Source organism: Crinia signifera, chromosome 9, assembly GCF_055691185.1.
Source record: "Crinia signifera chromosome 9, ASM5569118v1, whole genome shotgun sequence".
In the NCBI taxonomy this organism is placed as follows: Eukaryota; Metazoa; Chordata; class Amphibia; order Anura; family Myobatrachidae; genus Crinia; species Crinia signifera.
In genome coordinates this window covers 161,511,229-161,583,317 of record NC_139225.1, presented here as the reverse complement: position 1 = coordinate 161,583,317, position 72,089 = coordinate 161,511,229, and the positions used below count along the sequence as shown (strand labels likewise).

The following is a 72,089-nucleotide window of genomic DNA, read 5'->3' as shown; positions in this document are numbered from 1 at the left end:
GTGTGAATTAGGCAGAGCTATCTCACCTTTTCATGTGCTTGCGAATATTTCAGCATATATTTAAAAAGCTTGTTCTACAGCATGTTCCAATGTCAGACAGCTGAGAGCGATTCCCTGCGCACAGCAAATTCTTTTGTATGTGACATTTCATCCGGGTGACACGATCGCTCATGTAATACTTGGATTATCATGGACGGTAGCCCTTAAGATGCATGTAAATAATAGGGCAATAATATAATTAGGGGCTTTGCATTCATTTTATTTATTGTTGATGCTCATTCATACAAACCAAGCCCATATTCCACCATAGGGTTCCTTACAAACTTTTGATATGGGACCTACACATATCTATTTAGGCCACTGTGTAGGTGGATCACTATTGGTCGACATGCCTTAGGTTGACATCTTCAAAAGTTTGACATCACAATGGTCAACACAGCATTTTTTATCTTTTTATACTTTACCATCCATGTGGACTCAGATTGTGAACAGTAAAGTGCCCGAAACACGACGAGCGAAGTGAGTCATGTGAAGTGACACGGTACACTAATTGGTTGTAAAGTTGAAACCCCACCCCCCTCCCCCCCAAAAAACAACTACTGTCGATCTTTTCATGTGCTGACCATTTTCCTGTTGAAGTTTTGCTTGTGTCTACATTGATTTCATGTCGACCTTATGCAAGTCAACTTTGACCTTGACACTATTGACCTCTTCACTGTCTACCTAATGAATCAAACCTGACTGCATATACTGGAACTAGTGGAACTACTGTCAATGATTAAAAATAGTCTTTTTAGATTGCTTACTAATACGCTGCAGCCATATATTAAAATAAAGGATATTAATAAGGGTTTGAGTATGACGAGGGAGTACTACAGTCTAGCTGTTTTGCCGCAGCCAGGCAGAAACTATTACGAAATTAAAACTTAATGAAAAACTATGCGTGTCATGACTTTTTACATGTTCCACCCTAGGGTGACAATTAACAGATTTTGCGCTATTATGACCTGATGACTAAAGCACACAGGAGACCATAAAACAAAAATCTGAGCATTAAGAGGAACCACACACACACACTATAGCGGCACACTGTACACACTGCACGCACACACACAATGCTCCAACTTGTTTATTGCCTTCATGTAGAACAACGCGTGACCTTTGTAATCCCTCTTGCGGTGCGTATTAACAGTAACACCGTAATTAGAATTCAGTAAATTAATGCAAAATGAATACCTTTAATATGTTTAGAGCTTAGCTAATTACATATGAAAGACATTAACTCCCCTTGGTACAATCCTCTATTAGTGGAAAAACAATTGATATTATGCCTATTTATTAAAACATTCTGTACAAATACATTGAATTTTCCCACCGGACAGATGTTGGGACAACTTAATTCAAGGAGGTCTAATGATAAATTGTTTACAAATGCCGTCAGGCGCCATGGCGAATAGTCAATCGTTCCCCTTCTGGATCAGGCGGCTGCCTTTTTAGATATGTAAAGAAGATAGAACATTTGTAATTTGCAATTAGCTTGTATTAATCTGAGTATATTTGCACATGAACATTATAATTAAAAGTTCTTAGGTAATTGTTTGCATAATTTGGAGAATAAATACGGCATGACAACCTGGCAACGACAGCAATGAATATATACTTATGACGGTGCAATCATGAATTGTGAAGCCTGGAAACTGACACGTTGATATTTCTCTTAAGGCAGAGATTCCATGAACTTTGTTCACCATGGAAACAGTTTCATATGTGTTGCGTGTGTGTGTATTTATTACGCCTCGATCATGTCCTCTAAATGAATAGGTGGAAATTACAATAGGTACATGTTAATTGGATTTCTGTAACGCACAGAACATTTCTCCTTGTAGTAGTTACTTCACAAGCCTCCCCACCGTGATCATGCGCATATTAAACTTGTGTCATAGACATTAAGGGGGAAATTTACTAAAGGAAATTTGTAAAAAATAGGTGTATTTGTATCCAGAAATACACTTATTTTTGACATTTACTATGCCAAAATAAGGCAATTCGTATTCGTATTGATAGCACATCAATACGAATACGAATTGCCGTATTTTCGGAATAGTAAATGTCAAAAATAAGTGTATTTTTTTTACAAATTTCCTTTAGTAAATTTCCTCCTAAGGCTCATTTACATAAATGCATTTTACAAAACATTGACCATTTATGGTGACAGTTGGGAAAACCCAGAGGTTTTTTTGGGGGGAGCCTTTTTTTTTTTATTCAATTGCAAAATTTGATTCAACATAAGTGCATAGTGTATATACATCAAATTAATATCCAAATTACAGTAATAATAGGAAAGATGAAATAACAATACTTAAGTGTCACAAGTTGTACTGAACTACCCACCTATTCAGCTCGGGAATTGGCTAAACCTAATGCAGAGGTGCAGAGTCTAACCGTGCCGAGGGTTTTCTGCCAGTGACCCCTCCAATTGGGATTTGGGCTTCTGCGGCACTCGACACGTCGGTCGCGGTCCTCTGATTAGGTTTCCCTTTATGAGCTGAAGGCCGGGAGTAGGTGATATGGAGAAGCGATCGTCTAGCCGGGTCGGTATCTATGCGGTCAGTTAGGAGCCCAGGGGAGAGGCAAAGGAGGTCCAAGACAAGCCGGGTCATACACGGGAGACACTGGTTGCGGTACACTGGGATGAGACGGAGGGATAGTCGGGAGCAAGCCGGGGTCATACACGGAGGAGTCACAAGTGGAGTACAAGGGGTTAAGCGGGAGAATCGTCAGTCACAAGCCGGATCAATAACAGTAGCACTGGAGACAAGAACTAAGCACAGTAACGCTGGAGTAGGTGTGAGCCTATACTCTGGCAGAGTTTCCCTGCCAGAGACTTCCTTTTATTCCCTACAGGCTGCTGCTTATTTCCTGCCTGTACCCTTAAATCTTAGAACGTGCGGCGTGCGCGCCCCTAGTGAGCGCGCGTCCGTGCACCCGGAAGCCGGACACACGCTGCTGGAGCTCCGACGGAGGGAGACCCCAGCAGCCCGCTAACCTGCCGGCTACTGCCCGTATCAGAACGGGAACCCCCAGACTGAACCGCCTGCTGCTTAGACGGCTCAGCCTGCCGCCCGCCATGTCCAGCCTGCCATCCGCAGAACGCACGTCCCCGGACCCGGTAAGAGACTCCTGCGGTCCGGGAGACTGTGACATTACCCCCCACCCTAGGGGTGCGCACCGAACACCCTATGAATGGTTTCTTGGGGTATTTCTGATGGAATTTGCGGAGTAACTGTGGGGCGTGAATTTCAGAGGCCTTAACCCAGCAACGCTCTTCAGGACTGAATCCTTTTCAGTCAATGAGGAATTGAACACGACCCCTGGAAACTCTAGAATCTAAGATCTGTTTTATCTCATATTCCTCATGACCTCCTACCAGGAGGGGTGTATAAGGCCGTCTAAGAGAAGAAAACCTATTGAGAATGAGCGGTTTCAGAAGTGACACATGAAAGACGTTGGGGATCCTAAGGGATCTAGGAAGTTTGAGCCTTACCGCCACTGGATTAACTACTTGAAGGACATGAAAGGGGCCGATGAACTTTTGGGCTAATTTCATAGACGGGACTTTGAGCCTTAAATGTTTCGTGGAGAGCCATACTCTATCTCCAGGTTTAAATTGAGGGGCCTCTTTCCTTTTATAATTGGCAAAGCGTCTGTAGCGATCAGAAGTTTTAGTAAGATTTCTTCTCACCTCAGCCCAAATGTTCAGAAACTTTTTGACCGTGTGTTGAACAGCTGGCAGAGTACTGGAAGTCTTGGAAAAAATTTCAGGAAGGTTAGGATGAAATCCATTTTGAATGAAAAATGGAGACTGACCTGTGGACTCATGGTACAGATTGTTGTGGGCGAACTCTGCCCAAGGGAGCAAAGACGCCCATTCATCCTGATTGGCTGACACGTAAATCCTTAAAAACTTCTCGAGGTCTTGGTTAACCCTTTCAGTCTGCCCATTGCTCTGGGGATGGTAAGCCGAAGAGAAGTTGAGTCTGATATTAAAGGAAGAACATAAAGCTCGCCAAAACTTGGAAGTGAATTGGACTCCTCTATCTGACACAATACTTTGAGGAAATCCATGCAATCTAAAGATATTCTTTATAAAACTCTCGGCCAGCTGAGAAGCAGATGGGAGGCCCTTCAGAGGAATGAAGTGGGCTGCCTTGGAAAAATGATCCACCACCACCCAGACAGTATTAAAACCTTGGCTAACAGGAAGTTCAGTGATGAAATCCATCGAAATATCAACCCAGGGGTGACTTGGGACTGGAAGAGGCTGAAGTAACCCAACTGGAGCTTGTGGTATAGACTTGTGTTGGGCACACGTATCGCAAGCGGCTACAAAGTTCTTAACGTCTGTTTTGATTGATGGCCACCAGTAACTATGACCAATGATCTCTGTAGTCTTCTTGACACCAGCGTGTGCGGTGAAGTGAGAGGAGTGGAACCAACGTAGAATTTTAGTTCGGGACTTTAATGGTACAAACGTCTTCCCTACAGGGACTTTAATCCTCTTGGAGGAAGCAATGAAACAAGATGACTTTAATGCTGCTTTCCCACTGCCTACACGGGTAATGACCCTTTTTTTTAAACGGGTCTTTAAACGGGTAAGAGCCATAAAGACTCTTTCCCACTGCAGCTTTTAAACGGTAAATTACCGTTTAAAAGCTGTTTTTGTCACATTCACACTTACCCGTTTAAAAACCCGTTTAAGCAGTGTAAAGATGGGGGGGGGGGGGAATTTAAAAAAAAAAAACGGCGTGGGGTCCCCCCCACTGCCGTAACCAGCACCAGGCTGAAAGAGCCGGGGCTGGTAATAAAAAATCAGGAAACCCGACAAATAGGGGTTCCCTGATTTTTTACAACCAGCCCCAGGCTCCAGGTCCGGGGCTGGTTCCCAAAATACGGGGGACAAAATGACTAGGGGTCCCCCGTATTTTAAGAACCAGCCCCAGGCACAACCAGCCAGCAGGGTAATGCCACAGCCGGGGGACACTTATGATATAAGTTCCCGCGGCCAAAGCATTAACCCTACCGACCAGTCAGCCTGGCCAGGGGCCCTGGGGGAGTGGGGACCCCCCCCAATAAAGGGGTCCCCCCCCTCCAGGACTTACCTGACCAGGCTGAAGCCTGGTGCTGTCCTCGATGCCCCTGGGCGGTGGGCATCGAGCTGATGGTATGGTGTAAAAAATAGAATAAAAACCATTGTCTTTTACTGGTGAACTATGAGTCCCAGCAAGCCTCCCCCGCAAGCTGGGACTTGGAGAACCACAAGTCCCAGCCTGCGGGGCATTAAAGGGCCTGCTGGGTCTTGTAGTTCCACAGTAAAAGAAAGAGTTAAATAAACACACTGACACACGTGAAAAATAAAAGTTTAATACATACATAACACATACATACTGATACTTACCTATCTTGAGCCCGTAGGTAGCCCTGGTCCTGATGTCCTGGTCCATGTCGGCGTCTGTATCCATGTCGGCATCCCTGTCGGCGACGGCGTCGGCGGTCCGGAGTCCGACGAAATCCATTTGGGAAGCTGTGGAAGGAAACCATACTCACCTGTCCCAGCGCGACGTAGTCCAGGTAAGGTCTTTGCAAAAAAAACAAACCGAACACCCGAACCAAGCGAACAGGCAGAGAGCCGCACGGTGTGTTTACATCGTGCGGCTCCGCCCCCGAAAGCCCAAGACAGAGCTTGACCCGAAAGTAGCGAGACCATGTAGGCTACCTTCGCTCTATCCGACGGGAAGGATGCCGCCTGTATTTCAAACTGGATAAGGCACTGGTTTAGAAATCCCCGACACTCCTTAGGATTCCCATCAAATTTAGCTGGGTTTGGAATGCGAAGTGAAGGGACGTTTGCTGCAACCACCGGGGGAACTGGTGCCGGAGGCGGTGGAGCCGGGGGGGCTTCGATACGTTGCATCAAGGTCTGCAGACATTGCATGATCTGTGCCTGATCCTGCTCCTGTTTGTTCACCCTGGTTAGCAGATGCTCCAGAAGCTCCTTAGGAGACGGACCGGCCGCTGGATCCATATTTACGGGCCAGAGTATTCTGTCACAAGTTGTACTGAACTACCCACCTATTCAGCTCGGGAATTGGCTAAACCTAATGCAGAGGTGCGGAGTCTAACCGTGCCGAGGGTTTTCTGCCAGTGACCCCTCCAATTGGGATTTGGGCTTTTGCGGCACTCGACACGTCGGTCGCGGTCCTCTGATTAGGTTTCCCTTTATGAGCTGAAGGCCGGGAGTAGGTGATATGGAGAAGCGGTCGTCTAGCCGGGTCGGTATCTAAGCGGTCAGTTAGGAGCCCAGGGGAGAGGCAAAGGAGGTCCAAGACAAGCCGGGTCATACACGGGAGACACTGGTTGCGGTACACTAGGATGAGACGGAGGGATAGTCGGGAGCAAGCCGGGGTCATACACAGAGGAGTCACAAGTGGAGTACAAGGGGTTAAGCGGGAGAATCGTCAGTCACAAGCCGGATCAATAACAGTAGCACTGGAGACAAGAACTAAGCATAGTAACGCTGGAGTAGGTGTGAGCCTATACTCTGGCAGAGTTCCCCTGCCAGAGACTTCCTTTTATTCCCTACAGGCTGCTGCTTATTTCCTGCCTGTACCCTTAAATCTTAGAACGTGCGGCGCGCGCGCCCCTAGTGAGCGCGCGTCCGCGCACCCGGAAACGGGACACACGCTGCTGGAGCTCCGACGGAGGGAGACCCCAGCAGCCCGCTAACCTGCCGGCTACTGCCCGTATCAGAACGGGAACCCCCAGACTGAACCGCCCGCTGCTTAGACGGCTCAGCCTGCCGCCCGCCATGTCCAGCCTGCCGTCCGCAGAACGCACGTCCCCGGACCTGGTAAGAGACTCCCGCGGTCCGGGAGACTGTGACATTAAGTTACTGTATGGGGTGGGGTAAATGACAAGCAGAGTAAAGCCAAGTTATTGGTGCTTCTGGTGATCATTGGTCATTTAGGACAAAAATTCGGCAATAAAAGTGAAAGTTTCCATGTAATATGGTCCAAACCAGAAAGTCCTATCAAAGACATACTGTGGATGTAAAAAAATCTTACTTAAACCACTTAAAGTAAAAAGTGAGGATGTTGCCTTTATTGTATCCTGATAAAATGATAGACAAAATCCATGCGCAACATCACCCTTTTTCATTTTTTTTTCTGTAAATTTACCCCCTTAAATTGAGGGTGACATTTAACAGGATAAGATTTTTCGTAAGGTTCTGAAATCGCACAAAATCAAAAAATTTAGAAACGTGAATTTAAAAAAAAAAAAAAAATTACTTAATGGAATGCAAATTGAGGCATGAAAAATGTGATAAAGTGCGAATTTTAGTCAGGAAAATGTGCAAAATAATGCACTGTGCAAATTGTAAAAAAAAGAGCGTGGGGTCCCCCTCCTGAGCATAACCAGCTCCAGGCTCAAAGAACAGTCCTGGTTTTAGAAATGCAGGGGTCAAAAAACATAGCAGATCCCCAGGATTTCTGAAACCAGCACCAGGCTCAAGGGCCGGTCCTTGTTTTCAAAATATGGGGGACAAAATGTATTTTGACAACCAGCACTGGCCTACCACAGCATACAGAGAATTAGAGAACCATAAGTCCAAGCATGCTTGACATTAAAGGGCCCACTGGTACTTGTAGTTCCACAACAGTACGAATAGTGAAATAAAACACATACACACACACACACACAAACAGTATAACTTTATTACACACTACATTCATTCACACATACATTACATATGGATTCCCAGGAAGGCCTGTCCTCTTCTCCAAGTAGAATCCAAATGGGTACCTGGTGGAGGGAAATTATACACACATGCCCTATGGTGCTGAACGCTCTGCTACTCCGCCTGTCAGTACACCCAGCTGCACACAAGCTGAGATTGTTTACAATATTGTCTCCTCCCACATATCAGGTGTTAGCCCCACCCACCGGCCAATGACCGCTTCAGAATGTGCGATTTTCGTGGCAAAAAGTGCGATATTTACCACAAATCTGACTATTAAATTTGTAGATTTCGGAAAAATGTGCAAATTCTGCCGTTTTTTTCTAAAAAAATCATAAAAGTGTAAATATCTCATCCCATTAAATGTCACCCCGAGTGTCTACAAATAGGTAATTAGTCCCATATTTTATGGAAAGTAGGCTATGGATCATAAAGAAGCTAAATTGAAAACCTGTATATACGGTAATACTAAGAATATCTGAACTGTAAGTTGGCTTTATTTATACCTTATTTGAGATACAGTATATAATGTATAGTATTTAGTGGCTTCTTACAGACTTGAAAGAGTAATTAGGTACCTGGGAACTGATTCTGAGGGGGTTATTCAATGTTGCCTATCTGCGGAAATATGGTGAAATTGCTTTTGCTTTCACACAGAATAGTTTAAATTTGCATACCACCTATTCAACGGTTTCTGCAAATCCTCATCTTTTTTTCCGGGGAAATGGCCGATTATTCAAAAATGTAGCAGCTGTTTCTGCAAATGCAGATTCGGCTTTTCGAAGAGCTGGATCGGCAGTCGCTAATTTCATGCAAAAATAGACCGAGATTGAATAGTCACCTCTCATTATTTGGAGGATCGGGAAATAATGTGAAACACTGAATAGCCCCCTTAGTCGGTTGCAATTAAAAATGTGTTTAGTTTTCATGGATTTAAGAGTACCTTACATGTGCCAAAGTAAGATATCGGTAATGGCACACAAGCCACAAGTGTTTGTGGCGACGATGAGATCATACAGAACTGTTGTGTCTCATGGGTGTGTAAGCTGAATCCCTTGCTTAACTGTAGTGAGCATATGGAAATTGGACCCCTGCGTAACATGGATATTTTGTGACTCTGCATCAGACCTATGATTGGGTGTGCACACATTCCTCCAATCACAGGATAGAGTTCATTAGCAGTGTTACATGATGCTACTCAAGCTGTGACTGGGGAACACCAGCACGTGAGGTGATTCAAATCAAATCAAAATCAAATTTTATTTGTCACATACAAAATCATACATAGTACAATATGTAGTGAAATGCTTATTATACAACTGTCCTTCATTGCCATAAGTAGATTGGATGAGGAAGAGTGTAAAGAGACTGTGAAGAAAGAAAGATTGAAAGAAAGAAAGAAATAAAGTCCCGTTACTATGAGGTCTGGTTGAGGGCTCTAATGGCCTGCGGGAAGAAGCTCCTTCTCATTCGCTTTATATTTGCCTTCAATGAGCGGTAGCATTTCCCTGACTGTAACAGAGAGAAGAGTCCATTGTTGGGATGGCTGAGGTCCTTCATTATCTTCCTGGCTTTGGTCCAGCATCGCTTGCTGTATATAATGTCCAGGTCTGGAAGCTCGATACGGATGGTACTCGCTGCCAATTGCATAACCCTATGGAGAGCTTACCTGTCATTTTTGTTGATTGCCAGAGAACCCATATCTATGCGGAAGCGTGACCATTGGGCACAATGTAAAGTATGGTTAAGAGACCCACTTTTCCCTTGTGTAAGCAGAGTAGGGGACAAGAAATTGGGATCTGAAAGGAGGGAGAAGGTAACATTGCTGAGTCACCATTACCCATAGATGTCGACACTTCTGTAATTTCGTCAAAAACATATGCCAACATCTTGATAGTATAAAAAGTAATTATTGAAATGTATTGAATGTTGCCACTGCTGGTAACCGGCAAAATCCAATAAATGGTGTGGTTCCCAGAGGAGGCGCTCTAATTAAAGTCAATTTAAGTTGGATCCCGATGATGTTGCCTGTGTTTCCTTGTGTGTTGAATTGTTACATCACTGTCATGTTACGGAAAGGAAGGTTCCATTATAGGCATCACTAAAGAGCAATGGCCCCAGGAGTACGTGCCATGTAGTACGCATACCAATGGTCCACACATGAAAATGTCAATGTGATTTTTTTTCCCACAATTTTTTGCTTCTTCATTCTTTACGATAGACATTGACTACAATTGGAAACAGTAAGATCTGCCTTGTGAAGTGAACCACAGGAGGGTATGCGCTACTCTAGTAGGGGGCCCATGTCGGCAATTGTTAACATAGACACCAAAAAACTCATGACGACCTTTTCATGTGTCTATCTTTTCCTTGTCGACATTTTGCTGGTTTTAACCTATTTTTCAATGTTACCCTTTTCCATGTCAACATTTTGTCCGTTACCTTTGAGCCTGTTGACCTTTTTTGGGCCGACCTGTTCACTGTCAACCCTTTGATCCACATGCGTTCTAAATGGGCTCCAGATGTGTATCACTTCGTCATTGTACCCAATATACATAAATCCGCAGTAGATTTTTAAACAGACTTTAAGACGTTCAAATTATACAATCCGCTTTATTTTAATTATTTAGAGCAGATTTGATTGCATTTTTGCAAAGTATAAAACACCAAGAAACAAGTATAAACAACAGCAGGCGCATTAAGTTAAACAAGGACATATAAATACATGTAAAGGCAGGTACGGTATATTAAACGCCCCGGTATTGCTTAAATAAATGGAATAGCGCCGAAGCTGTCTTGGATATACAGCAGCCTTGTTGAGTAAAAGACAGAATTCATTTATGTCTGAAATACATCAAAACAGACTGAATGTTCTTAGCATGAGCTATTTAAATTTTTATAGGCCTACAGTAAGTACAACTTGTTAACGTGAAGCACTGCAGGTGGTAGAAGTCCACATCTGCGTTAGCACTAAGGCTTTGTTATTCCTTTATGCCTCTTGGAAAACGGTTAACTTTGATGTAAAGAAAACTAAATCCATTTGCATTTGTAAAAGTTCTATTGTTACATAATGAAATGACAGCTATTCCATAATACATTTAGGCACACGGACTACGCCGTAAAACTTAAAATACTCTAAATGATTATTTTGTAATTACTTGACTCGAGTGTCGTTTCATTATTCCCTGTGTTGATACAGATGGGGAGTTCAGCCGCGCGCTGGGAGTTGTTAACGCAACATTAGACGTGTTCATATCTTTTTATTAAGATTCTCTCCTTTGTACATTGCTGCTGACCCGTGCAGGTATTAGACAAGGGGATATTAAATTTGCCTTTCAGCAGATTCCCATTTAAAGAAAAGATTTCCTTAAAGGAACAACGCTAAGGAAATAATACCCGTGTAACAGTAGAAAGTCTGTATTGCAATTTGTGCAGCTACATATATTCTACATGTATGATATAGTAATTCTAATTAGTTGTCATTTAAAAAGCAAATTAAATAAGTAATTAGTATGTGAGATGTAAATCCGGACATATAGCATTAAATTATTAGCGGGATTTGCAGATTATTGGCAAATGGAGCCGATGTTTGTATATAGGGGATTAATCTGGTTGATTTGCAAAAAGGTACTCTTTCTTTAATGGACAAAAGCATGCTGCGCTGCAGGTGGGGTAGATGTAACATGTGCAGAGAGTTAGATTTGTGTGGGGTGTGTTCAAACCGATATCTATATTGCAGTGTAAGAATACAGCAGCCAGTATTTACCCTGCACAGAAACAAAATTTCTTGCCCAAATGCATATTTTACTTCAGCCTCACCTGCAGTGCAGCATGGTTTTGCTCATTAAAGCAGGAGTTTGCTTTTGCAAACCTTCCAGAATCACCCCCATAGTGTAAGGGTACCTATAAGATTTGATCATTGGTTGTCCACATGTGCCAATGAATGCACTGCCCAGAGACACAGGCAGTTCTGATGGGCCCCAGGAAAATAGTGGGTGTGACCAAAGGTAGGAGGTGTGGTTTCTATCCCAAGATCAGCACACTACTGGGCAATGTGTACCGCGCTGGGGAGACGGGCTGCTGCAACGGAACTTAGGGGGAAGCGGAACCTGGGCCACTTCAACAGACTTGTGCCAGGGTAGGAGTACCTGCTTCCACCCTCCTTGGGACCACTGCTGAATGCCCCACTTTTTCTCTGTTTTGATAATGCATGCTCAGCATATCTGTTATAATCTTGTGAATATCAAACGTTCCCTATTTCAAACAATCAACATCTAATAAGACATCAGATCAGATACAAAGAGGCTAGAAAACTAGTTGGTTGATCAGGCAGATAATTAAATGAGTGTATAGGGGTGGCGATGGCCCCCATTTCTCAAAACGCGTCAGCACTGTTGTGGGGAGGGACAAAGCCAGGCTCTCCATCTGAGGCTGGAAAATTCCTGGCGCCTTGGTTGCGTCGGCCCGCTTGCTCAAGCCCATGGGTCATGCATTCGCCGATGGTGTCACAGAGGATCTGTTACTCTGTCCTAGGCTTCAGTTTGGATTGGGAATACATCTGGCGGTGCGATGCTCCCTGCTTCATTAGCATATTGCTGCTACTTGTGCTATAGAACCTCCAACCACACCTGAATCAGGCCGTTACGTCTTCTCACTCCTACTGCAGCTGTTAGTGTCTATCCTACCTTTAATTCCGGTACCGCGCCACCCTTTTCCCACTGGCTGAAACTTACACTTGATAAACAGTCACCGAACTCTTTGAATGCATAAATATTTTAAGTTTGAATTTGTTTAATCAAGTTACAAAAAAAAAAAAATCTAATTTCATTGCCGAGATATTTCAATTGAACATCTTCCAAGCTCTGCTTTTCTAAAATAAACCACACAGGGAAAGCAAATATTCATAAAAGAAATATGATTGCATAAATGTAATTCAGGATCATATTTGAAGTTCAGAACTGAATAATTATTACTGTCTTATGAAGAGTGTGGTGGGTCGGTATGTTTGAATTATAAAACTGCATGAACAAACATTTAAATCATGTCTCTGCATATCTCAATGTCTCCTGCTGAAGCATTTGCCGAGAACAACAAACAAATAAGAATGCAACTCAGAAAATATTAATTACCGGGATAATCATGTATTCCAAAGCAGGGTGGCCTGCAGTTTGGATAATTGTTATTCCTGGTGAGATTACACCTGGACAGACAAACACACATAGGCATATTAGCAGTTTTTTCCTACATCTGTCTCTGGTTTTCTGCGCCCTTTAGCCATATACTGTATTTATAATTTTAGCCAGAATTCCCTTCGTTACCCTGTGTCATACGGATCTGTCCTTACTTGTTGTCCATACACTTTGGCCCTTATTCAGATTAATTTGCGATGTTTTGTGACTGTACATGCGCATAGTCACTTATGTGCATGTGCAGCTGCTGTTTGCGAGTGGCCATGGCGAATAGATTATGCGCTGGCGCTCGCACACATCAGTGCGGGCGGGGGTTTGCAGGCTGGGGGATTCACCTATGGGAACGCCAAGCATTTCAGGGGCATTCCCTTGAAAATGCTGGGCATTCTCATGGTGATTCCCTAATGACGCTGGTACGGTGGGCGGGCATCTGACGTCAGCTGCCCGCCCGCTTCCCGTACAGGCACTCGCAGCTGCAAGACACCAAAGAGGTGTCTTACATTTGCAGGCTGCGGGTAATAGCACTGTGCGAGGGTGGGGGGAGGGGGGGGGTTGGGGCGGCTGTGCATGAATTCGAGTCAACCTGAATAAGGGCCTTTGTACGGTGCGAGACGCCTATCGTAACTGAGATGCTGCAATAGCAGTAGCGTAACTTATTTTTCTTTCAATTTTGCATTGACATGCAGATACAGCAAAACACCACTCACAGTTTTCGGGGTTGGAAGGGTGCATCATTATAGAAAAGGAATTAGCTTTAAACATGTATGAAGCGGCACATGAAGCACAGTGCAAATCATCCTAGGAAACGCTGTGCTGCCTTGCATAAATCTGATTGGTTGCTATGAGAATCATCCCATCATCAATAGAACTCCTGTTTTTTCTTTGGTCCCGTCCCCGATGGTTGGGTTTGCGCATGGGCAAACCCGGTAAACTTGCCGAGCCGTTCACTCCCTTGTGAGCTGGCAGGGGACGGGCAGCTCACAAAATGGTCGGTGCACCCACAAAAACTCTGGTCATACCCCTGTGCACCTTGATGCCTCTTTGTCGCTATTCGGCGGATAGCGGGTGCTAATCCCCTTTCATGCTAGTGAGGGGATTCGGGCGGCTGGTGGAGCGGGCAATTGGTGGGGCAGCGTGCAGTGTTTACCTTTTGCTAGGCTGTGAATGTACGCAGCCTAGCGTACAGGTCTGAATAAGGCCGTTTGTTTCTTATTACTCACAAATCACTAGTCTGATAGTATGCTACATAATGAGCACCATTAGAAAATAATACACGCTAAGGACTAAGGGGGAATTCACTAACAATTCGTATTTTCGGGGATGTCATTCGTATTCATATTTTTCCCAAATCGAACAGCTTTGAAATGTTTTTGTGGTGTGACATGTTCGATTGAGTACGTTTCATTTACTAAGGTCTCCTATTTATGACATTCGTATTTTCCGATGGCGTTGTTGTTCGTAGGTAGGAGTATTTTTAGCGTTCGTATTCCATACGTACATTGTATATTTAATACATACTTTGCCATGGTTTGTACAGTTATATTCGTATAAAATACACCCTGAGGAAGGCTCTGAGATAGCCGAAACGCATTGGTGTACAGGAGTCTGCTCTCACGACTGTGTTTGATGTGCTGGCTGACCAGTATTTGGATGGTGTTACCTGGGTATTGACCTTCACCGCCTATTTAAGATCACAAAAGCCTTATAGTATAAGGCCCCATATGGTATTAAGAATTCTTTCTATTTTATTGTTTTGTCTTGTTGTTTTACATAAAGTGCTTAAGGTTTTGCACTATGATACTTGCACCCACCCCTTTATTTCAGAGGTAATCACGGAAAAAGGAAGTTTTTTGTCTGCTTCTCCTTAAAAAAGAATGAGACCAAGCCAGGCCTAGGAGAGGCCCCCTTCCGGTATGCAGTTGTACCTGTTTGGGTTGATTCCATGTACAAATTATTATACATTGGTAATACACTATGAGTGTTCTTCAATCTTATTTCTCGGGAAGAAACACACCATTGAATATACACAAATAAAGAGACACTCTGAACAAAAATCATTGGATTATAGATGCATCTCACTGACGCGGTCTTGACCCAAGCCAAGGAGAGGTCCATCTCTGAACCAGGGTGAATCTTGACGTCAACACGTGAGAGAGTAAAAGACATTGTAAAGCTTAAATATGTCTATTGGGGTTTGAGATATTCCCAATCAGGCACGCTGGTTCCCTTATTTTATGTTTTGTAAAAAATATGCCCACCATTCATAAAAACATGTTTTGCATCAACATTGCTTGAAAGTTTCTGACATGGGAGTGCATTCACACAGATATATATATATATATATATATACATATATATATATATATATATATATATATATAAATATATATATATATATATATATATATATATATATATATATATATATATATATATATGAGAAGGAAGGAGGCGGCACTCGTCAGGCTGAATAATAGGAGTCCTTTATTCCTACAGTATCGGGTTACCCCCCGTCGTCAGGGATGGACAACATACACACAGTGAAACAAAACCAGAATGACCTTATAAACACACCCAAAACAAACCCCCCGCCCACCAATCCCATTAAAAACAGATGGAGCTCACCTGCCGGACAAGGGAGCGTCCCACTAAGCCAGGTGAAACAGGAAGTGTGCACCCGGCAGTAGGCGTCCCTCCGGTCCAGCTGACTAATCCATATTGCCATTCTGAATCATATGTCAGCCAAACAAGTGTGCGCATTACAGCGGTGTACAGGGATATGTGGCTGACCGGAAAACGCAATGACTGACCTGCGCTTCCGCCAACCAACCCCCGTTCTCCGTCTAGTGCCAACCACAAAATGGCGCCCACAAACGGAAGCATCCAAAAAAGTGTGTGCACTGCGGTGATGTACAGGGATGGATGGCCGGCTGGAAGCAGCAATGAATATCATGCGCTTCCGCCAACAAACCCCGTTCTCCGCCTTGTGCCAACCACAAGATGGAGCCTACAATCAAAAACGTCAATGGAGCTAGTCGGAGCCCCTTCTGTCACCTAAGCAACTGATACAAAATAATATCGGGTTATGAAATACCAATTTCAACAGCATTAATGGCATATGTCATCAGTAGTTAATGCTCATACTGAAGTAATGATGAAATTTTGCACATAAATCAATAAACATAACAACTGCAGTATACAGTAAGGGCAGTTAGAGAAAACAACCCCACATATAGGCAAGCTACAAGCAGGTAGGGGATTCTCTAACTGCCCTGACTGTATACTGCAGTTGTTATGTTTATTGATTTATGTGCAAAATGTCATCATTACTTCAGTATGAGCATTAACTATTGATGACATATGCCATTAATGCTGTTGAAATTGGTATTTCATAACCCAATGTTAATTTGTATCAGTAGGGTTAAACACCATGTTGTCTATTGTAGAGGGGGGCGACCCACTTTGCCCCGACCTCGTCCACCTCCTAGCCCTGAGGTGCTGGCCCCCCCGACGGGTTTTCTTTCGCGGGTTCCTCGACGGGGGCCTCCGCCTAAAGGGGTAATGTCTTGGATTTATTAGTGTTGGTGTCTGTCTCACTGTTTGAACCTTGCTCTTGCGATGAGTCGGATTGCCACAGTTGTTTGTAATTGCGGGCTTTGTAGCGGCGCGTCCGCTGGCGTTCGCTGTTATCAGCCCACTGATATACTCGATTGTGTTCGTAGTCAGAAATGACCTTGGTCAGTTTGTCCTTTCTCCAGCAGAAACACAACATCTCGCAACTACGCTATACTATCATAGACCATGAGCCTGCAAAAGCACGTAGGGGTGATCGGTCATTGCGACTCTTACAAAAAGAGGCAAGGTGGATCCATAAATTGGGGACCCTTGCACCCTTCGGTTTGAATGAATTGGCAGGACTGCATTGTTTTCTTTAAAAGCTAGTCTCATGTTGTTCCTTTTCTCCTGCCTACGCATCTTGCGTTTTCTCGCTTTTCCCTTTTCACTTTGCGGGTGCATCTGCTTCTTCTATTTTATGTTTGTGTTTCCACTATTTCTATGCATTTGCCCTAGCTTTTTTGCTCTACGTGTATCTTAGATCAACCAGTGTCTCTCATTTCTCAGTGTGGGTGTCCCCTGGCGCATTTACTATGTATATTCATTTAGTTGCCTGTGGCCATTTTATATGCTTATTATTTGCATACTTGTATTTGCAGTGCTGCCGGGCATCACCACGGGACCTCCGTTACACTGTCACTTATTTTTGTTGTATGCGGGTTTCCATGACAACTGATGACGCGGGATGACGTCATCTGTAGGCGCAACCCCCGGCGCAGTTGAACGTGGATCCCCATCACCGGGTGTCTGGGATATAAGGTAGGATTTTTTCAATGTCTGTATCCTGATGACGATGTCAAATTAGATATCGAAAACGTTTGAACCAAGTACTGCGTCCATTGACTTCTTTCCTCGCCGAGTGCCGCCGCTATCCTGTTTGTGTTATTTTCACTTTGTTAAGTGAACTGGAGGGCACCGGGACTACTACCCTGCATATAGGTGTGCTACCTCTCTTCACAAGTGTATATATATATATATATATATATAGTAACACGCATCAGGTGGCACTCGGAGGCTGATTAAGTGAATTCAAACTGTGTTTATTTAAAACGACATCTACGTTTCGGGGCTCTTGTATAGCTTTCCAAGTCCGCAAGGACAATAAGGCACTCGGGAGACGTTTTTGATGCAAAAACAAACAAATTGTATTTGTTTTTGCATCAAAAACGTCTCCCGAGTGCCTTATTGTCCTTATTGTCCTTGCGGACTTGGAAAGCTATTTACTACATTTATGGCACCGGGGGCAAACTGTTGGATTATAGTTTCGAGTGCCGGCAGAATTGGAGTTGGCTGTCGTTTGGCTTGAGAAAGGGGCGCAGCCCCGAAACGTTGCCTGTATGCACAAATAAACCCTCTTGGTTTTGTTCACCTTTACCTGAGTGCCGCCCATCTCTACTTCCTATATATATATATATATATATATATATATATATATATATATATATATATATATATATATATATACAAAAAGAATCAGGGTGCGCTAAGGTAAATCATACAACTGGCAGTTTTTCAAATGTACAAATATTTAATAAAAACGCTACCAAATTGGTTAAAATAGAAAACATGCAAAGTTACACCGTCATTTCACACAATAAGTTTACAATCAGATACAGAAGATAGGCCCAACGCGTTTCGTCAACCACGTGACTTCATCAGGGGCGTTTGATATGTTGATTGAAAACTGGTGCTAAAGCACTAAAAAATGATAAACATACATATAATAAAATACTGATTTGTACTGGATTTAAGAAAATGAGAGGTTTGGAGGAGGAGAGAAGGACAATGGAGAGAGCAAACAATTGATAAGTCATAATTTACATTTATATACAACCCAGACTAAAAAATCATTATTAAGGGGTACAAAAAATCACTATAAAAAAGAGAGAAAAACGGGGGTTCATCCATAAACAAGAATGACGTACCCTTTAAAAAAAAAAAACAATTTATAAATGCTTCCATCTTTATTTAGCCCATAATGGTTCATCAGATCTAATGAGAGCATGAAAAATTATCATATAATAGTAAAGCAGTAAAAACTTTTTGAAATTGGTACCTTCTTGGAGCGGCAAATATTAGAATATCTCAAACAAGCAGCAAATGTCAAGAACTGTGGAGATGTACTGTATATCTGAATAAAGAGATATATACATAGTGGCAAGGTCAGGGTTTTATTCAGACCCGCTTAATTAAGCCGTCACCATCACCCTTGAAATATATTAATTCAAAGACTTACATATCGCCAAAAAACTTAGAATATTGGTGGAAATAGACAAAAGCAGGTAAATCCCCAGATATTCTGTATTTTCACACCTTTGTAAATTGGTGTTAACCTCCAGGATCAACCAGAAACTTTAAAAATAAGTCAAAGGAATCCCATTCAGTATGCATACAAACATGATCAGCTATAAGACAGTAACTAAATAAAAGGAGCAACAATAACCCTCAAAAGAGGCTTCAAATTAAGTACTTACATAGGACTGGGTGACCAAGGTGCTCACTCTAGTGTATCCAAATGCAGAATGACTGCTAGTATGTATCTAAAGCTATATATAGGACTAGGTGGAAAACGTCACTTCCTGTTTGAATTTGAACTCAAATACTCGTTTTTACTGTATCGCAAAGAAAGTATATTTAAAATAGTGGGCTACTATAATGTATCCGGCGGTCTCAATAGTTAGAACAGTAATGGTGTGTTCCACCTGAGGAGTGGACTGAAGTAATTCATTATAAACTGCACGGCGAAAACGCCGTGCGTTCCAAATCTGCGCCATTTTTTTCTTTTGGAACGCAAATGCACATATGAAGTGCACCTGCGTTCAACTACTAATCGCTGCCGTATGTTGCGTACTTAAAGACAACAGGTCCCTTAAAAAGATTATCTGACGATACTATATTAATCAGAGTTATTTGTAGATCCTTATCCAAGCTCCTATTCTTGGAATAAATTAATACACCCGGAGTCCGGGGCGGAAGTGACGTGTGGCGGGGGTTGTCTTCGCTTACGTGACAGAATTTGATGCATACAGCTTACCAGATTTATTTACCTTCCTAAAGATATTTAATATGTATAAGCCACAAGGACTCAATCATTAGTACTATCAGGATCTACACAAACTATAGCGGAAACTATGTGCTGTGTGTCAATAATGGCTTGCGTTTCATACAGGTGCCATCTTTCAAATTCGTGGAACGCAAGCTACCAAGGCTGCTAGGCTACCAAGGCTGCTAAGCACTGAGCATAAGTAGACAGTATAACTGCAGGTATTTTTAATCCACAGTCCAACCAAGTTGTCAAGCTCTATATAAAAAGAATAATCCCACTAAAATGATTGGATGCAGGATAAACCGTACTGATCTATAGACATATAGAAAGAAAATAAAATGGTACTTGTTTCCTAGCACGGCCACACCGATTTACATCGGGGTGGTCGTGTCGGAAAAATCGGGTCGATCGCATCACATGCGATTTGGTCGCATGCGATGCGATCGTCGCGACCGACCGATTTTGGACCCGATTTTTTTTTTGAATTAAATGTAAATCGGGTCCCTGGGACCCGATTTTACATTGGATTCAATGTAAAATATTCCCAACCCCCCCAAATGTCACGGCGTACACCCCACCCCACGATAGACGCCAACCCGAAGCGTGGCGAGCGCAGCGAGCCCGCGAGGGGCGGCGGTGCGCGTCCTCCGACCTTTTCATTCCCCTACTATCCACGTCGGCGTGGAGTTGAGAATAGAATAGTGTGGCGAGCGCAGCGAGCCACCGAGCCCGAAGCGTGGCGAGCGCAGCGAGCCCCGCGAGGGGACGCGGATACCTTCACAGGTAAACGCGTCCCTTCGCGGACTTCACAGGTGTCCACGTCGCCACGGACACCTGTGAAGCCCGCGAGGGGACGCGTATAACTGTGAAGGTATCCGCGTCTCCTCACGGGGCTCGCTGCGCTCGCCACGCTTCGGGCTCGGTGGCTCGCTGCGCTCGACACACTATTCTATTCTCAACTCCACGCCGACGTGGATAGTAGGGGAATGAAAAGGTCGGAGGACGCGCACCGCCGCCCCTCGCGGGCTCGCTGCGCTCGCCACGCTTCGGGTTGGCGTCTATCGTGGGGTGACGACGGGGACATCTAAAATGTGAAATGGGTCATATTGGCCCATTTCACATTTTTCACATTTTTTCAGGATTTCAATGTAAAAAAATCTTTTAACATTGAAGCCTATGTAAAAATCGGGGGCATCGCGTCAGGACCTATGATAATGGTCCCGACCGACGCGATGCCCCCGATATTTTACCTTTTTCGACACGATTTCAATGTTAAAATATTTTTTAACATTGAAGCCTATGGGGAAATCGCGGGCATCGCGTCGGTCGCGTCGGGACCATTGTTAACGGTCCCGACCGACGCGATGCCCCCGATATTTTGTCCTAGCCGGCCAAATGGACCTGATTTCAAAGGAAATCGGGTCCATCTTATGGATCGTGTACCTTAACTAAAGGTACACGATCCATAAGATATGTGGCCGTGCTAGGAAACAAGTACCAATAAAATATATATATATATATATATATTATGAAAAAAAGTGAAGGAATCAAGATTATTTTGGGGTTTTATTCACAAAATTGTGCCCGTCATACTAAAATGTCAATAAGTCCATTTTTGTAAAGAATCTTTTAAAAATCAAATATATGTGATATGGTTTAAACCATTAATTAGTTATATTAGTGTCTAACTTAATATGTGTATATAATCTAATGTCCTATAAATTAGAACATAATTTTATTATTTATTTAAGGACTATAAAAAATACTATGTTATTACATGTGCATTAATTAAATATGCACATTAAATATATGTTAAATATTATAATTATACTTTGGGCCATTATGTGCATTAATTATGTGTATGTCCATATATTATAATTATACTTTGGGCCATTATGTGCATTAATTAAGTGTATGTCCATATTTATTTGTGATAATCGTGGTGAATTAATCCAAAATTGGGACAAATATTCAATCCCCTTTTTTTTTTTATAAAGTAAAAAAAGACTATAATAATTTAGTCATGTAGACTCACATGATAGTTTAGTCATATAGATCTTTTACAACATATATAGAAGAGTGGCACTGTGATGGCTAATAATTGGAGTGACCCCCTGATCGTCAATGGGAGGTCCTTTTCCATCAAATAAATTTTAGGCACAGTTTTGGCTCTGGGTTCTTATCCATAGATGAATAAACTCCTTTTACATCGAGATCCTCATAGCATACAACAATATGCAAACCAGTAACAGATAATAAATACAGATAAACATTTAGTAAGAAAGTTTAGTAAAAGAAAAATGGAAAAAGAGTGGAGCTAGAGAAAGGCCACTATATCTACACCCTCATTCAGACCCTTTGGGGTGAGGGAATTCAGGGAGTAGATCCAAAAACTCTCTCAGTTCTTGACCTCTGTTACCCCCTCTTGGGTTTAACGGGACACGCTCCAAGATGGTAAACTTAAAATTATCTTTTGTTACCAGAGAATTATGTTTCTCCAGATAATGTCTGGGCAGGCTATGTACTTTTACTTTGTTTTTTATATTTCGCATATGTTCTTGTATCCTCAGCTTTGCTTGTCTAATGGTCTTCCCCACGTAGATTAAATTACAACTGCAGGTAATTCTATAAACTATGTGGTCGGAATTGCAGGTCACTGCTTCCCTTAATGTGTATTCTTTGCCATTTTCTAAAGTGTGATGAAACGGTGCCCTTTCCAAGAATGGGCAACAAATACACTTATTGCATGGTAAGGTTCCAGGTTTTTTATTCAAGATATGAGACCCTTTGGATGAAGGTGGAATCGTATGCTTTAATCTACTCGGTGCCAGGATGGATTTCAAATTCTTTGCACGGCGGTACACTAAATTTGGCTTTGGAGGCAACTGTTGACCAAGAATCGGGTCTCGTAGAAGGATAGACCAATGTTTTTCAAGTATCCTTTTGATCTGATAGTTTTCACAGTTGTACTGTGTTACAAAAGGTCTACTCTTAAACTCTTTTGGAGGTCTAACTGTTTTGGTTAGAAGTTCATCTCTTCCACGTGAAAATGCTTTTACTCTTGCTTCTTCGACAAAGTCAGCCTTGTAGCCTCTTTCAATGAACCGATCGAATAGAAGTTGTGACTGAGACCTAAGTTCGTTTTCATCACTACAATTACGCCTTATTCTGAGGAACTGCGCGTATGGTACGCTATTTTTCCATGCTGGAAAATGGCAACTAGTTGCCGGGATAAAACTATTAGCGTCCACTGTTTTAAAGTATGTGCGAGTGATTACTTCTTCATCTGGCCTTCCTTCTAACTCCAAGTCTAAGAATTTGATCTTCGTAGGATTAGATTTAAATGTAAATTTTAAGTTGAAATCATTGTCATGAATGTACTCCATGAACTCAGAAATACTAGATTCGTCTCCGCGCCAGATTAGCAAGAGATCGTCTATGTATCTTTTATACAGGATTATGTTCTCTTCAAATCGAGATCCATAGACGAATTGTTCCTCCCAGGCTCGCATGTGGAGGTTTGCATATGATGGGGCAAACTTTGTCCCCATAGCCGTGCCTTGCTGTTGAATAAAAAATTCACCATTAAATTCGAAAAAATTATGGTTTAAGATGAAATCGATACCATTAATGAGGAAAGAAATTTCTGAGTCCGATTTTGCTGGATCACTACGTAGAATTCTTTCAACTGACTGTAGACCTTTGCTATGGGGAATTGAGGAATATAACCCTTGCACATCTATAGTTAACCAGCAGTAGTTGGTAGACCAAATTTTACCTTAAAGTAATTGCAAAGCTGAGGAACTGTCCTTCAAATGAGAAGTATTCTGTAAGACATAGGGTTGTAATTTCAAATCGAGGTAATGAGAAAGGTTAGAAGTTAATGAATTAACCCCTGCTATTATGGGGCGTCCCGGAGGTTGATTTTTTTTTTTGTGGACCTTCGGGATATGGTAAAGGATGGGAAGTACAGGATGTTTTACATTGATGTAATCAAACTCTTCTTTGCGTAGAACACCATTTTGTAAACCAGAGATCAAGAGGGTTTCAAGCTCGCACTGAAAGGCCATAGTGGGATTCTCTGGGATTTTCTTGTAGGTAGCTTCGTCTCCTAGGATTTTATTTGCTTCAACCAAATAGTTTGCTTTATCTTGAAGAACGACAGCTCCACCTTTGTCCGCACATTTTATGATGGTATTTTCATCTTTCATTAGGGTTTTTAGAGCTTTACTTTCTAAAGGATTCAGATTTTTGACCTGATGTTTCTTAGGTTTAATGGATCTGAAATCCTCTCGAACTGCTTCATAAAAGATATTGAGGTGACTCCCCCTTGATTCAACCGGATAAAAATGGGAAACTGGAGCCACCAACGGTTTATCAACAGTTTCCTTAATCTCATTTGATTGATTCTTTAAAAAGTGTCGTTGCACCGTGAGGTTTCTGATGTATTTATTGAGGTCTATAAACAGATAGAAATGATTAATATGGTCATCTGGCGCGAACTTGAGACCTTTGTCTAATAACGAGCTCTCTTCTGTAGATAACTCTTTCGCTGAGTTGTTAATAATTCCTGTCCTTGGGAGGGTGGTATCAATGGTCCTTTTTTCTTCTTTGGGGAACTGTTTGCCCCCTCTGCATCCTCTATATCTCCATTTAGTCTGCGCTTGAGACCGTGTGGTGAGTCCAAGCGAGGATACAGTTCTTCCCTTACGGTACGATGGGGGGGACCGGAGTCTCGTTCCACATCTAAAAAATGTTGCTGTTGATTCCTGTAAGGGGATGGGGACCTATACCTATCATTTCGATGGTATTGATGTTGGTCTTGATAGGAAGGTACCCGATTTCTGAAGGCTCTTCTTGGATAATAGTTGTCTCTTTGGTCTCTAGAGTGTTGTCTTCTAGGTCTTTCATTATACCTCTCGGTATATTTATGACTATAATGGGTATTATGATGGTTTTGGGGTCGATAAGGAACCACATCCCTTTCTCGAAAGGAGTCTCGCCTGGGTTTAACCCAATTTGAGTTGTTATTTGTGGGGCGGAATCTTCTAGAAGATGGGTCTGTGTTCCTATTTTCGTTTGGCCAGATATGTTTATGGCCGTTGATATAATCTCTTTTATCTCGTACGAACTTTTTTTTGTTTACGTTGGATAATTTCTTTCTCCAAGGTATCCAATTTAGCCTGTAAATCAGCTATATCCCTCTTAAATTCCTCACTTGAGTCGAATTTGGCTAATAGGCCTTCTATTTTACCCATCTCGCTCTCTAGTGTAATTAACTCATTTTTCCTTTCACTGACCAATGCTGTTATTAATTTAACTGAACATTCGTCCAGGATTGAGTTCCATGCTTTTAAAAAAGCTGGATTATTAATACCATACGTTGGGTTTTTTTGTAAACGTAGGCCCCTCGGAATTCTATTAACCTCGAGATATTTTTCTAACGTAACGATGTCGTACCATCCTTTAAGTTCTCTTACAGCTAACTTCTCTAAGGCATTTAAATGCACGAAATAATCCTCTCCATCGTCCTCCATATCCAATTCAAAATCCTCATCTTCAAAGATGTTTTTTACATTGTAATTCATTTTAGTTCTGTCTTTAAACAGTGGCATAATGCTGGGGCAGCAGTGACAGGTGGCTAACAGAAAATAGACAAGAAAAGGCAAAAGGTACCTAACACCACGCCCCAGTAATCCAAAGCATCACCTCTGAAGGTCCCCTGTTAGCTGGAACCCAGGACAGATAGAAATACAAAAAGAATCAGGGTGCGCTAAGGTAAATCATACAACTGGCAGTTTTTCAAATGTACAAATATTTAATAAAAACGCCACCAAATTGGCTAAAATAGAAAACATGCAAAGTTACACCATAATTTCACACAATAAGTTTACAATCTGATACAGAAGATAGGCCCAACGCGTTTCGTCAACCACGTGACTTCATCAGGGGCGTTTGATATGTTGATTGAAAACTGGTGCGAAAGCACTAAAAAATGATAAACATACATATAATAAAATACTGATTTGTACTGGATTTAAGAAAATGAGAGGTTTGGAGGAGGAGAGAAGGACAATGGAGAGAGCAAACAATTGATAAGTCATAATTTACATTTATATACAACCCAGACTAAAAAATCATTATTAAGGGGTACAAAAAATCACTATAAAAAAAGAGAGAAAAACGGGGGTTCATCCATAAACAAGAATGACGTACCCTTTAAAAAAAAAAAAAAATTATAAATGCTTCCATCTTTATTTAGCCCATAATGGTTCATCAGATCTAATGAGAGCATGAAAAATTATCATATAATAGTAAAGCAGTAAAAACTTTTTGAAATTGGTACCTTCTTGGAGCGGCAAATATTAGAATATCTCAAACAAGCAGCAAATGTCAAGAACTGTGGAGATGTACTGTATATCTGAATAAAGAGATATATACATAGTGGCAAGGTCAGGGTTTTATTCAGACCCGCTTAATTAAGCCGTCACCATCACCCTTGAAATATATTAATTCAAAGACTTACATATCGCCAAAAAACTTAGAATATTGGTGGAAATAGACAAAAGCAGGTAAATCCCCAGATATTCTGTATTTTCACACCTTTGTAAATTGGTGTTAACCTCAAGGATCAACCAGAAACTTTAAAAATAAGTCAAAGGAATTCCATTCAGTATGCATACAAACATGATCAGCTATAAGACAGTAACTAAATAAAAGGAGCAACAATAACCCTCAAAAGAGGCTTCAAATTAAGTACTTACATAGGACTGGGTGACCAAGGTGCTCACTCTAGTGTATCCAAATGCAGAATGACTGCTAGTATGTATCTAAAGCTATATATAGGACTAGGTGGAAAACGTCACTTCCTGTTTGAATTTGAACTCAAATACTCGTTTTTACTGTATCGCAAAGAAAGTATATTTAAAATAGTGGGCTACTATAATGTATCCGGCAGTCTCAATAGTTAGAACAGTAATGGTGTGTTCCACCTGAGGAGTGGACTGAAGTAATTCATTATAAACTGCACGGCGAAAACGCTGTGCGTTCCAAATCGGCACCATTTTTTTCTTTTGGAACGCAAATGCACATATGAAGTACACCTGCGTTCAACTACTAATCGCTGCCGTATGTTGCGTACTTAAAGACAACAGGTCCCTTCAAAAGATTATCTGACAATACTATATTAATCAGAGTTATTTGCAGATCCTTATCCAAGCTCCTATTCTTGGAATAAATTAATACACCCGGAGTCCGGGGCGGAAGTGACGTATGGCGGGGGTTGTCTTCGCTTACGTGACAGAATTTGATGCATACAGCTTACCAGATTTATTTACCTTCCTAAAGATATTTAATATGTATAAGCCACAAGGACTCAATCATTAGTACTATCACGATCTACACAAACTATAGCGGAAACTATGTGCTGTGTGTCAATGATGGCTTGCGTTTCATACAGGTGCCATCTTTCAAATTCGTGGAACGCAAGCTACCAAGGCTGCTAGGCTACCAAGGCTGCTAAGCACTGAGCATAAGTAGACAGTATAACTGCAGGTATTTTTAATCCACAGTCCAACCAAGTTGTCAAGCTCTATATAAAAAGAATAATCCCACTAAAATGATTGGATGCAGGATAAACCGTACTGATCTATAGACATATAGAAAAAAAAAAAAAAAAAAAAAATATATATATATATATATATATATATATATATATATATATATATATATATATATATATATATATATATATATATATATATATATATGAGAACAAACCTTCTACCTAGGAAGGCACCCGGGCAATTCCCTATTGAGTGCGACGAGTGCCGGACAATCCCCTCCTGACACTATATATATATATATATATATATATTACATTGACAAAAAACCTTACGGTTTCACGTGTCCCATTAAGGCTTCTTACACATGATCTGGCATTTCTGAAACCTGATGTAACTCTTCCACTCAAACGCCAAAAAGCAATGAAATTACGATCATTAAGGCTGACGCCTTAATGGACGTGTTCCTTGCGCAATACAGATATGGTACGCCATCACAGCCTGTGGGTAAGTGCAGATTCAGCACTCTCACAGAGTGAGATTGCTGTCACTCACACAATGGTGGAGCTGCTAATTCACAGATTTGTGTGCTCATTGGAATACACACATGCAGTCTATGCAACTGAAGGTCTGAGCAGTTATGTGGCGCACTCATCCGAATAAGTACCCGCAATCATCTAACACTGTCTATCCCACTGAGTTATTAGAACTATACCACTGGGGTCCAACATCTCACACTCACTACCTACTATCCATTTCATTTAGTATTCACATGCAGATACCACAAACATCTTGCATAATTGCAAAAACTATAATACTCCAACTACTATGTATCTACACTTTCTTCTCCTACAGTATATGCCTCCATGTAGCTCTGTCTTCCCCAATCCTTACTGCTGTGTGTTCTCCTATCTATGCTAGTCTGTATTCCCTCATCCACGCCAATGTGTATTCCCCACCTGTGCTGCCCTGTTTTTTCACATCAATGCCACTCTGTTTCCTTCTATCTGCGCCACTGGCTTCCCCTCTATTAGTGATACTGTGTCCCCCTCCATCCAGGCTGCTCTGTCCCCTCATCCATGCCACAGTTTCCTTCCATCTGTACTGCTGTCTCCTCTCTCCATCTGTGCTCCTGTTTTCCCTTCATCATCTTTGCTCTGCCACCCATCCACACTCCTCTGTCTACCCACCATCCCGGCTATGGTCTTTTTTCCTATCTGGGCCACCTTTAATTGTTCCACTGTTTCCCACCTAATCGCATCACTCTGTCTTATCTCCCCCAATCTGTGCCACTGTTTTCCACCCATCTGCTTTGTTATTCCCCCATCAGTGCTGCTTAGCCTTCCCATTATCTACGAATTTCTATTCCTCCCCATCCACATGACACTGTCTCCTCCCCCAATCAACACCACTTTTACCCCATCCGCTCAGCTCTCTTTTGCTCAGACCTTCAGTTGCATAGACTGCATGTGTGTATTCCAATGAGCACACAAATCTGTGAATTAGCAGCTCCACCATTGTGTGAGTGACAGCAATCTCACTCTGTGAGAGTGCTGAATCTGCACTTACCCACAGGCTGTGATGGCGTACCATATCTGTATTGCGCAAGGAACACGTCCATTAAGGCGTCAGCCTTAATGATCGTAATTTCATTGCTTTTTGGCGTTTGAGTGGAAGAGTTACATCAGGTTTCAGAAATGCCAGATCATGTGTAAGAAGCCTTAATGGGACACGTGAAACCGTAAGGTTTTTTGTCAATGTAATTTCATAGCTTTTTTCAATTTATTTATTTTTTTATTTTAAATTTTAAATTTCAGTGTAAGAATAAAATTTGATTTTTTAAAATGTTTAATGATAACATACCCCTGGCAATGAGACAGCGTACACGCGGGGGACACTGGGAAGGGGACAGCGTACACGCGGGGGACACTGTGGAGGGGGACAGCGTACACGCGGGGGACACTGGGAAGGGGACAGCGTACACGCAGGGGGCACTGGGAAGGGGACAGCGTACACGCAGGGGGCACTGGGAAGGGGACAGCGTACACGCAGGGGGCACTGGGAAGGGGACAGCGTACACGCAGGGGGCACTGGGAAGGGGACAGCGTACATGCGGGGGGCGGCACTGTAGGGGGACAGCGTACATGCGGCGGGGGCACTGGGGGGGGACAGGGTACACACAGGGATAGTGGGGTGGGGGACAGGGTACACACAGGGATAGTGGGGTGGGGGACAGCGTACACACAGGGACAGAGGGGGGATGGATTTACCTGGGTGCAGCAGCAGTACAGGGGGGACGGTACACATGGGGGACAGCATACAAACGGCGGGCACTGGGGGGGACAGCGTACACATGGCGGGCACTGGGGGGGGAGGCAGGGTACATACAGGGACAGTGATGGAGGAAAGGGTATGCACAGGGATAGTGGTGTGGGGGACAGTTGGGGGGACATGGTGCACACAGGGATAGTGGGGATGGGGGACAGGGTACACACAGGGACAGTGGGGGGAAGGATATACCTGGGTGCAGCTGCTCCTCTGATGGCCCGGGTGGCTGCTTTCTGTCTTCCGGGTGGCAGAGGCAACTCAACGCCGGAGCTTCACCAGACTGTTAGGGCTGCAGGCTGTGGAAGTGGCTGAACCGAGTCCCGGCGGCAGCATGGGGAGGACAGAGTCTGAGCAGGAAATATAATAATAATAATTATTACAATAACAATGCGTACACACGGGGGGGGCACAGCATACACATGAGGGGGGGGCACAGCTCACACATAGGGGGCACAGCATACACACAGGGGGGGCACAGCGTACACACAGGGGGGGCACAGCGTACACACGGGGGGGCACAGCGTACACACGGGGGGCACAGCGTACACACGGGGGGCACAGCGTACACACGGGGGGCACAGCGTACACACGGGGGGCACAGCGTACACACGGGGGGCACAGCGTACACACGGGGGGCACTGAGGGGCGATAGCGTACACACGGGGGCACAGACGGGGACAGCGTACACACGGTGGGCACTGAGGGGAGACAGCGTACACACGGGGGGCACTGAGGGGAGACAGCGTACACACGGGGGCACTGAGGGGAGACAGCGTACACACGGGGGCACTGAGGGGAGACAGCGTACACACGGGGGCACTGAGGGGAGACAGCATACACACGGGGGGCACTGAGGGGAGACAGCGTACACACGGGGGCACTGAGGGGAGACAGCGTACACACGGGGGGCACTGAGGGGAGACAGCGTACACACGGGGGGCACTGAGGGGAGACAGCGTACACACGGGGGGCATTGAGGGGGACAGCGTACACACGGGGGTCACTGAGGGGGGACAGTGTACACACGGGGGTCACTGAGGGGGGACAGCGTACACACGGGGGGTGCACTAAGGAGGCACAACGTACATGGATGGATTTACCTGGGTGCAGCAGCAGTACAGGGGGGACGGTACACATGGGGGACAGCATACAAACGGCGGGCACTGGGGGGGACAGCGTACACATGGCGGGCACTGGGGGGGGAGGCAGGGTACATACAGGGACAGTGATGGAGGAAAGGGTATGCACAGGGATAGTGGTGTGGGGGACAGTTGGGGGGACATGGTGCACACAGGGATAGTGGGGATGGGGGACAGGGTACACACAGGGACAGTGGGGGGAAGGATATACCTGGGTGCAGCTGCTCCTCTGATGGCCCGGGTGGCTGCTTTCTGTCTTCCGGGTGGCAGAGGCAACTCAACGCCGGAGCTTCACCAGACTGTTAGGGCTGCAGGCTGTGGAAGTGGCTGAACCGAGTCCCGGCGGCAGCATGGGGAGGACAGAGTCTGAGCAGGAAATATAATAATAATAATTATTACAATAACAATGCGTACACACGGGGGGGCACAGCATACACATGAGGGGGGGGCACAGCTTACACATAGGGGGCACAGCATACACACAGGGGGGGCACAGCGTACACACGGGGGGGCACAGCGTACACACGGGGGGGGCACAGCGTACACACGGGGGGGGCACAGCGTACACACGGGGGGCACAGCGTACACACGGGGGGCACAGCGTACACACGGGGGGCACAGCGTACACACGGGGGGCACAGCGTACACACGGGGGGCACAGCGTACACACGGGGGGCACAGCGTACACACGGGGGGGCACAGCGTACACACGGGGGGGCACAGCGTACACACGGGGGGGCACAGCGTACACACGGGGGGGCACAGCGTACACACGGGGGGCACAGCGTACACACGGGGGGCAGCATGGGGAGGACAGAGTCTGAGCAGGAAATATAATAATAATAATTATTACAATAACAATGCGTACACACGGGGGGGCACAGCATACACATGAGGGGGGGGCACAGCTCACACATAGGGGGCACAGCATACACACAGGGGGGGCACAGCGTACACACGGGGGGGGGGGGCACAGCGTACACACGGGGGGGCACAGCGTACACACGGGGGGCACAGCGTACACACGGGGGGGGGCACAGCGTACACACGGGGGGCACAGCGTACACACGGGGGGCACTGAGGGGCGATAGCGTACACACGGGGGCACAGACGGGGACAGCGTACACACGGTGGGCACTGAGGGGAGACAGCGTACACACGGGGGGCACTGAGGGGAGACAGCGTACACACGGGGGCACTGAGGGGAGACAGCGTACACACGGGGGCACTGAGGGGAGACAGCGTACACACGGGGGCACTGAGGGGAGACAGCATACACACGGGGGGCACTGAGGGGAGACAGCGTACACACGGGGGCACTGAGGGGAGACAGCGTACACACGGGGGGCACTGAGGGGAGACAGCGTACACACGGGGGGCACAGCGTACACACGGGGGGGGCACAGCGTACACACGGGGGGCACAGCGTACACACGGGGGGCACTGAGGGGCGATAGCGTACACACGGGGGCACAGACGGGGACAGCGTACACACGGTGGGCACTGAGGGGAGACAGCGTACACACGGGGGGCACTGAGGGGAGACAGCGTACACACGGGGGCACTGAGGGGAGACAGCGTACACACGGGGGCACTGAGGGGAGACAGCGTACACACGGGGGCACTGAGGGGAGACAGCGTACACACGGGGGCACTGAGGGGAGACAGCATACACACGGGGGGCACTGAGGGGAGACAGCGTACACACGGGGGCACTGAGGGGAGACAGCGTACACACGGGGGGCACTGAGGGGAGACAGCGTACACACGGGGGGCACTGAGGGGAGACAGCGTACACACGGGGGGCATTGAGGGGGACAGCGTACACACGGGGGTCACTGAGGGGGGACAGTGTACACATGGGGGTCACTGAGGGGGGACAGCGTACACACGGGGGGTGCACTAAGGAGGCACAACGTACACATGGGAGGCAACGAGGCACAGCATACACACGGGGGGCACTGAGGGTGGACAGCATACACACAGGGGGGTACTGAGGGTGGACAGCGTACACACGGTGTGCACTGAGGGCGGTCAGCGTACACACAGGGGGCACTGAGGGGGGTCAGCGTACACACGGGGGGCACTGAGGGGGGTCAGCGTACACACGGGGGGTCAGCGTACACACAGGGGGGCAGAGCGTACACATGGGGGGGAAGCGTACACACGGGGGCACTGCAGGGGTACAGCACACACATGGGGGCACTGGGGGGGTACAGCGCACAAACGGGGGAGCACCGGGAGGGGGACAGCGTACACACGGGGGGCACTGGGAGGGGGACAGCATACACACGGGGGGCACTGGGATGGGGACAGCGTACACATGGGGAGCACTGGGGGGGGGGGCAGCGTACACACATGGGGCACGGGGGGGACTGCGTACACTCGGGGGGCACTGCGTACACATGGGGGAACTGGGGGAGGGACAGCGTACACATGGGGGCAATGGAGGAGGGACAGCGTATACACACGGGGCACTGGGGGGACAGCATACACACACAGGGGCAACAGCATACACACAGGGGGCACGGGGGGGCAGTGTACACATGGGGGGCACTGGGAGGGGGATAGCATACACATGGGGGGCACTGGGGGGGGGGCAGCGTACACACAGGGGGCACTGGAGGGGACTGCGTACACACAGGGGCACTGGGGGAGGGACAGCGTACACACGGGGGCACTGGCGGAGGGACAGCGTACACAATGGGGCACTGGGGGAGGGACAGCATATACACACGGGGGCACTGGGGGAGGGACAGCGTATACACACACAGGGGCAACAGCATACACACAGGGGGCACGGGGGGGCAGTGTACACATAGGGGGCACTGGGGGGACAGCGTACACATGGGGGCACTGGGGGCCGAACAGCGTACACACGGGGGGCACTGGGAGGGGGACAGCATACACACGGGGGGCACTGGGAGGGGGACAGCATACACAAGGGGGGCACTGGGATGGGGACAGCATACACATGGGGGGCACTGGGGGGGGGGGGCGCAGCGTACACACAGTGGGCACTGGGGGGACTGCATACACACGGGGGCACTGCGTACACACGGGGGGAACTGGGGGAGGGACAGCTTACACATTGGGGCAATGGAGGAGGGACAGCGTATACACACGGGGGCACTGGGGGGGACAGCATACACACACAGGGGCAACAGCATACACACAGGGGACACGGGGGGCACAGCGTACACACGGGGGCACTGGGGGGAACAGCGTACACACGGGGGCACAGCGTACACACGGGGGGGGCGCTGTGGGGTACAGCGTACACGGGGGGGCACTGGGGGGTACAACGTGCACATGGGGGGCACTGGGGGGTACAGCGTACACATGGGGGGCACTGGGGGGTACAGCGTACACACGGGGGGCACTGGGGGGGTACAACGTACACACGGAGGGGCACTGGGGGGTACAGCGTACACACGGGGGCACTGTGGGGGATGACAGCGTACACACGGGGGCACTGTGGGGGATGACAGCGTACACACGGGGGCACTGGGGTGGGACCACAACGTACACACGGGGCACTGGAGGAGAACAGCGTACACACGGGGGGCACTGGGAGGTGGACAGCGTACACACAGGGGGCACTGGGAGGGGGACAGCTTACACACGGGGGGCACTGGGATGGGGACAGCGTACACGGGGGGCACTGGGATGGGGACAGCGTACACACGAGGGGCACTGGGATGGGGACAGCGTACACACGGGGGGCACTGGGAGGGGACAGCGTACACACGGGGGGCACTGGGGGGGGGGTTTCAACAGCGTACACACGGGGGGCACTGGGGGGAGACAGCATACACACGAGGGGCTCTGGGGGGACAGCGTACACACAGGGGCACTGTGGGGACAGCGTACACACGGGGGCTCTGGGGGGACAGCGTACACACGGGGGGCACTGGGGGGGAGACAGCGTACACATGGGGGCACTGGGGGACGAACAGCGTACACACGGGGGCACTGGGGGACGAACTGTGTACACACGGGGGCACTGGGGGACGAACAGCGTACACACGGGGGCACTGGGGGACGAACAGCGTACACACGGGGGCACTGGGGGGCGAACAGCGTACAAGCGGGGGCGAACAGCATACACACGGGGGCACTAGGGGGCGAACAGCGTACACACGGGGCACTGGGGGGCGAACAGCGTACACACGGGGGCACTGGGGGGCGAACAGCGAACACACGGGGGCACCGGGGGGCGAACAGCGTACACACTGGGGCACTGGGGGGCGAACAGTGTACACACGGGGGCACTGGGGGGCGAACAGCGTACACACGGGGGCACCGGGGGGCAAACAGCGTACACACGGGGGCACTGGGGGGCGAACAGTGTACACACGGGGGCACTGGGGGGCGAACAGTGTACACACGGGGGCACTGGGGGGCGAACAGCGTACACTCAGGGGCACTGCGGGGCCAACAGCATACACAAGGGGGCACTGGGGGCCAACAGCGTACACACGGGGGCGAACAGCGTACACACGGGGCGGGACAGCGTACACACAGGGGCACTGGAGGGGGACTGCGTACACACGGGGGCACTGGGGGGGGACAACGTACACACGGGGGCACTGGGAAGGGGACAGCGTACACACAGGGGGCACTGGGAAGGGGACAGCGTACACGCAGGGGGCACTGGGAAGGGGACAGCGTACACGCAGGGGGCACTGGGAAGGGGACAGCGTACATGCGGGGGGCGGCACTGTAGGGGGACAGCGTACATGCGGCGGGGGCACTGGGGGGGGCAGGGTACACACAGGGATAGTGGGGTGGGGGACAGGGTACACACAGGGATAGTGGGGTGGGGGACAGGGTACACACAGGGATAGTGGGGTGGGGGACAGCGTACACACAGGGACAGAGGGGGGACGGATTTACCTGGGTGCAGCAGCAGTACAGGGGGGACGGTACACATGGGGGACAGCATACAAACGGCGGGCACTGGGGGGGACAGCGTACACATGGCGGGCACTGGGGGGGGGGAGGCAGGGTACATACAGGGACAGTGATGGAGGAAAGGGTACGCACAGGGATAGTGGTGTGGGGGACAGTTGGGGGGACATGGTGCACACAGGGATAGTGGGGATGGGGGACAGGGTACACACAGGGACAGTGGGGGGAAGGATATACCTGGGTGCAGCTGCTCCTCTGATGGCCCGGGTGGCTGCTTTCTGTCTTCCGGGTGGCAGAGGCAACTCAACGCCGGAGCTTCACCAGACTGTTAGGGCTGCAGGCTGTGGAAGTGGCTGAACCGAGTCCCGGCGGCAGCATGGGGAGGACAGAGTCTGAGCAGGAAATATAATAATAATAATAATTATTACAATAACAATGCGTACACACGGGGGGGCACAGCGTACACATGAGGGGGGGGCACAGCTCACACATAGGGGGCACAGCATACACACAGGGGGGGCACAGCGTACACACGGGGGGGGCACAGCGTACACACGGGGGGCACAGCGTACACACGGGGGGCACAGCGTACACACGGGGGGCACAGCGTACACATGGGGGGGCACAGCGTACACACGGGGGGCACAGCGTACACACGGGGGGGCACAGCGTACACACGGGGGGCACAGCGTACACACGGGGGGCACAGCGTACACACGGGGGGCACTGAGGGGCGATAGCGTACACACGGGGGCACAGACGGGGACAGCGTACACACGGTGGGCACTGAGGGGAGACAGCGTACACATGGGGGGCACTGAGGGGAGACAGCGTACACACGGGGGCACTGAGGGGAGACAGCGTACACACGGGGGCACTGAGGGGAGACAGCGTACACACGGGGGGCACTGAGGGGAGACAGCGTACACACGGGGGCACTGAGGGGAGACAGCGTACACACGGGGGGCACTGAGGGGAGACAGCGTACACACGGGGGGCACTGAGGGGAGACAGCGTTCACACGGGGGGCATTGAGGGGGACAGCGTACACACGGGGGTCACTGAGGGGGGACAGTGTACACACGGGGGTCACTGAGGGGGGACAGCGTACACACGGGGGGTGCACTAAGGAGGCACAACGTACACATGGGAGGCAACGAGGCACAGCATACACACGGGGGGCACTGAGGGTGGACAGCATACACACAGGGGGGCACTGAGGGTGGACAGCGTACACACGGTGTGCACTGAGGGGGGTCAGCGTACACACAGGGGGCACTGAGGGGGGTCAGCGTACACACGGGGGGCACTGAGGGGGGTCAGCGTACACACGGGGGGTCAGCGTACACACAGGGGGGCAGAGCGTACACATGGGGGGGGAAGCGTACACACGGGGGCACTGCAGGGGTACAGCACACACATGGGGGCACTGGGGGGGTACAGCGCACAAACGGGGGAGCACCGGGAGGGGGACAGCGTACACACGGGGGGCACTGGGAGGGGGACAGCATACACACGGGGGGCACTGGGATGGGGACAGCGTACACATGGGGGGCACTGGGGGGGGGCACAGCGTACACACATGGGGCACGGGGGGGACTGCGTACACTCGGGGGGCACTGCGTACACATGGGGGGAACTGGGGGAGGGACAGCGTACACATGGGGGCAATGGAGGAGGGACAGCGTATACACACGGGGCACTGGGGGGACAGCATACACACACAGGGGCAACAGCATACACACAGGGGGCACGGGGGGGCAGTGTACACATGGGGGGCACTGGGAGGGGGATAGCATACACATGGGGGGCACTGGGGGGGGCAGCGTACACACAGGGGGCACTGGAGGGGTCTGCGTACACACGGGGGCACTGGGGGAGGGACAGCGTACACACGGGGGGCACTGGGGGAGGGACAGCGTACACAATGGGGCACTGGGGGAGGGACAGCATATACACACGGGGGCACTGGGGGAGGGACAGCGTATACACACACAGGGGCAACAGCATACACACAGGGGGCACGGGGGGGCAGTGTACACATAGGGGGCACTGGGGGGACAGCGTACACATGGGGGCACTGGGGGCCGAACAGCGTACACACGGGGGGCACTGGGAGGGGGACAGCATACACACGGGGGGCACTGGGAGGGGGACAGCATACACAAGGGGGGCACTGGGATGGGGACAGCATACACATGGGGGGCACTGGGGGGGGGAGCAGCGTACACACAGTGGGCACTGGGGGGACTGCATACACACGGGGGCACTGCGTACACACGGGGGGAACTGGGGGAGGGACAGCTTACACATTGGGGCAATGGAGGAGGGACAGCGTATACACACGGGGGCACTGGGGGGGACAGCATACACACACAGGGGCAACAGCATACACACAGGGGACACGGGGGGCACAGCGTACACACGGGGGCACTGGGGGGAACAGCGTACACACGGGGGGCACAGCGTACACACGGGGGGGCGCTGTGGGGTACAGCGTACACGGGGGGGCACTGGGGGGTACAACGTGCACATGGGGGGCACTGGGGGGTACAGCGTACACATGGGGGGCACTGGGGGGTACAGCGTACACACGGGGGGCACTGGGGGGGTACAACGTACACACGGAGGGGCACTGGGGGGTACAGCGTACACACGGGGGCACTGTGGGGGATGACAGCGTACACACGGGGGCACTGTGGGGGATGACAGCGTACACACGGGGGCACTGGGGGGGGACCACAACGTACACACGGGGCACTGGAGGAGAACAGCGTACACACGGGGGGCACTGGGAGGTGGACAGCGTACACACGGGGGGCACTGGGAGGGGGACAGCTTACACACGGGGGCACTGGGATGGGGACAGCGTACACGGGGGGCACTGGGATGGGGACAGCGTACACATGAGGGGCACTGGGATGGGGACAGCGTACACACGGGGGGCACTGGGATGGGGACAGCGTACACACGGGGGGCACTGGGGGGGGGGGTTCAACAGCGTACACACGGGGGGCACTGGGGGGAGACAGCATACACACGAGGGGCTCTGGGGGGACAGCGTACACACAGGGGCACTGTGGGGACAGCGTACACACGGGGGCTCTGGGGGGACAGCGTACACACGGGGGGCACGGGGGGGGAGACAGCGTACACATGGGGGCACTGGGGGACGAACAGCGTACACACGGGGGCACTGGGGGACGAACTGTGTACACACGGGGGCACTGGGGGGCGAACAGCGTACACACGGGGGCACTGGGGGGCGAACAGCGTACAAGCGGGGGCGAACAGCGTACACACGGGGGCACTGGGGGGCGAACAGCGTACACACGGGGGCACTGGGGGGCGAACAGCGTACACACGGGGGCACTGGGGGGCGAACAGCGTACACACGGGGGCACCGGGGGGCGAACAGCGTACACACTGGGGCACTGGGGGGCGAACAGTGTACACACGGGGGCACCGGGGGGCGAACAGCGTACACACGGGGGCACCGGGGGGCAAACAGCGTACACACGGGGGCACTGGGGGGCGAACAGTGTACACACGGGGGCACTGGGGGGCGAACAGTGTACACACGGGGGCACTGGGGGGCGAACAGCGTACACTCGGGGGCACTGCGGGGCCAACAGCATACACACGGGGGCACTGGGGGCCAACAGCGTACACACGGGGGCACTGGGGGGGCGAACAGCGTACACACAGGGCGGGACAGCGTACACACAGGGGCACTGGAGGGGGACTGCGTACACACGGGGGCACTGGGGGGGGACAACGTACACACGGGGGCACTGGGGGGGGACAACGTACACACGGGGGCACTGGGGGGGACAGCATACACACGGGGGCACTGGGGGAGGGGACAGCGTACACACGGGGGCACTGGGGGGGACATCGTACACACGGGGGCACTGGGGGGGCAGCGTACACACGGGGGCGCTGGCTACATACAGGGACAGTGGGGTGGGGGACAGGGTACACACAGGGACAGTGGGGGATGGATTTACCTGGGTGCAGCTGCTCCTCTGATGACCAGGGTGGCTTCTTTCTGCCTTCCCGGTGGTCCGCAGGCTGTGGAAGCGCCTCAGTCCCGGCGGTACCATGGGGTGGTCAGCGTCTGGGCAGGAAACATAATAATAATAATAATAATAATAATAATAATAATATTAAAGGGCACAGCGTTCACATGGAGGGGGGCACAGCGTACACACGGAGGGGGGCACAGCGTACACACGGAGGGGGCCACAGCGTACACACGGAGGGGGCCACAGCGTACACACGGAGGGGGCCACAGCGTACACACGGAGGGGGCCACAGCGTACACACGGAGGGGGCCACAGCGTACACACCGAGGGGGCCACAGCGTACACACCGAGGGGGCCACAGCGTACACACCGAGGGGGCCACAGGGTACACACCGAGGGGGCCACAGGGTACACACGGATATCTTTCTGATGTGTGGCCGGCATTATGCTGGCCACACATCAGACCAACTAAAGACCAACTTTTTCAAAACCCTTCAAACCTCCAACATGACAGTCCAACTAAAACAGTTCCCCACACATCTAACCAACTTTTCTTCTAACCAGTAAACTTTTTTAGTCCATCCAACTTCTGTCCAACTTCTGATGTCACAGAAGTAGGTGGACAGGTTCTGCCTACTTCTGTTTTTTTTATTATTATTATTATTATTATTATTATTTAGTTTAAAAATAGTTTAATTCCAAGTGAGAAGTGAAAGTAAATGAAATGAAAGTAAATGAATTTCTCTGCCTCACACACCAGGGAGTATCCTAAAATGTACATGTATCTGTATAAATTTGCTAAATGCTAATAATTTGTAACAATCTTTCTCAGTGTTCCAACACTATCGCTCATTTTAACCCTAAATCAGTCATATATAACAATGTGCTCATTGTTAGATATTATATATATATATATATATATATATATATATATATATATATATATATATATATATATATATATATATATATATATATATATATATATATATATATATCTATCTCTCCAAACAATGAAATAGAAATAAAATTCGCCCCTGTGCCCTCATGAGTCAACTCATGTACCCCTAAAATACAAATGCACCAACTGTGGTTCTTTTTTTTAAATCTTGTTAGATGAGTGGTCGGGGAACTGGGGTAAAAATGAAATTCCTGCAGGTAATGGACGATTGCACTGCCAAGTAGGGTGACCAACTCATCCCTTTAACATACCTCCCAACATGACCCTCTCCAGGAGGGACACATTGCTCGGTACTTGTGTACTAGCACGGCGCCCATCGCATCGCAGACCATATCGCATGCGATGCGATGCGACGCGATATCGCCCGATATAGTACAATTTTAAAATTGTATGCCATTGTATATGGCATACTATGCCATACAATGCAATGACATGCGATTATAAATTGTATAAGCACCCTAATGGGTGCTTAAAATGCTTAAATGCACCCTTATGCCACCCCCCAAGTATAGACGTGAACCCGAAGCGCGGCGAGCGCAGCGAGCCCGCTAGTGGCGGCGGTACGCGTCCTACGACCTTTTCATACTTCCACTATCCACGTCGGCGTGGAGTTGAGCATAGAAAGTGTGGCGAGTGCAGCGAGCCCGAAGTGTGGCGAGCACAGCGAGCCCCGCGAGGGGACGCGGATACCTTCACAGGTATCCGCGTCCCCTTGCGGGCTTCACAGGTCTCCGCGTCCGCTCGCCACGCTTCGGGCTCGGTGGCTCGCTGCGCTCGGCACACTTTCTATTCTCAACTCCACGCCGACGTGGATAGTGGGGGTATGAAAAGGTCGTAGGACACGTACCGCTGCGCTCGCCACGCTTTGGGTTCACGTTTATACTTGGGGGGTGGCATGGGGGTGCATTTAAGCATTAGGGTGCTTATACATTTTATAATCACATGTCATCCCATTGTATGGCATTGTATGTCATATTCAATGGCATACAATTTTAACATTTTATGCCATTGTACAATATCGGGCGATATCGCGTCGCATCGCATGTATGGCATGCGATGCGATGAAAAAATCGTGCGACTGATTATCGGGGCGCCGTGCTAGTACACAAGTACCCATTGCTCTGTTCCTGGACTTCCCTCATAATGTATGATTGCCATCACCTGTTTTACACAGGTTAATTGATAACTAAGATGCTTCAACACAGGTAATGGCAATCATTAATTAAGGGAGAAGTCCAGAAACAGAGCAATGTGCCCCTCCTGGAGAGGGTCATGTTGGAAGGTATGCTTTAATCCGGGACACATATTAATTACACAGGTTCTGTGGCTGGCTTTCACCTGGTTTTAAACTGCCACACCTCAAGGCTCCATTTCACCTGGTTTTAAACTGCCACAGAACCTGTGTAATTAATATGTGTCCCGGATAAAAGGGATGAGTTGGTCACCCTACTGCCAAGCCACAGCTGGGCATGTGTATGAAACTATAGGAACCTATATGAAACTATATGCATGCCAGGCTGTGTCTCGGCAACACGCCCGTCCATTACCCCCTGGAGTTTTATTTCATGGTCCGTAGCGGCAGTACTGAAACAGTGTGACAGATGGGCAAAAGCGGTGGGCTGCCCCAGCTGTCTTCAGAGCGGGTTCGTGGCTGTTTGAAACCTTGCGCCAGGTCACCAGCCACCGGAGCTCCTATTGGCTGGTGGCCTGGCGCGAGATTTAAAACATCTGCGGACCCACTCTGAAGACAGGTGGGAAGCCCACAGCTCTCTGCACGGCTGTCAGACTGCTACCCCCTTGGCAGCAAGCATAAAACCTCCTTGGAATCGAGTATGACACCCATGGCATCAAGCAGGAAGCCACTAGATGCCAGGGGCATCATAATAAAAGTTTTATTAGCAGGTTAAACCCTATGAGTGCGTGGGCATGTGTAGATAGATAGAGCTGATGTCAGTGCTGGCAGGGTGGGTGTGGATTCAATGTTAGACAGCACTTAGGTTGACAAGCATTAGCTCGACACCGTTGGGTCGACAAGCAGTAAGGTCGACATGGCTTAAGGTCGACATGTGCACTAGGTCGACATGGGGAAGGTCGACAGGTCACAAGGTCGACATGGGGTTTTTCACCGTTTTTTGTCCCAAATGTCGACACATGGACACAGGTGGAGTTGAACTGCAGCCCCTCGCAACGCTCGCTTTGCTCGGCACACTATTATAATCTTACTCCACGCCCTAGTGAATGATAGGGCATGAAATACCGCCTGTCAGTACATGCCGGCTCAAAAAGCAGTGAAAAACCCCATGTCGACTTTGTGACCTGTCGACCTTCCCCATGTCGACCTAGTGTACATGTCAGCCTAAAACCATGTCGACCTTGTCCCATGTCGACCTTAAGTCATGTCGACCCAACGGTGTCGACCTAATGCTTGTCGACCTAAGTGCTATCTGACAAATGACCGCTTCTTTCCTGGGTCAGGAGGTTCTACTGTCACTGATGGGATGGTGGGTGGGGGGGGGGGGGGGGAGAGTACAGCTGTCTGGTCAGTGATAGTGGGGGGGGGGGTGCAGCTGTCAGGTCAGAGCAGTGATGGGGGGGTGTCTGAGAGCTGGTGTGTGCGCAGTGTGCAGCTTACTCACTGACAGGTTTAGCAGCGGCATGGACCTGGCTGGAGCAGGATGGCAGTGGCAACGAGGATCCTCCTAGACCCAGCAGCTGGAGGAGCTCCATGGCAGAGTCAAGGACCTTGCTGGAGCAGGACAGCGGTGGTGGTGTGGACCCTCCTGCGTAGGAGAAGGAAGAGAGAAAGATGAGAAGTGTGGGGGGGGGACACAAAGGGAGAGAGAAAAATATGAGGGACAGCAGGGGACAGAGAGGGTGACAGGTGGTGGAGGAGAGAAGATCATGTGAGAGAGAAAGGGGATGGGTAGAGAGCGGAAAAGAGGAAAGGGGGAGAGCCAGTGTGGTGAGGGGGAGTGAGGTGATGGGTCCAGAGGTGAGAAAAAGTGAGGTGGCAACGGGTCAGGTGACGTGGGACAAGGTGGGTGATGAGGTGAGAGCGGTAGTGATGGCGAGGACGAAAGCTGGTGTAGTGACAGACAGCAAGAGTGGGTGTGGTGGTGGGGGGTGGTGTGACGGCAGGCGCGGGAGAGTAAGGTGTCGGCAGACGAGATGGGGTGAGGTGATGGCGGGCAAATGGGGGTAAGGTGGCAGCGGACGAGAGGGTGTGAAAGCGAGGGATGCGGTACAGTGACAACGGGGGATGCAGGGATGGACAGCAGGGACAATGACAGAGGGGGACACAGGGACAGTAACAACAGGCACAGTGACAGCGGGGGATGTTGAGGACAGTGACCGCGGGGGGGATACGACAGCAACAGAAGGGGACTTAGGGACAGTGGGTACAATAACAATGGAACACAGTGACAGAGGAGGACAAGGGACATTGACAGAGGGCTACAGCGAGGAACATGTGGGAAGTGACAACAGGGGATGCAGGGGGTTGTGACAGAGGGCACAGTGACAGCGATGGACAGTGGGGGACATGAGGACAGTGACCGTGGGGGGTAGTGACAGAGGGGGGGGCAAGTTAGTCACAACAGCGACAGAAGGAGACTCAGGGACAGCGAGTACAATAACAATGGAACACAGTGACAGAGGAGGACACGGGACAGTGACAGAGGGGAACAGAGTGACTGAGGGGGACAGTGTCATACAGGATATAAGTAGTGACAGCGGGGACACCACTTACTTTCCATGTGGCCACTCATGCAGCTCTGTCTCCCGCACAGCCAGGTCCCGGGCGACCGCTGTCCCACTGCCGGCTCCCGGGCGGCCGCTGTCCCACTGCCGGCTCCTGGGCAGCCACTGTCGCAAAGCTGGGTCCCGGGCAGACGCTGCCCCACTGCTGGCTCCCGGGCGGCTGCTACACGACAGCCAGGTCCCGGGCAGACGCTGCCCCACTGCTGGCTCCCGGGCGGCCGCTACATGACAGCCAGGTCCCGGGCACCGCCAGGGGATGGGTGAAGGCTGCACCCTGCAGGGGATGGGGGAAGCCGCCGGATGACAGGTGACAGCTGCAGGGTGATGGGGGTGCTGCGGGGGGGGGGGGGTGGTGGGGCGCGCTGGTGCCGGGGATCGCGCGCTGATATATTGATATACATTAGATGATGTCACTCTAGGGATGGACATCGATGGTCGATGTTTCAGAAACATCGATGTTTTTATTTCGATGTTAGTGGTTTTGCCATTTAATGGTGACCTTCCAATGTTTGTCACCATCGAATGCTAATCATTCGATGGTGTACCGATGGTGGCTTATTTTTTGTAATTCCCAAAAGATATGCCTCCCCTGGTTGCTGTGTCTGTGTCAGGGAAACTTCCTAGGTTCGTTGGAGGCTGTCTGACTTTCTCTCTGCTTCCCTCCCTCTCCCTCTCTATGGTTGCTGTAGCTGCTAGGCAACAGGGCCCACTGCTAGTTCTGATTGGCTCTCACTGACTCAGAGAGCCAATCAGAGCACAAACCTCACCCTGCAGCACCAGTCACTCAAACAGCAGCAAATTTCACAGACACAACACACTGAGCTCTGGAGGATTCAGAGAGGAGGAGACGTCACTGAATGTTATACCAGCTCAGGCAAGCTACAATAATAATAAGTACACAATACAACTAGCTACAGATATTTGTGAATGTCAGTCACATACAACACTCATTAATAAACTGCATTAGTATTACCAGGCAGCAACCACTATATCATCATCAGTGAAGTGTTGGTCAGAGATTGTCTGTTTCTTTGAATATAGTGAGGCACAATATACACACTCCTGGGGTAACAGTGGAATGAACCAAGCTAAAGGTGCCCATACACTGCTGCGACGCCACGCAACAGTGTACGGACACCTGACAGCCTGCAAGCTGCCGGGACCTTCGGGGCAGCACGGACGAATGCGATCCGTTGTGAAGGATTGCATGCGTCCCTGCTTCCGGCCCGCCTCACCGCAAGGAGGAACGGGTGGTCGGACCGTGGACTGCCTGCCGGTCCGACCACCTGGTCGGGTCCGATGCGCATGGGACCCAACAGCATGTCAGGGAGAGGCAATTTGGTCAGATTTAAGGGGATTGGTCGCAATTGGCCAAAATTGGACCAAATCGCCTCAGTGTAGGGCACCTTAACTGTTTTTATATATATAGTGAACTATTTTTTATATTACGTGACCTTGTCGCTAGCGATTGGTCGCTCAGCGACCGAATTGCTGGTTATCAGTATTTTATTGGTGACCAGCGATTCTAGCAAGTTCCTGCGACCAGTGACGGGCTGCAGTGGGAGCGCACACACGGCGAAGGTCGCTAGGTATCACCGGCAATATGGTCACTGAGTGACCATATAGCTGACGATTGACGCTAGAATCGCCTAGTGTGTAGCATTATTAGTGGTGCCCCCACAGATCCTGGCACCCTAGGCAGCTGCCTAATAGTAGAGCCAGCCCTGCTCATTGCAATATTTACCTCCACCATAAAAATGATGTGATGACCACTGTACCGTCATCTCCCTTTTTTGTGTGTGTAGTTACACTTGCCTTAATAAATAGACATTTTCCTATCTGGAAAAATAGTGAAACCTAAAACGAGTTAGTTTACAATTTATCTAATTTTATTACATTTTGATTACTTGCTGTTAAAGTGTTAATAATGTGTACAAAATGAATATACTACTTCATCATTGGGCATTGTGTGAATATTATATATGTATATTATACACACAATGACCAATGATAAAGTAATATGTTGCTCAGAGCCTGGGCCCTGCCACCAAACTCAATTACTACCTTACAAATGGCAATACAGGCTTTTGCGCATGCACTAGTCATATAACTAGTTTTCACCATCGAATACTTTTGATTAGATGGTTAGTTACCATCGCATCGAAAGTTTCAATGGTGGAAGCACTGCCATCATTTGATGGTTTGCTTCCGATGTCCATCCCTATGTCACTCATTTTACATCAGCTACCCTGCTTCATGGAGTCCTCTTCCAGGCTGCTATATCTGCTGCTTCTGCATGTCACGTTCAGCTGGCACAGAGACCATCTGAACTCACTCACCAGCGCTCAGCAACTGCACTCATGTCAGGCAGCTGTCAGCCGACTCCCCTGTAGCAGCGCCACGATTGTTTGTTTCTCCCACTGTCCCTGCTGGCTGCAGCCTGAGCCACAACTTCCTCTATTGGGGAGAGAAGCCACAGCCAGTGCCCTGATCATCCCCGCCGCCCGCCGTGCACTGCACGGCTAACATAAAACACACACCTGCAGGGTGGAAAAGTAACCCAGACAGCGCCCACATATAACGCCTGCTGGACGGCAGGACAGTCACCCAGCAGCCTAGCACCAGGAGCACTTCCCCATAAAAAGCACTTTCATATTTGAATTTCCCGGCAGTGCTGGCAGTGCAGTGAATAAATTAGCTGACGTCACTCAGCTTACACCCACCTCCGGAACAGCAAGCACGGACCTTATTAAACTCTGTCATTAGAACAGTGTCAGTGAAAATAATCACACAGCGCCCCCCACCCCTCCATCCTCACCCCCATGTATAACATAAACACCACTAATTATACTTACACAAAAGAATTTCAGTTTGCGAGCAGGAGTCGGCCATCTTGATACACTCAAGTGAAGCCTCTTCGTGTACTCCCCCTCCTGGTGGCTTCTGCGGCTGCGCAACAAGTTGGCGCTCCTATCTTTATAATGGGGGACGTTTCACTAAATTATAAAAAAACTGCACCTATCTGAAAATCCTCAACCCCAAAAGGCACTCCACTGGGACAATATCTACCTAATAAAACAAACCCCAAGTCTCAATTGTTCCTCTACCCCGAGTTATGCCTTCCCAAAAAAACCCTCATAGACTAACATGGGTGACAAAGTGTCATTTCGCGAGTGTCAGGAAAAAACTGGCAGTTGGAAGTTTAGATCGCTCCCAATTGGTCATTTTTTTATATTTTGCCCTGAAATTTGGCACACAGCACCGGTTGACGATTCTACGCGTACGTGCCAAATTTCAGCTCAGTACGCCCAGTCACTTTTGAGGTGCAGTCCCTCAAACACCATGCCCCCATCCGAAAAGTTCCCTATGGGAAAAATCCGTTCGTTGGATTCAGCCTTAATATAAGGGCACTACCGTGCCCTTATAATATATATATATATATATATATATTTTATGAAAAAAAGTGAAGGAATCAAGATTATTTTGGGGTTTTATTCCCAAAATTGTGCCCGTCATACTAAAATGTCAATAAGTCCATTTTTGTAAAGAATCTTTTAAAAATCAAATATATGTGATATGGTTTAAACCATTAATTAGTTATATTAGTGTCTAACTTAATATGTGTATATAATCTAATGTCCTATAAATTAGAACATAATTTTATTATTTATTTAAGGACTATAAAAAATACTATGTTATTACATGTGCATTAATTAAATATGCACATTAAATATATGTTAATTATTATAATTATACTTTGGGCCATTATGTGCATTAATTATGTGTATGTCCATATATTATAATAATACTTTGGGCCATTATGTGCATTAATTAAGTGTATGTCCATATTTATTTGTGATAATCGTGGTGAATTAATCCAAAATTGGGACAAATATTCAATCCCCTTTTTTTTTTTTTATAAAGTAATGGCCAAACGAAAATAGGAACACAGACCCATCTTCTAGAAGATTCCGCCCCACAAATAACAACTCAAATTGGGTTAAACCCAGGCGAGACTCCTTTCGAGAAAGGGATGTTTTTCCGTATCGACCCCAAAACCATCATAATACCCATTATAGTCATAAATATACCGAGAGGTATAATGAAAGACCTAGAAGACAACACTCTAGAGACCAAAGAGACAACTATTATCCAAGAAGAGCCTTCAGAAATCGGGTACCTTCCTATCAAGACCAACATCAATACCATCAAAATGATAGGTATAGGTCCCCATCCCCTTACAGGAATCAACAGCAACATTTTTTAGATGTGGAACGAGACTCCGGTCCCCCCCATCGTACCGTAAGGGAAGAACTGTATCCTCGCTTGGACTCACCACACGGTCTCAAGCGCAGACTAAATGGAGATATAGCGGATGCAGAGGGGGCAAACAGTTCCCCAAAGAAGAAAAAAGGACCATTGATACCACCCTCCAAAGGACAGGAATTATTAACAACTCAGCGAAAGAGATATCTACAGAAGAGAGCTCGTTATTAGACAAAGGTCTCAAGTTCGCGCCAGATGACCATATTAATCACTTCAATCTGTTTATAGACCTCAATAAATACATCAGAAACCTCACGGTGCAAAAACACTTTTTAAAGAATCAATCAAATGAGATTAAGGAAACTGTTGATAAACCGTTGGTGGCTCCAGTTTCCCATTTTTATCCGGTTGAATCAAGGGGGAGTCACCTCAATATCTTTTATGAAGCAGTTCGAGAGGATTTCAGATCCATTAAACCTAAGAAACATCAGGTCAAAAATCTGAATCCTTTAGAAAGTAAAGCTCTAAAAACCCTAATGAAAGATGAAAATACCATCATAAAATGTGCGGACAAAGGTGGAGCTGTCGTTCTTCAAGATAAAGCAAACTATTTGGTTGAAGCAAATAAAATCCTAGGAGACGAAGCTACCTACAAGAAAATCCCAGAGAATCCCACTATGGCCTTTCAGGGCGAGCTTGAAACCCTCTTGATCTCTGGTTTACAAAATGGTGTTCTACGCAAAGAAGAGTTTGATTACATCAATGTAAAACATCCTGTACTTCCCATCCTAGCAGGGGTTAATTCATTAACTTCTAACCTTTCTCATTACCTCGATTTGAAATTAAACCCTATGTCTTACAGAATACTTCTCATTTGAAGGACAGTTCCACAGTTTTGCAATTACTTAAAGGTAAAATTTGGTCTACCAACTACTGCTGGTTAACTATAGATGTGAAAGGGTTATATTCCTCAATTCCCCATAGCAAAGGTCTACAGTCAGTTGAAAGAATTCTACGTAGTGATCCAGCAAAATCGGACTCAGAAATTTCTTTCCTCATTAATGGTATCGATTTCATCTTAAACCATAATTTTTTCAAATTTAATGGTGAATTTTTTATTCAACAGCAAGGCACGGCTGTTTGCCCCATCATATGCAAACCTCCACATGCGAGCCTGGGAGGAACAATTCGTCTATGGATCTCGATTTGAAGAGAACATAATCCTGTATAAAAGATACATAGACGATCTCTTGCTAATCTGGCGCGGTGATTAATCTAGTATTTCTGAGTTCATGGCGTACATTCATGACAATGATTTCAACTTAAAATTTACATTTAAATCTAATCCTACGAAGATCAAATTCTTAGACTTGGAGTTAGAAGGAAGGCCAGATGAAGAAGTAATCACTCGCACATACTTTAAAACAGTGGACGCTAATAGTTTTATCCCGGCAACTAGTTGAAATTTTCCAGCATGGAAGAATAGCGTACCATACGCGCAGTTCCTCAGAATAAGGCGTAATTGTAGTGATGAAAGCGAAATTAGGTCTCAGTCACAACTTCTATTCGATTGGTTCATTGAAAGAGGCTACAAGGCTGACTTTGTCGAAGAAGCAAGAGTAAAAGCATTTTCACGTGGAAGAGATGAACTTCTAACCAAAACAGTTAGACCTCCAAAAGAGTTTAAGAGTAGACCTTTTGTAACACAGTACAACTGTGAAAACTATCAGATCAAAAGGATACTTGAAAAACATTGGTCTATCCTTCTGAGACCCGATTCTTGGTCAACAGTTGCCTCCAAAGCCAAATTTAGTGTACCGCCGTGCAAAGAATTTGAAATCCATCTTGGCACCGAGTAGATTAAAGCCTACGATTCCACCTTCATCCAAAGGGTCTCATTTCTTGAATAAAAAACCTGGAACCTTACCATGCAATAAGTGTATTTGTTGCCCATTCTTGGAAAGGGCACCGTTTCATCACACTTTAGAAAATGGCAAAGAATACACATTAAGGGAAGCAGTGACCTGCAATTCCGACCACGTAGTTTATAGAATTACCTGCAGTTGTAATTTAATCTACGTGAGGAAGACCATTAGACAAGCAAAGCTGAGGATACAAGAACATATGCGAAATATAAAAAACAAAGTAAAAGTACATAGCCTGCCCAGACATTATCTGGAGAAACATAATTCTCTGGTAACAAAGGATTATTTTAAGTTTACCATCTTGGAGCGTGTCCCGTTAAACCCAAGAGGGGGTAACAGAGGTCAAGAACTGATTAAAAAAGAGAGTTTTTGGATCTACTCCCTGAATTCCCTCACCCCAAAGGGTCTGAATGAGGGTGTAGATATAGTGGCCTTTCTCTAGCTCCACTCTTTTTCCATTTTTCTTTTACTAAACTTTCTTACTAAATGTTTATCTGTATTTATTATCTGTTACTGGTTTGCATATTGTTGTATGCTATGAGGATCTCGATGTAAATGGGACGGAAATTAACTAAAAGGAGTATATTCATCTATGGATAAGAACCCAGGGCCAAAACTGTGCCTAAAATTTATTTGATGGAAAAGGACCTCCCATTGACGATCAGGGGGTCACTCCAATTATTAGCCATCACAGTGCCAATCTTCTATATATGTTGTAAAAGATCTATATGACTAAACTATCATGTGAGTCTACATGACTAAATTATTATAGTCTTTTTTTACTTTATAAAAAAAAAAAAGGGGATTGAATATTTGTCCCAATTTTGGATTAATTCACCACGATTATCACAAATAAATATGGACATACACTTAATTAATGCACATAATGGCCCAAAGTATAATTATAATATATGGACATACACATAATTAATGCACATAATGGCCCAAAGTATAATTATAATAATTAACATATATTTAATGTGCATATTTAATTAATGCACATGTAATAACATAGTATTTTTTATAGTCCTTAAATAAATAATAAAATTATGTTCTAATTTATAGGACATTAGATTATATACACATATTATGTCTATAGATCAGTATGGTTTATCCTGCATCCAATCATTTTAGTGGGATTATTCTTTTTATATAGAGCTTGACAACTTGGTTGGACTGTGGATTAAAAATACCTTCAGTTATACTGTCTACTTATGCTCAGTGCTTAGCAGCCTTGGTAGCCTAGCAGCCTTGGTAGCTTGCGTTCCACGAATTTGAAAGATGGCACCTGTATGAAACGCAAGCCATCATTGACACACAGCACATAGTTTCCGCTATAGTTTGTGTAGATCCTGATAGTACTAATGATTGAGTCCTTGTGGCTTATACATATTAAATATCTTTAGGAAGGTAAATAAATCTGGTAAGCTGTATGCATCAAATTCTGTCACGTAAGCGAAGACAACCCCCGCCACACGTCACTTCCGCCCCGGACTCCAGGTGTATTAATTTATTCCAAAAATAGGAGCTTTGATAAGGATCTGCAAATAACTCTGATTAATATAGTATCGTCAGATAATCTTTTGAAGGGACCTGTTGTCTTTAAGTTCGCAACATACAGTAGCGATTAGTAGTTGAACGCAGGTGCACTTCATATGTGCATTTGCGTTCCAAAAGAAAAAAATGGCGCTGATTTGGAACGCACAGCGTTTTCGCCGTGCAGTTTATAATGAATTACTTCAGTCCACTCCTCAGGTGGAACACACCATTACTGTTCTAACTATTGAGACCGCCGGATACATTATAGTAGCCCACTATTTTAAATATACTTTCTTTGCGATACAGTAAAAACGAGTATTTGAGTTCAAATTCAAACAGGAAGTGACATTTTCCACCTAGTCCTATATATAGCTTTAGATACATACTAGCAGTCATTCTGCATTTGGATACACTAGAGTGAGCACCTTGGTCACCCAGTCCTATGTAAGTACTTAATTTGAAGCCTCTTTTGAGGGTTATTGTTGCTCCTTTTATTTAGTTACTGTCTTATAGCTGATCATGTTTGTATGCATACTGAATGGGATTCCTTTGACTTATTTTTAAAGTTTCTGGTTGATCCTTGAGATAACACCAATTTACAAAGGTGTGAAAATACAGAATATCTGGGGATTTACCTGCTTTTGTCTATTTCCACCAATATTCTAAGTTTTTTGGCGATATGTAAGTCTTTGAATTAATATATTTCAAGGGTGATGGTGACGGCTTAATTAAGCGGGTCTGAATAAAACCCTGACCTTGCCACTATGTATATATCTCTTTATTCAGATATACATCTCCACAGTTCTTGACATTTGCTGCTTGTTTAAGATATTCTAATATTTGCTGCTCCAAGAAGGTACCAATTTCAAAAAGTTTTTACTGCTTTACTATTATATGATAATTTTTCATGCTCTCATTAGATCTGATGAACCATTATGGGCTAAATAAAGATGGAAGCATTTATAAATTGTTTTTTTTTTAAAGGGTACGTCATTCTTGTTTATGGATGAACCCCCGTTTTTCTCTCTTTTTTATAGTGATTTTTTGTACCCCTTAATAATGATTTTTTAGTCTGGGTTGTATATAAATGTAAATTATGACTTATCAATTGTTTGCTCTCTCCATTGTCCTTCTCTCCTCCTCCAAACCTCTCATTTTCTTAAATCCAGTACAAATCAGTATTTTATTATATGTATGTTTATCATTTTTTAGTGCTTTCGCACCAGTTTTCAATCAACATATCAAACGCCCCTGATGAAGTCACGTGGTTGACGAAACGCGTTGGGCCTATCTTCTGTATCAGATTGTAAACTTATTGTGTGAAATGACGGTGTAACTTTGCATGTTTTCTATTTTAGCCAATTTGGTGGCGTTTTTATTAAATATTTGTACATTTGAAAAACTGCCAGTTGTATGATTTACCTTAGCGCACCCTGATTCTTTTTGTATTTCTATCTGTTCTGGGTTCCAGCTAACAGGGGACCTTCAGAGGTGCTGCTTTGGATTACTGGGGCGCGGTGTTAGGTACCTTTTGCCTTTTCTCATATATATATATATATATATATATATATATATATATATATATATACACTGGACAATTTTTATCTAAATTGAATGAGATTGGTTTGGTGCCTGACAACTGTTGGTTAATCGGTATAGATGTTGTTAGTTTATACACATCGATTCCCCATGAGTACGGGTTAGAGGCAGTAACCAGATTCTTAACAAAGAAAAAAGCTTTTCCTGAGGCACAAATTGTTGTGATTATAAAAATGCTTAAACTCATCCTGTTTAACAACTTTTTCATCTACGATAATAAGTTTTTTCTGCAAACACGGGGCTGCGCGATGGGTTCGAGCGCAGCTCCGTGTTATGCCAATATTGTGATGTTCTCGGTAGAGGACCAATTGTTTTATGGTAATCCTACCATGAGGGACAACACAATATCGTTTAGTTGATATATCGACAATTTATTTGTAGTGTGGAAGGGCCCCAAACATACATTTGAAAACAATCTTTAAGAATACCACCAGCTAGGTGGTCCCATTGCATTTACTTATGCTATGGATCAAACTTCCATGAATTTTTTGGATGTGCATATCGATATTAAATCAAATGCACTATACACCACTGTTTTTACCAAGCCCATGAACCGCAACCTATTATTGCAGGCCTCAAGTTGCCATCCCAAAGCATTGATTTTGCGGTCTCCCATTTTCACAAATGGTCCGCATCATGCGCATTAATAGCAATAGGGAGGTGGCAATGCAACAAATAGAAAAATTAATAACAAAACTTAAACTTAGAGGTTACAGTAACAAAATCTTAGAGGAGGCTAAAAACAAAGCTCTGAATCTTGACAGAGACTCCTTATTGTCCCCACAGGGTTCTAAGATGCAAAAAACTGCCATAGTACCATGGGTTAACAAATATAATACCATGACATCCAGTATTAACCCCTTCCTGACAGAGCCAGTTTTTGCCTTCCTGACAGAGCCCTTTTTTTCAAATCTGACATGTCTCACTTAAGTGGGGATAACTTTTTTTTGCTTTTACTTATCCCAGTGATTTTGAGATTGTTTTTTCGTGACACATTGTACTTCAAATTAGTGGTAAATTTGGGTCGATACAGTCTGTGTTTTTTTGTGAAAAATATCAAAATGTCGGAAAAAAATGGAAAATTTAGCAATTTGCAAAATGTTAAATTTTCTGCTTGTGAGACAAATAATCATACCACTCAAAATAGTTAATAACTAACATAGACCATATGTCTACTTTATGTTTCCATCATTATTTCAACTTCCTTTTAATTTTTTTGGACACTAGGAGGCTTACAATATGAATAGCAAATTCTCAAATTTTCAAGAAAATTTCAAACACTGATTTTTTTAGGGACCAGTTCAGTTCTGATGTGACTTTGAGGGACTTCTATGTGAGACACCCCCATAAATGATACCATTTCAAAAACTGCACCCCTCACAGTATTCAAAACAGCATTTTGGAAGTTTGTTAACCCTTTAGGTGTTTCACAGGAATTAAAACAAAGTGTAGGTGAAATTTCAAAATTTCATTTTTTTTGCAGATTTGCAATTTTAATACATTTTTCTAAGGAACACAGTACATTTTACTAGAGAAATGTGACTAAAAATTGATTCCCCCAATTCTTTTGTTTTCATAAATATCCTATATGTGGCCCTAGTGTGCACGTTGACCAAACCACAGGCTTCATAATAGAAGGAGCACCTACTTGATTTTGGAGCCTCCTTTTTATGAGATTATTTTTTAGGCACCATGTAGGTTTCTAGGCACCATAAGATGCTAAAAGTTAGGAACCCCCCCACAAGTGACCCCATTTTGCAAACTACACCCCTCAGGGAATTCATCTAGGGGTATAGTGTACATTTCAAACCCCCAGGGGTTTCACCAATTGTGGTACAACTGGGCAGTGAAAATGAAAAATTATTTTTTTTACACAAAAATGCAGTTCTGGCTCCAAATTTGTCATTTTCAGAAGGTATGAAGGAGACAAAGCACCCCAAATCTGTGCCCCAATTTCTCCCGAGTACGGCAATGCCTCACATGTGACCAAAAAATACCATTTGGGTGCATGGCAGGACTCAGAAGGGAAGGAGTGATTTTTGGATTTTGCAGCTCAGATTCTGGTGGAATTTTGGTGGGTGCTATGTCGCATTAGCAAGACCCCCCAAGCACCAATACAGTGGAACCCCCCCACAAGTGACCCCATTTTGCAAACTACACCCCTCAGGGAATTCATCTAGGGGTATAGTGTACATTTCAAACCCCCAGGGGTTTCATCAATTTTGATACAAGTGGGCAGTGAAAATGAAAAATTACATTTTTTTACACAAAAATGCAGTTCTGGCTCAAAATTTTTCATTTTCAGAAGGTATGAAGGAGAAAAAGCACCCCAAAATATGTGCCCCAATTTCTCCCGAGTACGGCAATGCCTCACATGTGACCAAAAAATACCAGTTGGGTGCATGGCAGGACTCAGAAGGGAAGGAGTGATTTTTGGATTTTGCAGCACAGATTTTGGTGGAATGAATGGTGGGTGCTATGTTGCACCAATACAGTGGAACCCCCCCACAAGTCACCCCATTTTGCAAAGTACACCCCTCAGGGAATTCATCTAGGGGTATAGTGTACATTTCAAACCCCCAGGGGTTTCACCAATTTTGATACAAGTGGGCAGTGAAAATGAAAAATTACATTTTTTTACACAAAAATGCAGTTCTGGCTCAAAATTTTTCATTTTCAGAAGGTATGAAGGAGAAAAAGCACCCCAAAATATGTGCCCCAATTTCTCCCGAGTACGGCAATGCCTCACATGTGACCAAAAAATACCAGTTGGGTGCATGGCAGGACTCAGAAGGGAAGGAGTGATTTTTGGATTTTGCAGCTCAGATTCTGGTGGAATTTTGGTGGGTGCTATGTCGCATTAGCAAGACCCCCCAAGCACCAATACAGTGGAACCCCCCCACAAGTGACCCCATTTTGCAAACTACACCCCTCAGGGAATTCATCTAGGGGTATAGTGTACATTTCAAACCCCCAGGGGTTTCACCAATTTTGATACAAGTGGGCAGTGAAAATGAAAAATTACATTTTTTACACAAAAATGCAGTTCTGGCTCAAAATTTTTCATTTTCAGAAGGTATGAAGGAGAAAAAGCACCCCAAAATCTGTGCCCCAATTTCTCCCGAGTACGGCAATGCCTCACATGTGACCAAAAAATACCATTTGGGTGCATGGCAGGACTCAGAAGGGAAGGAGTGATTTTTGGATTTTGCAGCTCAGATTCTGGTGGAATTTTGGTGGGTGCTATGTCGCATTAGCAAGACCCCCCAAGCACCAATTCAGTGGAACCTCCCCACAAGTGACCCCATTTTGCAAACTACACCCCTCAGGGAATTCATCTAGGGGTATAGTGTACATTTCAAACCCCCAGGGGTTTCACCAATTTTGATACAACTGGGCAGTGAAAATGAAAAATTACATTTTTTTACACAAAAATGCAGTTCTGGCTCAAAATTTTTCATTTTCAGAAGGTATGAAGGAGAAAAAGCACCCCAAAATCTGTGCCCCAATTTCTCCCGAGTACGGTAATGCCTCACATGTGACCAAAAAATACCAGTTGGGTGCATGGCAGGACTCAGAAGGGAAGGAGTGATTTTTGGATTTTGCAGCACAGATTTTGGTGGAATGAATGGTGGGTGCTATGTTGCACCAATACAGTGGAACCCCCCCACAAGTCACCCCATTTTGCAAAGTACACCCCTCAGGGAATTCATCTAGGGGTATAGTGTACATTTCAAACCCCCAGGGGTTTCACCAATTTTGATACAACTGGGCAGTGAAAATGAAAAATTACATTTTTTTACACAAAAATGCAGTTCTGGCTCAAAATTTTTCATTTTCAGAAGGTATGAAGGAGAAAAAGCACCCCAAAATATGTGCCCCAATTTCTCCCGAGTACGGCAATGCCTCACATGTGACCAAAAAATACCAGTTGGGTGCATGGCAGGACTCAGAAGGGAAGGAGTGATTTTTGGATTTTGCAGCTCAGATTCTGGTGGAATTTTGGTGGGTGCTATGTCGCATTAGCAAGACCCCCCAAGCACCAATACAGTGGAACCCCCCCACAAGTGACCCCATTTTGCAAACTACACCCCTCAGGGAATTCATCTAGGGGTATAGTGTACATTTCAAACCCCCAGGGGTTTCACCAATTTTGATACAAGTGGGCAGTGAAAATGAAAAATTACATTTTTTACACAAAAATGCAGTTCTGGCTCAAAATTTTTCATTTTCAGAAGGTATGAAGGAGAAAAAGCACCCCAAAATCTGTGCCCCAATTTCTCCCGAGTACGGCAATGCCTCACATGTGACCAAAAAATACCATTTGGGTGCATGGCAGGACTCAGAAGGGAAGGAGTGATTTTTGGATTTTGCAGCTCAGATTCTGGTGGAATTTTGGTGGGTGCTATGTCGCATTAGCAAGACCCCCCAAGCACCAATACAGTGGAACCCCCCCACAAGTGACCCCATTTTGCAAACTACACCCCTCAGGGAATTCATCTAGGGGTATAGTGTACATTTCAAACCCCCAGGGGTTTCACCAATTTTGATACAACTGGGCAGTGAAAATGAAAAATTAAATTTTTTTACACAAAAATGCAGTTCTGGCTCAAAATTTTTCATTTTCAGAAGGTATGAAGGAGAAAAAGCACCCCAAAATATGTGCCCCAATTTCTCCCGAGTACGGCAATGCCTCACATGTGACCAAAAAATACCAGTTGGGTGCATGGCAGGACTCAGAAGGGAAGGAGTGATTTTTGGATTTTGCAGCACAGATTTTGGTGGAATGAATGGTGGGTGCTATGTTGCACCAATACAGTGGAACCCCCCCACAAGTCACCCCATTTTGCAAAGTACACCCCTCAGGGAATTCATCTAGGGGTATAGTGTACATTTCAAACCCCCAGGGGTTTCACCAATTTTGATACAAGTGGGCAGTGAAAATGAAAAATTACATTTTTTTACACAAAAATGCAGTTCTGGCTCAAAATTTTTCATTTTCAGAAGGTATGAAGGAGAAAAAGCACCCCAAAATATGTGCCCCAATTTCTCCCGAGTACGGCAATGCCTCACATGTGACCAAAAAATACCAGTTGGGTGCATGGCAGGACTCAGAAGGGAAGGAGTGATTTTTGGATTTTGCAGCTCAGATTCTGGTGGAATTTTGGTGGGTGCTATGTCGCATTAGCAAGACCCCCCAAGCACCAATACAGTGGAACCCCCCCACAAGTGACCCCATTTTGCAAACTACACCCCTCAGGGAATTCATCTAGGGGTATAGTGTACATTTCAAACCCCCAGGGGTTTCACCAATTTTGATACAAGTGGGCAGTGAAAATGAAAAATTACATTTTTTACACAAAAATGCAGTTCTGGCTCAAAGTTTTTCATTTTCAGAAGGTATGAAGGAGAAAAAGCACCCCAAAATCTGTGCCCCAATTTCTCCCGAGTACGGCAATGCCTCACATGTGACCAAAAAATACCATTTGGGTGCATGGCAGGACTCAGAAGGGAAGGAGTAATTTTTGGATTTTGCAGCTCAGATTCTGGTGGAATTTTGGTGGGTGCTATGTCGCATTAGCAAGACCCCCCAAGCACCAATTCAGTGGAACCTCCCCACAAGTGACCCCATTTTGCAAACTACACCCCTCAGGGAATTCATCTAGGGGTATAGTGTACATTTCAAACCCCCAGGGGTTTCACCAATTTTGATACAACTGGGCAGTGAAAATGAAAAATTACATTTTTTTACACAAAAATGCAGTTCTGGCTCAAAATTTTTCATTTTCAGAAGGTATGAAGGAGAAAAAGCACCCCAAAATCTGTGCCCCAATTTCTCCCGAGTACGGTAATGCCTCACATGTGACCAAAAAATACCAGTTGGGTGCATGGCAGGACTCAGAAGGGAAGGAGTGATTTTTGGATTTTGCAGCACAGATTTTGGTGGAATGAATGGTGGGTGCTATGTTGCACCAATACAGTGGAACCCCCCCACAAGTCACCCCATTTTGCAAAGTACACCCCTCAGGGAATTCATCTAGGGGTATAGTGTACATTTCAAACCCCCAGGGGTTTCACCAATTTTGATACAACTGGGCAGTGAAAATGAAAAATTACATTTTTTTACACAAAAATGCAGTTCTGGCTCAAAATTTTTCATTTTCAGAAGGTATGAAGGAGAAAAAGCACCCCAAAATATGTGCCCCAATTTCTCCCGAGTACGGCAATGCCTCACATGTGACCAAAAAATACCAGTTGGGTGCATGGCAGGACTCAGAAGGGAAGGAGTGATTTTTGGATTTTGCAGCTCAGATTCTGGTGGAATTTTGGTGGGTGCTATGTCGCATTAGCAAGACCCCCCAAGCACCAATACAGTGGAACCCCCCCACAAGTGACCCCATTTTGCAAACTACACCCCTCAGGGAATTCATCTAGGGGTATAGTGTACATTTCAAACCCCCAGGGGTTTCACCAATTTTGATACAAGTGGGCAGTGAAAATGAAAAATTACATTTTTTACACAAAAATGCAGTTCTGGCTCAAAATTTTTCATTTTCAGAAGGTATGAAGGAGAAAAAGCACCCCAAAATCTGTGCCCCAATTTCTCCCGAGTACGGCAATGCCTCACATGTGACCAAAAAATACCATTTGGGTGCATGGCAGGACTCAGAAGGGAAGGAGTGATTTTTGGATTTTGCAGCTCAGATTCTGGTGGAATTTTGGTGGGTGCTATGTCGCATTAGCAAGACCCCCCAAGCACCAATACAGTGGAACCCCCCACAAGTGACCCCATTTTGCAAACTACACCCCTCAGGGAATTCATCTAGGGGTATAGTGTACATTTCAAACCCCCAGGGGTTTCACCAATTTTGATACAACTGGGCAGTGAAAATGAAAAATTAAATTTTTTTACACAAAAATGCAGTTCTGGCTCAAAATTTTTCATTTTCAGAAGGTATGAAGGAGAAAAAGCACCCCAACATCTGTGCCCCAATTTCTCCCGAGTACGGCAATGCCTCACATGTGACCAAAAAATACCAGTTGGGTGCATGGCAGGACTCAGAATGGAAGGAGTGATTTTTGGATTTTGCAGCACAGATTTTGGTGGAATGAATGGTGGGTGCTATGTTGCACCAATACAGTGGAACCCCCCCACAAGTCACCCCATTTTGCAAACTACACCCCTCAGGGAATTCATCTAGGGGTATAGTGTACATTTCAAACCCCCAGGGGTTTCACCAATTTTGATACAAGTGGGCAGTGAAAATGAAAAATTACATTTTTTTACACAAAAATGCAGTTCTGGCTCAAAATTTTTCATTTTCAGAAGGAATGAAGGAGACAAAGCACCCCAAAATCTGTGCCCCAATTTCTCCCGAGTACGGCAATGCCTCATGTGTGACCAAAAAGTGGCAGGACTCAGAAGGGAAGGAGTGATATTTGGATTTTGCAGCACAAATTCTGGTGGAATGATGGTGGGTGCTATGTCGCATTAGCAAGACCCCCAAAGCACCAATACAGTGGAACCCCCCCACAAGTGACCCCATTTTGCAAACTACACCCCTCAGGGAATTCATCTAGGGGTATAGTGTACATTTCAAACCCCCAGGGGTTTCACCAATTTTGATACAAGTGGGCAGTGAAAATGAAAAATTACATTTTTTTACACAAAAATGCAGTTCTGGCTCAAAATTTTTCATTTTCAGAAGGAATGAAGGAGACAAAGCACCCCAAAATCTGTGCCCCAATTTCTCCCGAGTACGGCAATGCCTCATGTGTGACCAAAAAGTGGCAGGACTCAGAAGGGAAGGAGTGATATTTGGATTTTGCAGCACAAATTCTGGTGGAATGATGGTGGGTGCTATGTCGCATTAGCAAGACCCCCAAAGCACCAATACAGTGGAACCCCCCCACAAGTGACCCCATTTTGCAAACTACACCCCTCAGGGAATTCATCTAGGGGTATAGTGTACATATCAAACCCCCAGGGGTTTCACCAATTTTGATACAAGTGGGCAGTGAAAATGAAAAATTACATTTTTTTACACAAAAATGCAGTTCTGGCTCAAAATTTTTCATTTTCAGAAGGTATGAAGGAGAAAAAGCACCCCAAAATCTGTGCCCCAATTTCTCCCGAGTACGGCAATGCCTCACATGTGACCAAAAAATACCAGTTGGGTGCATGGCAGGACTCAGAAGGGAAGGAGTGATTTTTGGATTTTGCGGCTCAGATTCTGGTGGAATGAATGTTGGGTGCTATGTGGCATTAGCAAGACCCCCGAATTACGGTGAAATTATGAACCTAATAATCCATAGATGTGTGGTATATTTTAAAACACTCCTTTATACATAGGCCGGGTTTGTCGGGGCAAGTGTCACACTGGAAAATAGTTTGCTTTCTTATTCCCTTTTTATAGCAAACTTTGCACCTTTTTTGTGTCCTGCCCTTTTTTCCAGTGGAGGGGATTTCATCAGGAAAATGCTGCCCTGGTACAATACGGGGGCCAGTACTAGAAGTACTGGGGCCCTCTGCCTGCTGGTTCCCAAATATTAGGCCCTTTATGACTTCCTCTTGAAAGTGCATAAATGTCCCCCTCTGGCCGGTAGAACGGAATAGCACGTAAGCGTTATACAGTGCCATCTGGATGATATACACGGCCAGCTTCTTGTACCAGATTTTCGTTTTCCGCAGGGCACTGTACGGCTTCAGTACCTGATCTGAAAGATCCACTCCGCCCATGTACCTATTGTAATCCAGGATACAATTAGGTTTTGAGGTGTGGGTACTGGTACCTCGTACAGGGACGGAGGTGGTACTGTCTCCGTGAATTGTTGTCAGTATAAGGACATCCCTCTTGTCCTTATATTTGACCAACAACATATTTTCGGTGCATATTCCCCTGCTTTCACCCCTTCTCATTACTTGGGCAATGTGCGTTTTTGGGAGGCCTCTTTGGTTCTTGCGCACAGTACCGCAAGCTGCTGTACCTCTTGAACCAAGGGCCTTAAACAGGGGGATGCTGGTGTAAAAGTTATCCACATAGAGGTGATAACCTTTATCCAGGAAGGGGTGCACTAAATCCCAGACAATTTTTCCACTAACACCTACGAGGGAGGGGGGGCATTCTGGCGGTTCAATTCTTGAATCCTTCCCTTCATATACCCTAAACCTGTGAGTGTACCCTGAGGTGCTTTCACACAGCTTATACATTTTTATGCCATACCTTGCCCTCTTACTGGGAAGGTACTGGCGGAATTTAACCCTTCCTTTAAAATGTATAAGGGACTCGTCTATGCAAATGAATTTATCTGGGATGTACATGTCTTCAAATTTGGCACTGAAATGATCAATGACCGGCCTGACTTTGAATAGCCGGTCAAAGGTGGGATCATCTCTGGGTGGGCACTGTGCATTATCGTTGTAATGCAAAAATTTAAGGATCGTCTCAAATCGAGCCCGGGGCATGGCCATACGGTAAAATGGGGTGCTGTACAGAACATCTGTACTCCAATATTGCCTAATTTCTGGCTTTTTTACTATGCCCATATGAAACACCAGACCCCAAAACGTCATCATCTCTACTGCATCTACAGGGGTCCACCTAGCAAATGATGACGTGGGGTTTTGAGCAATAAACTGCTGGGCATATAAATTAGTTTGGTCCACCATTAAATTTATAAAATCATCAGAGAAAAATAATTTGAAAAAGTCAATTTCTCTGAGACCTGTGGAATCAAATTGGATTCCTGGCATGGCCAAAAACTCAGGAACCTGGGGCTCAAAATTGTCTGGTGGTGGGGTCCATACGAGATCAATTATTGGGGAGAGGGGTCTCAGCTGCTCTACGGGGGCGTCTTTGAGGGGGTCCCTCATCACCAGAGGAGGAAGAGGAGCTTAAGGCGAATCCTTCAAATTCCCCGCTTGCATCACTGGCTGTGTCAGAGTCAGAAGCAACCATGGCATATGCCTCCTCCGCTGAATACATTCTTCTGGATGACTGGGATGACATTTGGGATGACATTTGGGATGCCATTTTTATTTTTGTGTTACTGGTAGTGAAATGTTTCAACACGTGTATAGTGTAGGGGGGGGTACAAACTTTATTTCAACCCGGGGGGTATGTAGTGTGTAGTGTGTATGTAGTGCAGAAAAAAAAAAATACTTTATACAAAAAAAAAAAATTGAAGGGGTTAAAAAAAAAAAAAAAATTGAAGGGGTTAAAAAAAAAATTGAAGGGGTTAAAAAAAAAAATTGAAGGGGTTAAAAAAAAAAAAAAAAAGGTCCTGCGCCAAAAATTGAGCACAGATGTTGGTCAGTAACGTCCGTCACTGAACAGCGCTCAAAGGCAACAGGAATTTGATCAAAAAAAAAAAAAAAAATAGATCAACCCTGTGCCGAAAAAGATGATCAGTGATGTACGTCACTGATCAGCGCACAGCGGCCACAGGACACCCACAAAATCACAGTGTGTGTAAAAAAAAAATTAAAAAAAGACCCCACAGCACACACAAAAAAAAAAAAAGGTGATCAGTGATGCGACACTGATTACCAGTGAGGGGCAGCAGGTGCACAACCTTTGGTGCAACTGACAGTGCAACTGGCAGGTATATATATAAAAAAAAAAAAAACCTCTGCACCCCCAAAAAGTTGCTGATCACCTCAGATATAGTGATCAGCACAAAAGGCGGGGGCAGCAGACACAAAATTTAGCACTCTCTATCGCTCTCTGTCACTATCTCTCTCTATCTCTCTATCTCTCACTATCTAACACTCTATGACACTGCAGCAGCAGCAGTGACAGGTATATATATATATAAAAAAAAAAACCTGCGCCCCCAAAAAGTTGCTGATCAGTTAATTTATACTGATCAGCACAAAAGGGGGGGCAGCAGTCAGTTATATAAAAAATATATAGCACAATCTGTCACTATCTCTATCTCTCTCTCTCTCTCTCTCTATCTCTCTCTATCTCTCTCTATCTCTCTATCTATAACTATCACACTGCAGCAGCACAAAATATAGCACTCTCTGTCACTAGGCCTCTCTATCTCTCTCTCTCTATCTCTCTCTATATCTCTCTATCTCTCTCTATCTCTCTCTATCTCTCTCTATCTCTCTCTATCTCTCTCTCTATAACTATATCACACTGCAGCAGCACAAAATATAGCACTCTCTGACACTATCTCTCTCTATCTCTCTCTATCTAACTAACGCTATTACACTGCAGCAGCACAAGTTCACAACACAGGAAGTCACAAGTAACAGGATCCAGGAAGCATCCAGCACACTACAAGCAGTGATGAAGCAGGCAAGATATTTGCAAGGATCAGGTAAGTATTTTGCAAGGTTCTGGTCAGTATATCGCGGCAGCTAGGCACGGTGACCGCACTGCACGCAATTCCAGACCGGAATGGCGTCTGCAGTGCAGTCACCGTTAGTTTAAACCCCCCTCCATGGCTGTGATTGGTCCGTCGGTCCGACGGACCAATCACGGCCTTTGGGGGCGGGCGGGGTGAGGTGGGGTGACACCAGTGTCACCCTTACACCCCGCGGTGATTGGTGCTGTACTTTACAGCACCAATCACCTCCGATCGCGTGTCACCGGCGAACGTTATTCGCCGGTGACACAGAAAACGCTGTAATTGGCTGTTCACACTGAACAGTCAATCACAGTGATCGCCGACGGGGGGGCGGCATCGCAGCCCCCCCTGGGCATGCACGGACATGTCTGCTGTCAGGGACAGCAGACATGTTGAAACTGTCACCGCGTCTATAGACGCGGTGACAGTTAAATGCCATGACGTACATTTACGCCATGTGTCGGGAAGTACTTCCCGACCATGACGTAAATGTACGTCAATTGTCGGGAAATGGTTAAAAAGATTGCCAAAAGGCATTGGCCTTTGATCTCTTCAGATTCCTCCACGGGATCAGGGGATCACAGACTCATGCCTTGTTATTCTCGAGGAAGGAATTTGAGGTCTTGGCTGGTTAAGACCGATATAGCCAACCTTAAACCCGAGAAAACATTTGCTACTTCTGCCTCTTTTCTGCCTTCGCCTAAATTAGGTAGCAGCAGATGTGGGTGTGTCACCTGCCAGTTTTTACTGGCAGGTGACACTTTTTAACACCCGCATTCAGGGCACACTTACAAAATCAGACATCGCTTAAATTGCGATTCTACGTTCATTGTATACCAGATCATATGCCCATGTGGTCTGGTATACATCGGCAAAACCGAAAACAAATTTAAAATTCGCATGACTGCCCATCGGTGTGCCATCCGCAATGCCCTGGTGGCCGGCTACAGCGACCAGCCTGTGGCTCGGCACTTCGCCAATGCGGCACATCCCCTCAATAGCCTGCGGTATCGCATGATCGAGGAGGACCATCGGAGGAGGGAATCGTGGGCTGAAGCTCATTCAATGTGAAAACCGGTGGATAGCCCGGTTGGATGTAATCCAGCCAAAAGGGCTCAATGAGTACATTTCATATAGCTGTTTTCATTAACTGAACAGACGCAGATCCACATGATGTATAGTATTATATCAAAATCATTTTCCTTATGAGACAGCTGCTGTATATGTTTGTCTATTATTTGTATGTATGTACTGGTACCCTTTTTATATGCACAGTGTTTAATATGTTTATCTTTTCATATCTTTCAGTATGTTTGTTTGTATAGTATCTGTTGCTTAGCAACTATGACGCGCCTCCCGAGGAGGTGAGCACGCTGACGAGGTGACGTCATCGGCAGCACGACAGCGTCCACCGGGACGTCACTGCACGGAAGCCAGCATCCCCCACGGTGAGAGGCGGCACCGATACAGGTATTTAAATGTTATCTTGTTCTTTGTATCACTGCTTGAAAACAGTTATAAACTGAAACGTTGCCTGACGCCCACGTCTCCTGTGTTCTCTGTACCCGAGTGCCGCACATTTGTCCTGTATACGCTATTCACCACCTGTGAAGGCCAAGTAATTGTTTGTCACGTGGAGTGCCGGACCCAAGGTTCTGTATATATATATACTGTGTGTATATATATATATATATATATATATATATATATATATATATATATAGTAGATCTGGGGTCGGCACTCCCTTTAGTAACTGTGCTGGTGCCTTCACGATAAATGAAGATTAGTATCCAACCAAGGTGCGGCACTGACAGCAAAAATAACTCACACTATGCACAAGCCTTAGTGATCAACGTTCAATTTCTTTATCAAATTGTCATCCTGATCCCCGTCTTCAGGATAGCGGCCCTTATCCACATTTCTGTGCAAAGGGCCGCTATCCTGAAGACTGGAATGCTTCCGAAAGCGCTCAATTTTACCATGCCCTAATACACTTTTTCATTGACTATACTCATCCGTGCACCTCCTCTATTGGAACTTTTTTTATATATATATATATATATATATATATATATATATATATATATCCCCGTACTTGCGTGGGTTTCCTCCGGGTACTCCGGTTTCCTCCCACAATCCAAAAGATATACTCGTAGGTTTATTGGCTCCCAACAAAATTAACCCTATAATCTCTGTGGGTGCATGTACATGTGGTAGGGAATATAGATTGTAAGCTACACTAGGGAAGGGACTGATGTGAATGTTCAACTATACTATGTAAAGCGCTGCGGAATATGTATGCACTATATAAGAAACTGTTGATAAATATATATAGTCCTGTGTTAGTCTCTGTGCCCTGTGCCTTCGCCTGCTGGGTGTCTAAGAATTAAGATACCTTGTATACGTTCCGGGGGGATGCGGCACTCGGGACTTCAATAGAAAAAATCAACACGTAGCCAGTTGCATACAGTTGACGTTTCAGTCTTTACTTAGACTTTTTTCAAAACAGCTTACATAGTGAAATCATGGACACTCACCTCTATAAGTAGAGCTGGATCACTGATCTGTGCGGGGACAGCGGCCTTTGTGTGACGCCTTCTGTGGGCGTGCTGTGATGACCTCACTGTTGGGGCTGGAGTTGCCTAGGCAACATGTCTGCTGTATATACAAATGTGCTTGTCAATAAAGTTTGACTCGTGCTTGAAGATAAAAAAACTATACTGGTGTTTGTTTAAAAATCTCTAGTGTTTGAACTCCATCACTAGAGATTTAAAAAAAAAATATTTCACTGTTTAAGCTATTTTGAAAAAAAGTAAGTAAAGTCTGAAACGTAAACTGTATGCAACTGGCTGCGTGTTGATTTTTTCTTTTTTTTCTTAAACACCAAAATCCATACATGAACGAAAATACGAATCTTTAGTAAATTTGCCAATACCATTGAAATGAATGTGATTAATGGACGTATTCTATCGATGGTGAATTTAATCTAATTTTTGGAACTACCGGAAAATACGAACAGCAAAAATACGATCCGTACACATTTCAGCCTTAGTAAATTATAAGATGTGTGAAATAGGAAGGTATTTCACATCAAAAGGGTACAAATACGACCATTCATACCCATTTGATCTTAGTAAATTTCCCCCTTAATATTGCAATATTCAATCTCTGATCATATGTAAGACTTATTCACGAGTATGCATCAATTAAATAGCTGCATCACATTTTTTTAAATTGACAATGAAATATCGTTTGCTTTCAGATTAAACATGACTTTACTATTCTGTGCATGAAACCTGTTTAAGGAATCATTGTTCATTACATTTTTAACATCCTCAAACCAGCTATGTACAAACATTTGATTAAATAATTTTCTTCTTCTCCAGGAATCATTGATTTATTTTAATTATTTTGCGTAATAAGAAATTTAATTTCCAGCTAATGTGTCATATATGTCAGAAGATCTTTTAATTGTCAAGTAATTGCATTTCTTTATCGTACGCTTTACTTGATATTAGAAGCTTGTCATCAATCCTTCAGTGATTACTGACCTGATAGAGAAATACACATCCAATTAATCAAGCGATGCAAGAGCAAAACCTTTATTTAGATGTACAATAATTAGATAAGGAAAATGCATAAAAAATCTAAGAAAATGGCTCCCATGACAGTTACGCCTGCAGCTCGCCGGCGCTGGATGTAAGCTGTGCATTTTGCAAAGTTGATTAATTAGATTTAGAAGGTCTCCAAAGGCCTGGTATTTGGAGGCGTTCAGTTATTCTCACAAACATATAAATAAAAATTAAATACACAAGATTAATTTGTAAAGTTTGGTCTCCATATGCAACAGTGGTGGATGTTACCTATAGGCTGCAAGACCGCAGCACCACCAGTAAAATCCGCCACCTCCTCAGTGTCAGTCAACCAGTTTCAGTCCGTGAGTCTTCACTGGCTCACTGTGCCTTCCTATTTGAAATCCTACATGCTAGTCACCTGCAGTAAAGCATTCCCATTGAAAGGTGTTCCCTCCCTGTATGACTGCCAGTCTGGTCTTCGATAAGCAGAATGCTGACTTCCTGTAGGAAGCCACTCCCTGCCTTTTGCACTGTCTTATTCGGATTCTATGGGCTGCAGCTGATGCAACCCATAGAAGCCCATATTTTATACATGTGCAGTATTGTCGCTGCTATTGGGCATGCGCTGGGCAAAACGATTGTCCACTGCATGTAGGAGCAACCGCTGATATGCAAAAACCTATTGGTATAGTCTTCGTATAATGGCAATTTTCAAATTTAAGTTTCAATTGAATTTGATGAGCTACTGAATTATTAATTTCCCAACTGATAAGAAATTAATATTTTCATATGTCATGGCACACATGTAGGAAACTATGGCAAATTATGGCTTTCCATCTCCAGGGAACACTATGGAGGTACTTTAGGATTCTGCTCACACCCGGGATAAGGACACGGGTCCGTCCAGAGAGCGAACTGGCATTTGCATGGTGAAGCTACCCACAGCGACCCGTCAATAAGCCGGTCGGGGGGTGGGGCAGAGCTGCTGTGCATCATCTGTGGCAGGGAAGAAGGCAGCTCCCAATAGTGTGAAAGGGACCCAGGTTGCTCCATCTGGATTACCCGTGTCCAACCTGGGTCCAACCCAGGTGATACAATTATTTTAACCCAGATCAGATTGCCTGGTTGTTAGACCCAGGATCTATCAAAAGGCCTTTTCACCACACAGTGACCCTGGTCGACTTGTCAACAAGCCAGATCGGACTCGGGTTATTTGCGCGGTGTGAAATGGCTATTACTCTTTGTTTTTCAGTTTAATAATGAAGAATTGATTTTGCTAATGTTAAAAAAATTCCAATATGTGTAAAATTACCACTTTCCTGCTTCATCAGATGTCTTTTTGAGTCTGTTTATTCAGCTGCACTTAATATAACAAAATAATAAAAATACAGAAAATGTATCAGTCGTTGGTACAAAATACACAGGAGGGGACAGTAATTATCAAATCTCTGGCAACTTGACACAAATCTACAATTGTTTAGATGTGTCGAACACTTTCCTGGTTAACAACAAACAAAAAAACCCAGCTTTAGATGCATGCATTAAATTTGCAAAGTAAGATGTATAAAAAGAACGGGTTACGCCTCCATAATTATTCCCTGTTGCTTTTTCATGTTTTCTTAAATACTAAACATATTTTTTCTACGTCAATAGTGAAGGCAACCAAACAAAAAATTACATTAAGCAATAAATTGCTGTACACGACTGCAATGAAAAATAAATAATTGAAAAGCCTTAGAACGTGCAAATTACAATGTCAAAGTTACTGGCTGTCCGTAACATGAAAATATGCTAAATAAAAAAAAAAATTGCATATTGAATGCAAACAAAATGTGGCCAAATATAACTACATATAAGACTACCAATAAATAAAAAATATATTTTGATTTACCAGGTATAATTACAATAATGTTATTTTTTTAATTTATATTTTTATTATAGGAATTATTTTATTATACTTATTTTACATAGTTTTCTATTTTATATGTTTGGAACCGTGGGCAGCTACGACTCTGGAATTGACATTTCCATTGTGTTTTAGTTTTGCATTATTGTATATCGTACTTTTATTTGTCACACTGTATTAGCAAACTTTCTAACACCTTTTTACACAGGTCGGTCAATGTCTTACAAAATAATAACTATTTTATAACACTGTGTAGATTTTATTAAAGTCCATTTACATTATACTGTAGATGTGCATGTACGCCGTGTTTTGGGTTTTGTTATGGTCCTTGATTATGTTTTGGCAAAACTACCCCCCAACCGTTTTGGTTCAGATTTGCATCTCACTTAATAATCAATAAAACAAATGAATCATTTTTTATAAAAATCAATAAAATAGCTAAAATCTTATTATATTTAAAAATTAACAACCCAGATTTGTGATTTAAGATTCAGAACCAAGGGAGGATTCAAACTGGGATTAAGTTCAGTTTAGATCTCCTTGGGGGATCCACACCAGTTTTGGTTTGGTTCGGATCCACAAGATTATTTTTTATTTCTGGGAAACTGCATATCTCAATATACATATGTTTAAAAGTTTTAGGTGACTGGACTGAACTTGTGCTTGGTTCCCCTTTATCTTCCACCAACTACCCTTTTTTTAATGAAGAGGGTGCCATTTTTTTATATCATCATAGCATGCTGTATCTTAGCCAATAGGTAGAGATAAAACAACAGAGGTGTTTAGTGATGAAGTTTACAAAGTCAGTAATTTGATTACTATATCTAATACTGCCTTGTTGATCTCCTCGAGTTGATTAGTCTTTTTGGCTGTAACTAAATCTTTATAAAAATGCAGCACCTATACCAACAAACTACTCATCCGCAACTCATGGACATGGAGGTGGTGTGGTAATCTGCTTAAAAAAAAAAAAAAGAAAAGAAAAAGAAACATTTAATCTTTGTGTTCACCCATATGTAATTAATTTTTTTCTTCAATGAGTACTCCCCATATACTGCACTCTGAAGATAGGAAAATATTGCTGCAAGATTTGTAGAAATTGTCATTGGTCTTTTTCTGGAGCATTCAATTTAGCTTATCCTCTGAGATCTGAATGCATGGGTTGATGATCAACTCTCAAACTTTGGCCATGACCTCCTGTGCACAATGCATGTTCTAGGCCTCATACAAGTTTGTCCTGTTGCTCATAAAATGAAGTCCTTTTGATGGAAGCTCACCATAAAAAAACAAGAATACAGGTTAACCAACCAATTTACACTTTGAGGTCCAGAAATACAAAAGTTAACAAGTACAGAGTTTTAGTGCAGTCCTGGATTGTGGTGTGACACTCAAATATCAGATATCTGCTATGATCAAGTCCTCTTTATAGTCAGAATCAAGCAAATAGCAAGTAAATAGCGAGAATCAATACACTACATTGTATCACCATACATAGTCTACAGCAGGCATGGCCAAACCTGTCCTCAAGATCTCCCAACAGTTCATGTTTTTCAGGCAACCTGTGGATCTACAGTAGGAATG

At 45.7% G+C, this 72,089-nt stretch overlaps 1 protein-coding gene across 3 annotated transcripts; it reads right to left on the bottom strand.

Annotated features, from left to right (window-relative positions):
- Nucleotides 1–18,107: 18,107 nt before the first annotated feature.
- Nucleotides 18,108–44,839, bottom strand: LOC146036376 (uncharacterized). Of its 3 annotated transcripts, none has more exons than XR_014460813.1 (7): nucleotides 44,326–44,810; nucleotides 43,214–43,357; nucleotides 39,599–39,708; nucleotides 35,826–35,980; nucleotides 30,886–31,040; nucleotides 29,728–29,882; nucleotides 18,108–18,297 (listed from the first exon to the last, which is right to left on the bottom strand). XR_014460813.1 is itself a non-coding variant. In XM_083160348.1 (7 exons), the coding sequence occupies exons 1-4, from the start codon at nucleotides 44,342–44,344 to the stop codon at nucleotides 35,906–35,908; spliced, it is 348 nt and encodes a 115-aa protein (XP_083016474.1). In that variant the 5' UTR covers nucleotides 44,345–44,828; the 3' UTR covers nucleotides 24,431–25,633; nucleotides 29,728–29,882; nucleotides 30,886–31,040; nucleotides 35,826–35,905. The 3 variants fall into 3 exon arrangements, 2 of the variants coding, with proteins under 2 accessions (XP_083016474.1, XP_083016475.1); XM_083160348.1 differs by lacking the exon at nucleotides 18,108–18,297 and adding an exon at nucleotides 24,431–25,633 and having other exon boundaries at nucleotides 44,326–44,828; XM_083160349.1 differs by lacking the exons at nucleotides 18,108–18,297; nucleotides 29,728–29,882; nucleotides 30,886–31,040 and adding an exon at nucleotides 31,473–31,494 and having other exon boundaries at nucleotides 44,326–44,839.
- Nucleotides 44,840–72,089: the final 27,250 nt, after the last annotated feature.

Bases quoted from the DNA above. Each gene is read 5' to 3' on its own strand.
- LOC146036376 (XM_083160349.1), bottom strand. The intron at 39,709-43,213 runs GTGAGTAAGCTG...TTTCCTGCCCAG, and splicing joins TGCCGCTGCTAAACCTGTCA to ACGCTGACCACCCCATGGTA. The intron at 35,981-39,598 runs GTAAATCCATCC...TTTCCTGCTCAG, and splicing joins AGAGGAGCAGCTGCACCCAG to ACTCTGTCCTCCCCATGCTG.